This window comes from Hydractinia symbiolongicarpus, chromosome 6 (assembly GCF_029227915.1).
Source record: "Hydractinia symbiolongicarpus strain clone_291-10 chromosome 6, HSymV2.1, whole genome shotgun sequence".
Classification (NCBI taxonomy): domain Eukaryota; kingdom Metazoa; phylum Cnidaria; class Hydrozoa; order Anthoathecata; family Hydractiniidae; genus Hydractinia; species Hydractinia symbiolongicarpus.
Window position 1 is genome coordinate 24239821 of NC_079880.1, and position 61499 is coordinate 24301319.

The 61499-nt window shown below is 33.4% G+C and overlaps 2 protein-coding genes across 2 annotated transcripts; both read right to left on the reverse strand.

Moving 5' to 3' along the window:
• Positions 1 to 26600: 26600 nt before the first annotated feature.
• On the reverse strand, positions 26601 to 36217 carry LOC130648220 (uncharacterized). Its single transcript, XM_057454256.1, has 10 exons — positions 35650 to 36217; positions 31776 to 35599; positions 31575 to 31594; positions 31268 to 31302; positions 30450 to 30670; positions 30128 to 30307; positions 29614 to 29668; positions 29297 to 29436; positions 28995 to 29088; positions 26601 to 26827 (listed from the first exon to the last, which is right to left on the reverse strand). Exons 1-10 carry the CDS (start codon positions 36215 to 36217, stop codon positions 26601 to 26603), a joined length of 5364 nt encoding a protein of 1787 aa, XP_057310239.1.
• A 5548-nt stretch (positions 36218 to 41765) lies between these two features.
• Positions 41766 to 46681, reverse strand: LOC130648221 (glutamate receptor ionotropic, NMDA 2B-like). The gene is made up of 9 exons (XM_057454257.1): positions 46417 to 46681; positions 45503 to 45526; positions 45300 to 45374; positions 45083 to 45153; positions 44531 to 45012; positions 43492 to 44329; positions 42606 to 42641; positions 42343 to 42506; positions 41766 to 42198 (listed from the first exon to the last, which is right to left on the reverse strand). The coding sequence occupies exons 1-9, from the start codon at positions 46679 to 46681 to the stop codon at positions 41766 to 41768; spliced, it is 2388 nt and encodes a 795-aa protein (XP_057310240.1).
• Positions 46682 to 61499: the final 14818 nt, after the last annotated feature.

Consider the following 61499-nt stretch of genomic DNA (forward strand, 5'->3'; position numbering starts at 1 on the left):
CGATTACCTTGCATGAGACGTGGCCTGATATGAGGCATTGATTTAATTGTGTCAATGTTATGCTATTTCCTGTCTCTAGTGGCTAGCTATATTCATTCAATATTTGATAAGTCGAGTACAATAAACAAATTAAGCATGCTAATTAACAGACAATATTTACTTAACACCAATTTTTAAGTCTTTTCGGGGACGATAAGATACTTAATACCATGCCATACTTCCCTATGCTATTCTGATACTAAACTATATTATATTACATTATGCTATATTAAATTATATTGTATTATAGTGCAATATTTTAACTAAGTGTGGATATAGCTTTTAAGAACGATGGATAAAATTTTAAAAATGTTTCTTATTCAATAAAATTTATGGTTTAATATAGATTTACAGTTGTCAAACAACTAATTACACCAGATAGCCTAAAAATTAATATATTTATGAAAATTTAAGCAGTATCAAATGTGTTGTAAAAATGATCCTTTTTCAAATTTTGTATGGGTAATTTCAGGGTATATTTTTACTAAGCACCGTTGTTTGGGTGGAGCAGCTAGGGAAAAGTGCCTGTAAGTCTATTGCCATAATTCTTTTTGGTTAGACTATGAAATGTGATACAGTCTGTTTTAATACAAGCGTCGCACACGGAATGCTGCGCTTATTAGATATATACAGTGTCGAAATTCTGGTTAAGCACTTACAAAGGTGCACCATTTAAGACATCATATCATTTTTAAAAACAGCTTTCCCACAAATGCAATTATAATAACAAATCTTCCTAAAGGTGGCCGAAATTTTAAATAGCTAGAAAGGTTGTTGTAAAGTTTGCAATATTAATGATAAACAGTGCTCGATCAAGCAGTGTATACAGGTTAAGCATGCTGTTCTTCTGGATAAAGTGACAGGTACAGGTATAATTTTTAACATACATACGTAAGTAAAACGACATCAATAGGAAATAACATTACAGTTATGGATTCTTTAATCCCTGTCCCAATAAAAAATAACTTTTTCTGGCAAAACAAATCTTTCATAATAAAACTTCCATAACTGTATCTAAAACTTTTTAAATTGTTTGAGTACGCTGTCTTGGCTATTCGATGGCAACTGCTCTGGATAATAAGTTATATGATGCGAATGTGCTGGAGACTTACTATATGCACCTTGAGGTCCATAACGTTAGGAACACAAGCTAAAGCTTTTGTTAATAAAAATGTGATTTCAAGCAACAACACATCCAATAAAACAACGGCCATAAAAGTATAAAATTTCAAATATAAATAAATTCTCTAGTTAAAATCTAGTTATAAACAGTAAAAGCACTGTTTAATCTCTTCATACCACAACAGAACCAGGACAATTTGAGATTTCGAACTATACTGTTGAATTTATTGCATTAAAGTAAGAATCAGACATATTTGCTAACGTCTTAGTATAGGAAAGCTTCTATAGCATTGTTTAATTTTCATGAGGTGCAGTTATTTCTGCGTCAATTAGACGATTTTCAAGTGTAAAATTTGGTAATATAAAATTAAATTAATTATTAAATCAATTTTAATCAATTATAAGGATCCCAATTGCCCACTTTAAAACCTTTTTTAAAAACTTACTTTTTTCTTAATTCTTCGCAAACATTTTTGAATCTGAAATTAATGATGAGGTGAAAAAACAGCAATCTAAACTGATAATGTCGTACAATCTCAGAAGTATATGCACATTGACCATATATTATTTTGCGTTGGAAATATTTAAACTAAAAATGTTTAAAATTTTACAAACAAGCATTACTTAATATCTTTTAATTAAAGAAAAGATATATTGCATATGCATATAGCGCATTAAAGTAATGAGAAAGAGCAGAAACGGCTGTATAATCAATTGTCAGTGAAGTCGAGCAGGGTTCTGTAACACCCCTTGTATTTATCACCATGGTGGTCATGAACGTGAGGCATAAACATCTTATACTAGACTGTGAATTGATGCTGATAAGAAAAAGGAACATTTGCCTGTTGTCACAACATGGTTGAGAAGAAGGGGTGATGAGATCGGTAGCCTTTTGTTATTGTAGAAGCCGGATCCTATTGAGTGGGGAACACTTTCTTGCTCTATCACCAACAATACCGAAGTCAATGACCACAACACTGCCTCTTTTTTTTTAGGGGGAGGGGGGATTAAACAGTGGTGTGTGCTCGTAAGTCATTAGGTGTGCCCTGGGGCTTTTTCGTGCAGATAGGTAAACATGGTATAACTTTATTTCGGCATATTATGATATTATTTATTTTCACTGTGTAATAACTATAGATTTATATTCACTTTGTTGTAAATTTTGCAAAGAGAGAATAAGAACTTTGAAAAGGTTTTAACAATTTGACCTTTTTTGACACTCAAATGGGAGAAGTGTAGTTAGTATTTCATTTTACACGATCTTTGCTTACACCTTATGGTATTGCGCTCTGGTATTTCTTTACAATAGATGTTTTAAAACACTACAATTATGAAATTGTTGCCATTTAAGGTAACATCAGGTATCTCCTTTCAGTGAAAAGAATTAGCGTGACTACCAGTAAGTCGGCATTTCTCACATACCAACAGAAAACGCGATAAAGAGAAATTGTCGGCGTATTTCTTGCTTAAATAATTAGCCGAATCTGATAAAAAAAAAGGACGTAAATTACTATACAACGATGACAAATTGTTATGCCACTTCACAGATCAGGCTGATCATCGAAAACATAATTTTTAAAACAACTTGAAAACATTTGATGAAAATGGTGTTAGGGCCCTTATTGATATCATAATATGTTTAGATAACTAACTGTTAAAATCGCATGTTGTATTTTAAATGAAACATTTGCCTGACCCTTAAGCTATGTTTCTGCAAAATCAACTACGAAACTTTTTCTGGGTGACGTAAATCTTTTTTTTAAAATGTTTGAACTTGCATACTTCAAAACGAGATTAGGTTTTGCTACAATTGATAGCCATTCTTAAATCTACCTATTTTGCCTTCAGGTCGAGGCGTATAGATTTAATTGTTCAAAACTACGGCTGCCAAAATTTATTATGAGGTTATGGCGATGCAGAAGTTTGACCCTCTAAAAATTCTACATTGTAGGCCCCGAAGGATTTTTAAATTAGACCAAAACTTGACATCTCGATTTTTCAAATGTTTATTTACTAAGTTGTGCTGTGTTACGTTCAAAAGGTAGAAAGTCAATTTTCAAAAGAATTTGAAGAAAGATGAAAGGTGAAAAATGTTTCTTAATTTAATTAAGTGCCGCTCAATGTGGTGCGTAGTTTTTTTGAGTACAGCTTAAGATATCTTATATAAGAGGTAATTGAGTAACAAATAAACATGAAAAATAAAATGAGTTCATATCCGTAAATAAACGATCTCACCGTAGGTAATTATGCAACCATTTTTTCGTTGTGAAAACTTGGGTGTTGGCAATTCTTATATTACGTGGTTTCATTATTTAATAATTTCCTGATCCAGCTTATTATAAGATTTACAGCAGAGCTTATCAGCTTATGGGTGATTTATGCGTTTGCACGTTTCATTTTGATAAGACCCTTTAAGGTCATTTTAAGAATATGTTGTTCTTTTTCAATAGGTGAAAATATTATTTATTTTTTATTCTCTGAAATTTGCGAAGAGCAGTTAATTCGCACGAATTTTTTTTCTTTTTTATATGGTATGCTGTTTCGTCTGAACAGTGCCGAGACAACAACAAAAACAGACTAATTTTATGTTCTAAATAGCAGACCAGGCTAATACCATTGTATTATGAGCGTCAAATACTCCGCACAACGATAAAGCATGAAATTCGGATTTATAGACATGATAAGGAACAGAAAACCGCTTGTCAGTAATTGCGCCGCCATTGTTTTACTACTGTCACCCTAACCTTCAAGACTGCCGTTTTTGTAAATGAGGTAAGCGTTTAGTCTTAATTAGTCTCAAATTTATTTCTATTTTTTATTTAAAATAGTTTTACGTGGAATGATGCTATACGTGGAATACACTAATAATAAGAATGAAATATTATAAGTACTTGATCAAAGGCACCGCTCAACTCTTTTTGTACGCGAACTCTATAAATAAGCCAGAAAAATGCGGTTTCTTAAAACTTAAAGCCAAATAACTCATAACCAGGATTGTTCAGATATTTTTCATCAAAAATGTTGTCAGTAAAGCTAATAATAATGGCATTTGTGTTTTGGGTAAATGTACTTGATATTTTTTTAAAATACCACTTGTGTAAACTTAGTTGAGTAAGTAGTAATAAATATATCAGTCTGTAGACATCTTAGATGCAACTGTCTTTGTTAATAGATATCACCTTGCAATATCTTAAATGAAGAAAAGCAGTTTATTGATTTTTATATTCCTTAGATCATTGATGCAGATACGGAAGTTCTAGTATTATCACAGCTAGATAGCAATAACACTGTGGTTCGTAATTTCAATTCAAGCAAATTGGTGAGAGAGAGGAAAAGATCATCTCCAAAAATTTCCTTGTGCTACTATCTACAGCTATTGCGGAATGTTACCAAAGTGAAAGCTCTCTGTGCCAGCTGGAAGACTTGATCTCCAACAAGTATAAGAATACAGTAACCATTACTGTACAAAATAACGGTGGAATATATTCTGTTGTTGGTTTGGGTTTGTCGCATAAGGCTTTATCTGATGAATTCATTAATTCAAAAGGAACGTTGGCCGTTAAAGTCAAAATAAGAGTCAGAAAACCTGAAAAACGTCCTCCTACAACAAGGACTTCTCCTAAACTACAACGACTTAGAAGACAAGGTAAGTATTATTATTTTTAATTACGTTTGCCTGTAAAAAACTTTGATAAAAAATTATTTTCTTCAACAACCTTTGTAGATTCTAATATTTCTGTTTGATTGGCTACATTTTAGGTGTAAGCGTTTGGTGTAAGTAAGTGTTGGAGATTTAGAGATATTAAAATTTTATATTCATATACTTTATAAAATAGAGATGATATTGTTGCCCACATACTCTGACGCTGCATATTTTTAAAAGGTTTTTCGACGTTAAAACAACTTAAATTTTAAACGGAGAAGTAGCTACTATCACCTTTTTAATACAAAATAGAAAATTGAGATACCGTCTAGCCTAGGTGCATAAAACTAATTTCGCTTGAAAGTTAGATATTCAAATATACTAGTACTTAATATTTTAATATTTTACCTTTTTCATAATATTTACTGTAACATTGATTTGGCTGAGTTATTTTGCACGTAAGTAATAAATATATCAAACTTATATATGTTATATAGACATGTTTGTAATTATGTTTCAGGATATGGCAAAAAGCCATGTCACTTGCCTTTCTCCAATGCAACATGTTGGACCCCGACACCAAGAATAAGGTGCATGAAGGGATTCATATGTTTCCCACCGGTTACGACAGACAAAAAGCTGTTACGGTCAAAAAGGTTTTTATGGAAGACAGAAAGTGGGTTAATGTCACTCCAACGATTTTCTACTCAAAAAGAATGGCTTAAAACGCTAGCACTTGGTGGGAATGGTAAAAAGTTTGAGAAACTTGAAGCAAGAAACACAAGAAGCCGCAGAGATGTCGATATTTATATATCTGAATATCTCTCCTATAAAAATTGCATTAAAACTGTTGCAGACGGTATGGCAATGCTTTCGCGTCGCATTTAGACGTTCGTTTTGGTACAAGTTCAGAAATCAATAATTACACCCTAGATAATAGTTACTTTACCCTAATATTTACTTAATAGTTCATACCCTTAGGACGTTGTAACCGGTTTTACTTCTTGTAATATCTTTCCACTTGTATTTTTTATATTATTCATTATGTTCAAATGGTTGAAAAAATATATTGTTAAATGAAGAAAAAATTGAAAATATAATTATCAAGCTATTTTCAACAAAATCTGCAGAGGGTAAACCTAAAAATGAAATCAGTATTTCTAATAAGGAATAAAAGATTAAAAAAAAGTTTAATAAATCGACCCATATCTTTTGTTTCCAATTTCTCTTTCCTTTAGCATTATGTCACTTCGAATTTTAAACGAAAAAGGCGGAAAAGTTAAAAGAATAAATAAATAAATGTAGTTTTTGAAATCATTGTATTCCACTTTTTATGTCACACGCTATAAGTTTACGTGCCATTAATCTGTCATTTAAAAGAGCACTAATGTATTATTATCATTAATCCGTAAATAACGGTGTTATTTTTAATTCGATTTCGTGCACCAAATTACTGCACCATTTCTTGTTGTGAATTACTTTTCCTTTTGAATAAAACATATTCTGGTTATACTCTGTAAAGATTTACATGCTGTGTAAGGAAATATCCATGTTTACCAGGATAGTCTGCAGAGACAAGTAATTAAATTAAACAACCCTCTTTGAACATTATGACACCTACTAAACGGATAATTACTAATTAAGGAAGGCAACACAACAAAGCACTGACATATTTGATAAAGTTAATGTAAGGAGCGAGGAAAGACAGCAACCATCTATGCGCCATGACCAACCTGGCTGCAGCTTTCTACATGTGTTACGGTATTCCTTTTTACACAGGTGATTGACGCTTAGTACCAACCCAGGCTAGGGCCTACCTGAAGTTACTGGGGTAAAATGCATGGGCGTAAATGCACGAAAACCTGGAAAAGAGATTTCAAATCTTCCTGCAAACCTTTTTATCGCAATAACTGTGGGCAAACCAGGATCGTTAACTCATTAATCTTCCCTACTGAACGGGGGTAAAAATGGGATCATCACACCCAAAGACAAGACAGATTATCCAACCCCGTGCTTAACTTCTTGTATGCACTCTATAAAAGAGTGGGGAGTGAGCAATTTCACTCGTTTGTTTTCCTTTTTTCATTTTTAAATTTATAAATTTATTATTTTAAAGTTAAATTTTTGTCCTGCTTGCCACTTATGATTATCTTTTCTTACAACTCCTAGGCAAAGTTTTGTTCTTTTTGTTTTGCGCGAATAAACATATTACTTTGCTGAAGTGAGCTAATGGATGAACCGATGTCATCCACATCTCGAACTTCAAACGAAAGTAAAGCACGTTCTGAAAACAGTCTCCTTGTTCTTGGTGCTGTCCCGACGATTTTTGTATTTACTTTGGAGACTAAAAAAATTGTCCCTTTTACACCCTGAATTGTTTCTCATTTAATATGCAAACTTTTCAAGGTGAGGTCCATCACACAAAAGAATTTAAAAAAGGATGGGCTACTGTTCTCCTTTGTCGATACAATTTCATTTTTTTAACCTTTTTCAAAAAATTATAACTTGTTATCAACGGGAGAGGGACAACGCATCAAAAGGGTTTAAAAACGTCAAAGTTTTTTTATGAAGACTGTTTGTTCATTTGAGGAAATTGTTGGTTGTCGTTGGTTTTGACGAATAAGAAAATTTTTTTTAGTATACGAGTTGTTAGCCGGTTCGCCCGTCGCAACTAAGCTACCATTTTGCGTGACACACAGACGGACGGACGGACAGACGTATGCGAGCATTATAACATAGACTAGTCGATGGCCCGTGGAAAAATCCACGGGTCCGCTCATCCTTTTTATACCACTTGAACGCGTGTCGCGTTTGGCTTACCCCGGTGTCAAAACGCTGGGGTAGGCCAAAGTCAAGGTGTGACCTGACGTTGAACACTCTGTGGAGCGCTTAATAAGAGCCGTAAACTGTGCCACACGACCAGGTGGAGCACTTTAGTACAGGTATACAGTATGTCGTAAATTAAGTGAAGCGCATACACCATTATAGTCTTGCGACTGTAACATATTTTTCAAAAAACATTCCCCGCAACGATAGCTGAAATAAAAACACAGTTTACAAACAACAGTCGGTACCCCATCATAGCAAAAACAATAAGTCAATATTTTTTTGTTTTGCGGAATAAGTTTTTGTGAAAGTTAAAAAATTTATCGTGACACTGGGCTAAGCGCTTACTACAGTTAGACCGTGTTGCACAGGCGTATAGAAATAATACGCCTTTGGAAAAAACTTTCACAGACTCTGTTTAAAAACACACAACAGGGCTGAGCGGTTAGTCCAAGTAAACATTGCTGCACATCCGTACATACGTGATTACCGAGAAAGTTTAAAAATGAATTGTCACATTGGGTTGACCCCTTAGTACAGGAAAACCACGTTGTACATGCGTATAGGCGTAACAGCCTTTACCAAAAACAACAGTATGTTGTTAACCCTGGGCTAACCGCTTAGTATAGTTAAACAGAGTTGAACAGGCGTATGGGCGTAATACCCCTTTCCAAATAAACTTGAAGACACAGGGAACACCCTGTCATTACCGGTTCAGCTAAAATAATCTGTCAGTCATTTTATTTGCACAAAAAGTTTTCAGGAAAAAATAAAAACAGATGTAGGTACCTAGCTAACTGCATTTAGCATAACACTTTTTGTTTAAGAATATTGTTGTAGCCAAACTGCATTTTTATACTCTCACTTTTTAGCCAAAGATAGGAGCTAGCTAAATGGCTAGTCTCAACACAAAAATAAATGGTGGGTAGGATAAAAGCTGTTATACCATACAGAATAGTAATAAGTAAGGTTCTAGCTAGCTAGCCTCCAAAATCTTCGTTCCTAGCCAAAAATCCAAAACTGGCGCGTTTAAGATCTGTACGTGACTAAAAACGTGACAATGTATTTATCTTAACATTTTAGAACATACAAAAAAACAATATTACGAAAATAAAAAGCTTATAGTAGACAAAAATTGAAACAGACTTACAAACAGCACTGACCCACCATTACTTTAAAAACAAAAATGGCCATCATGTTTCGGTCCTCATGTTTCTTCGTTGGCATGCCCAGGCCGCGAAAGTCTTGGATTGGTTTTTTAAACAATCAAGTGTTTTGATTGGTGTATTATGTGCGAGCGGTCAAAACAAAGTCAGTAAAACTATCAGTAAACTGTCCCATTTGTTTTCTGTAGCTTCTGAGCGAAAACGGCGATTGAGGTCACGGGGGTAACTATTATTAAAAATGGCGTATTAAAGTAATTCATCCATTTTTATCTCTTAATTTATTTTTTCATCAAGGTTTATAACTTAAAGTAATTAAATTAATTAAGGTAATAAATTAATTTCTTGAGTTTAGTTCAATTAATTATAAAGTTTTCCATTAAACAACCCCCTGTTTTCTAAAAATTTGCGGAAAGATCAAAGGAATATCGGTGACCCTTTTGAACAGACAGACAGACGACGGCTATTATTATAGAGACTAGCAAATTTTTTTATCCAATCTACTACAAAATTTCACGTAAGCGTGACCGTCAATAAAACAGAGGTTTTTATTATAGACAGACAGACGTATACGGGTATTATAATATAGACTAGCCGTTAACCCGTGGAAAAATCCACGGGGTCGCCCGTCCTTTATATACCGCATTTCGTGTTTCCGTAACAGGACGCGGCTTTCGCGGACAGACAGACAAAATACGGCTATTATTAAAGAGATAGCCGGGAAACCCGGCGTCGAAACGCCGGGTTAAGCCACAAGTAAAGGTGTGATCCGGCATTGAACACTCTGTGGAGCGCTTAATAAGAGCCGTAAACTGTCCCACACGATCAGGTGGAGCGCTTTAGTACAGGTATACAGTATGACGTTAATCATTTGAAGCGCATACACCATTATAGTGTGCGACTGTAACATAGTTTACAACGTGTTGTTACTCCATCATAGCAAAAACAATCGTCAATTTTATTTCATTTTACGGAATAACTTTTTGCGCAAGTTAAAAAATTAATCGTGACACTGAGCTGAACGCTTAGTACAGTTAAACCGTGTTGCACAGGCGTAAATCAAGTTAAGCGCATACACCATTATAGTGTGCGACTGTAACATATTTTTTTTAAATTACTTTCACGCAACAATAGCTGATATGAAAACAGAGTTTACAAACCGTTGTTACCCTGTCATAGCAAAAACAATCGGTCAATATTATTTTATTTTTTGGAAAAGTCTTTTTAAAAGTTAAAAAATTAATCGTGACACTGGGCTGAGCGCTTAGTACAGTTAAACCGTGTTGTACAGCGTATAGGAATAATACCCTTTTGAAAAAAACTTTCTCGCAGACACAGGGCTGAGCGGTTAGTCCAGGCGTGATTCCCAAGAAAGTTTAAAAATTAATTGTCACAGTGGTGGGCTGACCTTAGTATATACAGGTAAACGGTGTTGCACATGCCCATAGGCGTAACAGCCTTTTACAAAAAACAGTCTGTTTTTAACACTGGGCTAACCGCTTAGTACAGTTAAACACAGTTGAACAGGCGCATAAGGCGTATTACCCTTTTCCAAAAATGTTCATTGCAACTTCGGTTTAAATAAAAACACAGGGAACAGCCTGTCGTTACTCGTCCAGCCAAAACAATCGCTCAGCCATTTCATTTGCAGAAAAAGTTTGCAGAAAAATAATAAAATATGTAGCTATACCTAGCTAGCTAACTGCATTTAGCATAAAAATTATATATTGCTTAAGAATATTGTTGTAGCCAAACTGCATTTTTATACTTTTACTTTTTAAGGAGCTAGCTAAATAGCCACAGCCTCAACATAAAAATAAATTTTGGCTAGGATAAAAAGCTCTTATACCAAACAGAATAGCAATAAGTGAGGCTCTAGCTAGCTAGTAGCTATAGCTAGCTAATCTTCGTTCCTAGCCAAACATCCTAAAACTGGTGCGTTTAAGATCTGTACGTGGCTAAAAAACGTGACAATATATTTATCCTAACATTGAAAACAAACAGAAAACAAATATTACAAATATATAAGGCTTTTAGAAGATAAAAAAGTCAAACAGGCCTACAAACCTCACACACTGACCACAAACACGACCATTATCAAAATGGCCTTCGTTCCGCGAAGATCTTGGATTCTTTCTGGTCGCGAAAATCTTGGGTTTTTTTTAAAGAATCAGGCGTTGTGAATGGTATTCCACGCGCGAGCGGTCAAAACAAAGTCGGTAAAAATATATCGCATTTGGTATCGGCGCGTGTTTTCGTTTTCGTGTTTCCGTTACGGGACGCGGCTTTCGCGGACACACAGACAGACGGAATACGGCTATTATTAAAGAGATACTTAATTATTTTAATTCATGTTCATTAAAAAATAAGTTACAACAAATCGTAATGTCTCCTCTTCTTTTCAAAGTGTTTTCTTGGAGGCCTCTTGCTGCGGTTTGCTACGACTCGCACTTTGCAACAAAGTAAAAACAGACATAATTAAGTTGCATTAAGTTACCCATTTTTGACAATATATCAAAAAATAATTTTTGGGTGTAGTTCCCCTTTAAGATGTTTCTCTTTCATTAAATTTATTGTGCTGCCACGTCTTAACGATAAAAATATTTATAAAGGGTGTTTAATCCGATAATCACCATTGCACGTCATCCTGCAAGTTAACATGATAGAAGTGAATTAAAAAACGAATTCTAAAGAGCTTTAATTATACAATAATTTACGCAATATATTCTATTAATAAAAGCAATTCATGCTGGCACTTTTTAGACTACACTGACCAATTATTTTTTGGTTATATAATAAAAAGTCAGTTGTGATCTAAGTTCCATGGGAACTTTATGCAAAAATGCTTCGTTCATAAGAGCTGGGATAAGAGTATATTAACTAAAATGAGTCAGCAAAGTGGCTTGACTGCACTCAGCCTTTTCTTTGCAGAGTGACGACTCCACTTATTACCCCAGTCAAAAATAAATAAAAAATTAGCAGTTTCATCACATATAATCTTGTCTTTGGAGAGTGACGACTCCGCTTGAGGTGAAGACTGTGGCACGCCACATGGGTTCATGGATACATAAACCCTGAGAGGATTTAATTACATTGGTAAAGGTTACTGTGCATTGCTTGCTTACATTTAAAGATTGTGTCGACTGATTAGTTTAAACTGACAACATACTTTTGATGTATTATATTGTAGCTAGATGTCATTCTTTTGTTGTATCATGACATCTCTAACTAATTAGATAACTTATTTTGGTTGTTAGCTGACTTAAAAAAACCCAAAGAAAAACAATGTTGAACTAAAAACGGTTAAAGTTTACTTTAGGAAGATAGGGATGTCTAGTTTTTACTGTTGACCGTCCGCAGACCTCTTCGAGGTGACCCAGGTAGACATCCAGGGCACATAGCACATACGTGTCGAAGCCTACCTGCTCTAGATTAAGGTTCTGTTTACCTTATTACATGTGTTGTGTCGCGTTTTTTTATTTTTTTTATTTTTTAATTAATTCCTTGAAAAAGAAAGAACTATGATTCTAAAGGCCTTTTCTGTAGAGGAGTATAACCTCTAGTTTGTTTCCAAAGATCTAAAAGGTTGAGCTCATCATAGCTGTAGTTAGCCACCTCTTTGTAAATTATTTTCTTATGTTAAGATATTTTAGGTAAATCCAAACAATATAACGCACAAAGTTATAAATTTTTCCCAATTGTGTTGGTCTTCGTGTCCTCGATATTGTCCATGGTGGCCGATGAGTGCAAAACCAAAAAAAGAAGAAGTTTATGACAAGAAAGAAAGAGGAACGTGAGCAAACAAATATTTTATTATTAAAAAGATATATTTAAAAAAAATTGTATTGGACCTGTGCTATAATAGCAACTGATATATATATTTGCTGTTTTGTCACCTCATCATCACAGAAGTTGTGTATAACCTCGTTTTTCTGCAAGTAAAAAATAAGTTGATCTGTATAGATTGTGCATGTTTAGGTATATTGTTGGTTTCTTCGAAATCTCGGCTGTCGTGAGAGAAATATCGCATTAGCAAATCTGTTTCAAAAATTCGCTACTAAATTGAAATACGCAAGTAAAAAATCTGAAAAAAAAATTACTAAAATTTCTTCCTTTTATGTATTTTACATTCAGCAGGTTTTGTAGAATGAAGAAAAAATGTAGAATGAAGTTATGACATGTTTACCAGACGCAATCAAGTCCAAAAATGATTTTTTTAGTAAGAGCCTAATAGTTTCTACTGTGAAATAAAATTTTGAATGTAGTTGCATCAGTATTAACCTTGCAAACAACAAGAAATGTCTGTTTGCATTTGGCTATAAATAGCATCTATTCAGTGAGAAACAACGTTGTCAATAATCGGTTTAATTACGGTACAAGAGGAAGAAGATACAGTATTATATTAGTTTCTAATTCACATAATGATATGGTGCATGTGAAACGATTGGTGCAATTCAATCTGTATTTACGGATTAGTTATAATAACTAGGTGGTTCAAATAATAGAGTAAATACTAGTTAATCTTATAGACTACAACGTAAAAAGTGAAACGAATGAATGATAGAGGTTAGAATTTCAAAACTGGTATTGTAGGTCTGTTAAGTAAAAAAATAATCTCCTTATTATATCTTTGAAATATTGGTCTTTGTTCTTATGCTAATCGTTTGAAGATTACGCTGAAAATAGCTGTATAATTATTCCTAATTTTTCCTTCCCACTGTACCAAATATTTTTAGAATTACTCTATTTCCTTGGTGTCAATTACTATTAACGCAAATGGAAAGGAAGTTAATTGTGAACGTTAGAAGAAGTTAAACAAGTTGTGAACTATACAAAATCCTAAGAGAATGATCTATCAAAACATCTCTTTAATAATAGCCGTACTCCGTCTGTCTGTCTCTGCGCGGACCCCCCGCTGGGTTAGAAAATAATGTTACGGAAACACGAATGCGATATATTTTTATCCACTTTGTTGCGGCGGGTTAATAAAAAGGATGGGCGATCCCGTTGATTTTTCCACGGGTAACGACTAGTTTATTATAATAACATAGCTAAAAGCTATGGTGTAATTACTACTTTCCTAATTTCACGTATGTTAGTCGATAGTGTTGTACGTCGGTTGATAAACGTTTAAATGCGACGCGAAAGCATTGCCATACCATCTGCAACAGTTTTAATGCAATTTTTATAGGAAAAATATTTAGATATATAAATATCGACAACATCTCTGCGGTTTCTTGTTTCTTTCGTTCCAAGTTTCTCAAACTGAGACTTCTTACCATTCTCACTAGTTTTTAGCCATTCCTTTTTAGTAGAAAACCGTTGGAGTGACATTAACCCACTTTCTGTCCTCCATAAAAACCTTTTTGACCGTAACAGCTTTTTGTCTGTCGTAACCGGTGGAAAACGTATGAATCCCTTTATGCATCTTATCTTTGGTGTCGGGGTCCACCTTCCGAAACATGTTACATTGGAGAAAGGCAAGTGACATGGATTTTTGCCACATCCTGAAACATAATGACAATTTTGCCTAAGTTTGGAACTTTTATTTCCCACCTACAAAATAACTGATATAATTCTTAAATCAAAGAAAGAACCAAAGAATCTATACTTTTTAAAAGCTCAAAAACTATTAAATGTGACAAGAGTTTTCAAATTATGGTTTTTTGTTATAACCTCGAAATATTTTTTGAAAATATTTGATTATTACCTGTATATAATTGCATAAAAGAATTAAAATTCTTCAAAGGCTATTGAAGAAAAGCATTTATCTATTAATTTTTTTTAATCAAACGCTATTTGAAGGACGTTTGTCAGATCTTCTGGCTTTGATTTTAACATCAACTGTCGGAGTTTCTCTTGAGAAAAGTAATACATCACGGTCGTACTTTTGCGACAGAACCAAACTAACAACAGAATATTTCACCTCGTTATTTTGTACAGTATTGGTTACTGTATTCTTATACTTGCTGGATAACAAGTCTTCCAGCTGGCACAGAGAGCTTTCACTTAGGATTCTTAAGCTCTATGCTAATAAAAAATAAAAGCCTTTACCTTAAACAAAAAACACAAGCGCAATTATTAACTTTTCTGAGAACATTTAATGCAAATATATTTGAGCTATCCTGGTAACAGGTTATGTGTCTTCACGAGTTAAGTAACGCTACTTTATTCTGTCTTATTTATACAGTTTGCGTACAAAAACAGTTGATCGACTACAGAAAATACTTTATTCTTATTAGTGTATCCCACGTATGGCATCAAAAACTATTTTAGATAGAAAAGAAAAATAAATTTGAGACTAATTAAGACTTAAACGCGTTCAAGTCATTCACAACAATGGCTATCTTGAAATCTACTGTTACAGGAAAAACAATTACGGCACACACCGAAATGCATCATGTAAAGTTATAATGCTCAGCGGTATACAGTGGTAAACAATTCGAGCATACTTTAGACAATAAATACATTTTTCTGTTATTAAGAAGAACAATAACATATACTTGAAGTGACGTTAAGGTGTTTTTATCAAAATAAAACGTGCAAACGTGTAAATTACGTATAAGCTGATAAGCTCCGCTATAGATTAACAAATAATCGGGAAATTAGTAAATAATGAACCCACGTAATATAAGAAATGCCAACACCCAAGTTTAGAAAACGGAAAAAGTTTTACTTCGATGGGGATTTTTATTTACGGATATAAACTCATTTTAAATTTCGTGTTTATTTGTTACTCAATAACCTCTTATCGTAAGATATCATTAGGCTGTCCTCAAAATAGCAACACACCACATTAATCGGCACTTACTTTAATTAAGCAAAATACTTTCAATGTAAAACGTCAAATCCTGATGAAGGATGAATTTTTGAGATACAACCTTTTGGACACAACATAAGATTTAGCACAATAAGTAAACTTTTGTTAATTCTGTCACGACTTCCAATTCAAAGTTCTCGTTATCTATGGTTTTTGAAAATGCAGACAGGATGTTTATATGTTTATATTTGAAAAAAGCTTCTGGTTTAACCATTTGAAGTCTTTTCTAACTTTCAGCCTCGCGAAGTGTTTCCATGTTTCAAAATCGAAAAAAGACGAATTCACGAAATCATACATATGTTCATCCTACGCCGAACTATTTCTGTCAGTTTTTGACAGGTTTAAGTCTATATTAAGACTTGAGTTTTATTCAGAAAAAACTATTGTTTAACCCATCATCCTAAGTAGCTATTTCCAAGTATAATCATAGTTTGCGGTACAGTGTATTGCTAACCCTATAAAAACTATTTATGGTTTAGGTCAATATTTGAAGGTATTGCCCTCATAAACATTTATTATATGGATTATTATCCGGGTACTGTATTTTACAACAAAAAATATAACATTATAAGCAGAATGTAGAAACCATGTCGTTCGAACTAAACAAATTTTTTTAAAATCGAATAACGTGTAAACATTACAGTTTTTTATTGTAGCTACAAGATAGAATTCCTTAAAAGATAAAAGTAAGTTTCACTTCTGTTCCGGCGTTTTGTTTACTTTATTCCGTGTTTATTTACATTTAATGCTACCGTAAATAAACTTTAAATACGGTTGCTATGGTAGCGGGCTAAATAGCATGCATAATTTTTCTATTTTACTCGCCTTATCAAATATCGAATGAATATAAGAAGCCATTTTAAAGACAGGAAATATATTGATATAATTAAACCAACGCCTTAAGTCAAGCAATATTTCAAGCAAAAAAAATCTTATTTTAGGAACCAATTATTTTCTTATCGTACTTACTTCCGTCACATTCAATTGGATAATCGACTTTTGTGCGTTTAGGTTTAAAAATGCCTTTTGTTAAGGAATTTGTAAGTTGAACTTGTTTTGTGTGACTGTTAAATTTAGTTTGAGTTAGTTATTAATATTGTTGGTCTGTTTTGTTTTGCGTTGTGTTGTGGTATGGCGTTGTTGTTGTTTTTCTCACATTTTTGGTCAATATTTTTATGAAAATCCATGCCAAAAGGGAGATTAAGCTGTGTTGCAAAACCTTTAGAGGGTTCAGCCTCTACTTATTTCTTAACCATCTGTCATTAGACAAGTATCATCAGTGCAGCTCGCTAATTTGTTACGAACCTTTTATGTAGGCCCACCGATTGTCACTTCGCAGTGTATAGCCAAGCGTTAAGAATGAAAAGAATTTGTTTCAGGAAGACATACTTTGTTAAACACCTTTGAAACTAGCGAAAAAAAATTTAAGGGCACATAAATTTCCCCGTACCTCCTTAATAGAGAGTTTGAAAAAGTAAAAGCCTTGGTTAGAGAGAGTTTACTGCAATCCCATAAAACTAAAGATTGGGAAAAGGGTATACCTTTTCTTGTGCACTTTCATTCTTGAATTATCAAAATAAAGATTGGATGAGGTGACTAGAAAAGTGTTTCAAACATATCCGTTTTTAGTCTTCAGAACTCCTAAAAACCACTTCAAGCTAACGTAGTCAGGGAGACCACGTGTGAGGTAGGGTGCAAACACGCAAATCGCTTAGGTGTCTTACATAGGTGTAATAACATTGAGGAGACAGATTGTTTTATTTTTAATGTTAATAAGTTTATGTATAACATTAATCATCATCTGGATTGTGACTCGAAAAATGTAGTATATTTATTGCACTGTAAAGTATGCGGTTAGCCAGACATCTGATAGATTTCGTATAAGATGGAATAAAATTATATAGAAAATGCTTGTCTTTAAAGATTTTTTCAGTATGTCTGTATTTTAAAAAAAACATTGAATAGCAGTTGGCTTGCTATAGGTAAGCACCAATAAATTTAAGAACCTTTATTGCTTTTATTTATTTAGATCTCTTACAACTTTACCTATATTGTTGCTGTCTTTCGAATATCGGCGGCCGTAAAGAGAAACATCGTAGTAGCAAAGCCATTTTAAACTAGGAATTGGCACGTTCGTATTTTAAACAATTCGTTACAAAATTGGAATATACAATTGAAAAATCTAAAAAAAATTACGAAAATTTCTTCTTTTAATGTATTTTACCCAGACTTTCCGGAAAAAGTAATATGAAGTTATGACATGTTTACCAAACGCAGTCAGGTTCAAAATTGACTTTAAAAAACCTAACAGTTTATAGTGTCTATAGTGTTAAATAAAATTTTCAATGTAGTTGTATCAGTATTAACCTTGCAACAAAACAAATGTTTGTCTGCATTCGGCTATAAATAGCATCTATTCAGTGAGGAACAACGTTGTCAATAATCAGTTTAATTACGTTTCAAGAGGAAGAAGATACAGTATTGTAATCTTTTCTAATACACATAATAATATGGTGCATGTAAAACGATGGGTATAATCAAATCGGTGTTTACAGATTAGTGATAATGACTAGCTTGCACAAGTAATAGAATAATCACGAGTTAAATTGATAGAGTGCAAAAAAAGGGGAACGAATGAATAATAGGGGTTAGAAATTCAAAGCTGGTATTATAGTTTTGCTGATTAAAGAAATAATCTCCGTATTATTTTTTTGAAACAATAGTCTTTGTTCTTAAGTTGAAAATAGCTTGACAATTATTCCTAATTTTTTCTTACAAATTATTCTATTTCCTTAGTAATTACATGTTGATTTACACCCTGTGTCATATAATTACTATTAAAAAAAAATGGAAAAAAAAGTGCACTAGTTTTTAGCCATTCCTTTTTAGTAGAAAACCGTTGGAGTGACATTAACCCACTTTCCGTCTCCCATAAAAACCATTTTGACTGTAACAGCTTTTTGTCTGTCGTAACCGGTGGGAAACATATGAATCCCTTTAGGCATCTTATCTTTGGTGTCGGGTCCACCTTCTGAAACATGTTAGCTACATTGGAAAAAGGCAAGTGACATGGATCTTTGCCATATCCTGAAACATAATGACAATTTTGCCTAAGTTTGGAACATATGTTTCCCACCTGAAAAATAACTGATATAATTCTTATATTAAAGAAAGAAACAAAGAATCTATATTTTGTAAAAGCCTGAAAACTATTAAATGTGAAAAGAGTTCTCTGTTTATGGTTTTAACATGTTAAAACCTTGAAATATTTTTCGAAAGTATATGGTGTCAGAGCAAGAAGTTTTAAAGAGAGAAGGAAATAGCTACATCTCAGTAATTAAAACCATCCGTCGCCGATCTGCAGGTTGCTGCATTGTTTCCAGATTCGATTTTGTAAACTTCGCGCGTAAATTATAAAAGCAGCCATTGAGCATTGTTATTTCTGCATAATTATAAATTATTTTTCCAGCGGTAAAAACTCGTTTAAAATCAGTTCGTAACCAAATCTGGTGGTATATGCAGAAAATAAGTAAAATCAGCCGAATATGAGGAAAATGTTTTAAAAATTATTGTAAAATAAAAATAAAAAAACAAGCTCAGAAATTATAAACGCAGAGAAATAAAAGTAAATCATCATCCAACGAAAAATTAGAGATAGTAACAAATGATTAATATTTTCTTTTGTTCTATAAAAGAAACAAAAGTCAACGAACACCGATTCTTTACCGAAAATTCAGTAACTTTGAAGAAAAAAATATGTACTTTAATAAAATGAGGCTAGCCATGTAAAATATGCACATACATCTATCCATCAATGCCTGGACACAATCTGTTAGCACAACATTGCACAACAATTGCAATCTTAAAACTTGCTGTTATAGAAAAAACAAATACGGCGCTATTTTTGAAGACACCAAAATGCACTATGTTAGTAATAAACAATTCGTGCATATTGCATGTTCTAACCAAGCTTCAGACAATGAATACATTTTTCTGTTATTAAGAAGAACAACAATATATTCTTGACATGACGTTAAGGGGTCTTTATCAATATGAAACGTGCAAACGCATAAATTACCTATGAGCTGATAAGCTCTGCTGTGGATCTTCAAATAATCCGGAAATTCTTAAATAATGAACCAACGTGATACAAGAAATGCCAACACCCAAGTTTGGAAAGCGGATAAAGTTGTATTTAGATTCAATGATGATTTTTATTTACGGATGTAAACTCATATTAATTTTCGTGCTTGTTTGATACTTAATAACCTCTTATCGTAAAGATATCATTAAGCTCGAAATAGCTACGCGCCACATCGATCGGCACTTGTTTTAATGAAGCAAAATATTGAAGTCCTGATGATAAAGGATGAATTTTTGAAATACAACCTTTTGGACACAACATACGGTTTAGCACAATATGTAAACTTTTGTTACTTCTGTTACGACTTCCAATTCAAGGTTAGGTGGTTAGTCATTTATGGTTTTTGACAGCGGTAAACTTAGACGACGAAATGCCCACAGAATGTTTAGATTTGAAAAGAGCTTCTGATTGAACCACAATTTGATGTCTTTTCTAATTTTCAGCCTCGCAAAGTGTTTCTATGTTCTACAATCAGAAAAAAAACGAATTCACGTCGTCTGAAAGGAGTTAACGTATCATATGTTGTAATGGATATTGTTGTAATATTCCCAGCGTAATAAATAAACATTCCAGATTATGCATCATTTAACTTGTCCGTTCGAAATACACATGAGAGTAGAATGGATTGCTATGCGAAAATTAAAGAGTAATTCTCTTAACCATCATGGTGTAAATAAAGACTCTAAAGTCATTCTTATCGAGTATGCAAAATCGTAATTTATTTTAGAAATTATGTTTTTTAACGAACAGTCTCGTTATGACCTATAAAGCGGCATAACAATCTTCAATCGGCTCTTCTACATTATCGCGTTTTCTGTCTGCATATAAAAATATCAACTTATTGGTAATCATTTCGGCACAACTAAATCTTTTTACTGACTGGAAAAATACATTTTGTTTCCGTAAATGGCAACAATTTTATAACTGCAATATTTATAATTAATGAACAAAATTTAAAAATATGGGAAAGTGTACATGACTGTCAGTTTCATACTTTAAAATAATATTTAATTTTCTCTTTATCGTTGAAGCGACTTGAAAGTTAGGGTAAGGTAAGATTCTTGCAACAAGGAAGATTTTGTAAAAATGCAGAATCTTTTGAGGTTTCAATCTATACATGGCAACAACAACTCTCTGAAGACAAGTATTATCATTGCAGCTTGTTGTTCAGTCATCATCGTTGCTTGTTTATAAGCATGCATAATTTTTTTATTGTACTCGACTTATTAAATATTGAATGAATATAGGAATCCATTTTAAAGACAGGAAATGTGTTGATATAATTAAACCAACGCCTTAAGTCAAGCATTATTTCAAGCAAAAAAAATCTTATTTTAGGAACCAATTTTTTTTCTTATCGCATTTACTTCCGTCACATTGAATTGGAAAATCGACTTCTGTGCATATAGACTTAAAAATGCTGTTTGTTAATGAATTTAAAATATATATGGAGTCACGACCACTATGCAAAACAAATTAAATGAACCCAATTTGAAAAACGGCAAACAACATAGTAATACTTTTTTATGATTTATTTTCTATCTTACCTTTTTTCTATCCACACTGAAATAGCATAGTGTAAATGAGACCAAAAAAGAAAGTGACTCCTTAAGATATTCCTCCTGCATTCAACTTCATATAAACGTGTGAGCAATATAAATGATTCATAAAAGACTTTTAACGTTAATAGTTTAATTCGATAATTACGAAGTTACGTCATCCTGCAAGCAAGCTATCATGATAAAACGATTTAAAAACTGAATTTTGTTGTAATTATATTCTATTAATAAAAGCCATTCAATCTGGCACTTTTTAGACTATACTGACTACTTATTTTTCCCTTGTTTTTCATAACACATTTTTGAAAATGCTATGGTTTTTGTATTTCGGTAACCATCCAGATATTGGACAATTATGTTAGTTTTATGGTCTAAACATACCGTGGTTGGGATCTAAGTTCTACAGACACTTTATGCAAAAAGACTTACAAGTTACGAACCTTTTCCAATTGTGTTGGTCTGCGTGTCTTTTTTTATTTTCTTCATGGTTCAATAAAAAGAGCTTCATAATAATCGCGCGCGCCATGTTGTGGTAGCTTTTCATAACGAAGACCTAAATTTGAATTGGCAGTTGTGGCAAAATTACCAAAATTTACTTATTGTGCTAAATGGTATGTTGTGTCCAGAAGCATGTATCTCAAAAATTCATCCTTCATCATCAGGACTTTAATATTTTGCTTAATTAAAATAAGCGCCGATCAATGTGGTCCGCAGCTATTTTAAGTACAGCCTAATGATATTGTACGATAAGAGGTAATCGAATAACAAATAAGCAAGAACTTTAAAATGAGTTCATATCCGTAAATAAAAATCCTTGCTGGGCTAAATAAAGCTTTTTCCGTTTTCAAAACTTGGGTGTTGGCATTACTTTTATTACGGGGGTTCATTATTTAATAATTTCATTTTCCGGATTTTTGAGGATCCACAGCAGAACTTATCAGCTTATAGGTAATTTATGCGTTTGCGCGTTTCATTTTGATAAAGACCCCTTAACGTCATTTTAAGAATATGTTGTCGTTTCTCAATAACGAAAAAATGTATTGGTTCTCATTGTCTGGAGTTCGCGTAACACATGCAATATGCACGAGTTGTATATCACTGTACACAACTGAGCATTATATTTAATACATTTCGGTGTCATTCAAAAATTGCGCTGTAATTGTTTTTCCTATCACAGTAGGGTTCAAGATTGCCATTGTTGTGAATGACTTAAGCGGTTAGTTTTAATTAGTCTCAAATTTATCTTTATTTTCTATCTAAAAATAGTTTTTGATGCCATACGTGGGATACGCTAATAATAAGGAAAAAATTTTTTCAGTACTTGATCAAAGACACCGATAACTCTTTTTGTACGTGAACTGTATAAGTAAGGCCAAAAAAAAAGTTGAAGAACACAACTCATTACCAGGATTGTTCAGATATTTTTCATCAAAAATGTTGTCAGTAAAGCTAATAATAATGGCGTTTGTGTTTTGGGTAAATGTTCTTGATATTTTTTTTAAATACCACTTGTGTAAACGTAGTTGAGAAAGTAGTTATAAATATATTACTCTGTAGACATCTTAGATGCAACTGTCTTTGGTAATAGAGAATCACCTTGCAATATCTTAAATGAAGAAAAGCAGTTTATTGATTTTTATATTCTTTAGATCATTGATGCAAATACGGAAGTTATAGTATTATCCCAGCTAGATAGCAATAACACTGTGGTTCGTATTTTCAATGTTTTCATCAAACAAGTCGGTGAGAGAGAGGAAAATATTATTTCCAAATATTTTCTTGCGCCACTATCTACAGCAATTGAAGAATGTTACCAACGTAAAAGCTCACTTTGCCAGCTGGAAAACTTGTTATCCAACACGTATAAGAATACAGTAACCATTACTGTACAAAATAACGGTGAAAATTATTCTGTTGTTGGTTTGGGTTTGTCGCATAAGGCTTTATCTGATGAATTCATTAATTTAAATGAAACTCCGGCCATGGATGTCAAAATCAGAGTCAGGAGATCTGACAAACGTTCTCCTACAACAAGAACTATTCCCAAACTACGACGACTTGGAACGAAAGGTAAATATTTATTTCCAATTACGTTTGAAAATTTTAATGAAGAAATGCTTTTATTCAAGAAACTATGGAGAATTTCGGTTCTTTTAAACAATTAAATACAGCTAAAAATCAAACCTGGTGGATTTATATTTTAAAATTCATGATTTGCTACATTTTGGGTGTAAGTATTGGAGATTTGAAAACATTGAAATTATAATTATATGTTATACAAGATTAAATGATACTGTTGCCAACATATTTTGACACTGTATATCTTCAAAGCATATTCATAGGTTATAACATGTTAAAAACATAAACTGAGAACTGTTGTCCCATTTATTAGTTTTCGAGCTTTTACAAAATATAAATTCTTTGTTTCTTTCTTTCATTTAAGAATTATATCAGTTATTTTGCAGCTGGGAAGTAAATGTTCCAAACTTAGGCAAAATTGTCATTATGTTTCAGGATATGGCAAAAATCCATGTCACTTGCCTTTCCCCAATGTAACATGTTTCGGAAGGTGGACCCCAACACCAAAGATAAGATGCATAAAAGGATTCATATGTTTCCCACCGGTTACGACAGACAAAAAGCTGTTGCGGTCAAAAAGGTTTTTATGGAAAACAGAAAGTGGGTTGATGGCACTCCAACGGTATTCTACTAAAAAAGAATGGCAAAAAACGGGTGCACTTAGTGAGAATGATAAGAAGTCTCAGTTTGAGAAACTTGGAACGAGAGAAACAAGAAACCGCAGAGATGTTGTCGATATTTATATATCTGAATATTTTTCCTATAAAAATTGCATTAAAACTGTTGCAGATGGTATCGCAATGCTTTCGCGTCGCATTTAAACGTTTATCAACCTACATACAACACTATCGACTAACATACGTGAAATTATGAAAGTAGTAATTACACCATAGGTTTTAGCTATATTATTATAATATATTTATTTTCATAGTTCATACTCTTAGGATTTTTTATAGTTAACAGTTTTTTTACCTCTATTTTTATGCTTTCATTTAAGTGCCTTTACATTTCCAATTTATTTTAATAGTAATTATATGACACAGGGTGTAAATCAACATGTAATTACTAAGGGAATAGAATAATTGGAAAGAAAAAAATTAGGAATAATTATCAAGCTGTTTTCAACTTAATCTGCAAACGATAAAGAAGAACAAAAACCAATATTTCTTTAATCAGCAGAGCTATATTACCAGTTTTAAATTTCTGACCTCTATCTTTTATTCGTTCCAATTATTTTTTTTGCACTCTACCAGATTATGATTCTATTATTTGAACAAGCTAGTCATTATTGCTAATCCGTAAATATCAGATTCATTACACACACTGTTTCACATGCACTATACCTTTATGTGAATTAAAAAAGTATACGTTACTCATTGCTTCTTCCTGTTGTAACGTGATTAAACCGATTATTGCAGACGTTGTTTCTGAATGAAAAGATGTTATTCATAGCTAAATGCACAGATGTAATTGTTTTGTTGCTAGGTTAATATTGATACAACAACATTGACATTTTTATTTGACAGTACAACCTATAAGACTTTTACTAAAAAAGTGACCTCTGTTATATTTGGACCTGACTTCGTTTGGTAAACATGTCATAACTTTATAATACACTTTTCCGCAAAGAATTGCTGAATAAAAAATTAATCAAAGGAAGAAATTTTTATACATTTCTTTTTAGATTTTTTAATTGCGTATTTCAGAGGCTTTAAGGCAAAACCGTTTGGTGTTGAGGTTGGGTTTGTGCAACTTTTTTGTGTGTGGGTGTTTTTTTTTTGTTTTTTTGTTTTTCCTTACTTATATTGTGTATCCTGCCAAAAGGAAGTTTAACTGTCTTCTTGGCAGTAACTTTGGAGGAACAAAACCTCTAAGATTTAACCCTAAAACTTAACAGGTTGAGTATTTCATTGTGCTTTGCTGCATTGTTTAAAATTTTCTTCCTTCATAGGAAAAGTTTAAAAGTACAAAAGTGCCAAATCCTACTTTAAAAACGAATTGAATTTCTTATTAATGTTGTTGTTCTGTTCTGTTTTGTTTTCTTTCGTGTTGTGACGTTGTTGCTGTTTTTCCTGCCTTTTTTCGGTCAATGTTTTATAAAAATTCTTGCAAAAATGGGAGATTTTGCTGTGTTGCGAAGCCTTTAAAGGGTTCCCACCTCTGCCTATTGCTTGACCAGGTAACTGTAACGCCTTCTTGTGGTTCGCTTTGTTTAGTAGCGTCATCATTGTCATCATCATCATTGTCATCATCATCATTGTCATCATCATCATCATCTCTATCACCATCATCATCAATATCTTAGAGTTACAAAATAACCCAAGGCACACGAAGTAAAAAAACCTTTATATATAACATCGTGTAAATAAGACAGAAAAAAATGACTCCAGCCATTTAATGCAAAAATACTTACATTAATATTGATGTTAACAAGTTTCAGGTAAATCGGAATTTTTTTTAAACCCTCGATCGATCGTTACGTATCTTTTTCAACTGTCAGAGTATCTTAGACATCCTCTTTTCATTTCTCACTTTAAAAAACTTAGTAAGAAACACAGTAACAGGTTGTTTTTAAAAAACGTTTTAATTAACAGTAAAACAAAGTTTCGATAATGCATGTGCGCTTTTGTAAATGCATGTGCGCTTTACGTTTGAGTGCATGATCCTTACACCATTACTCAAAAGAGAAAATGTATGACAGCATCATCCAAGTTAGATAAATAACTGCTACTCTTGCATTATGTTTTGATTTTTTGTATATTTTCCTTTAAGTACCCTTTAAGTTATTTGTAAATATTAGACATTATATTTAAATAAAAATATTTATAAACTATTTTATCTTGGAATAAAAAAAAATAAAAAAATAAAAAATGCCTAACCGTTGCTCCCGGAACCATTCTTTCCTCCAAAATAAACATAATTATTTTGATTTATTTTCTAGATTCTTGTCAATGTCGTTACTTGTTATTTTGTGTTCTCTATTAGAGATTAAAGTTATGATATCAGTACAGGTGTTCCACTGTTCTTTATAACCTTCCCTCCCCCAGCTCTTGCACAAATTTTATCATTAGTGTACGAAAGTCCGTTAGGACCAAGTGTTTCCTCGACCTCGAATTTTTACGCTTAGTGCCTAGGATGAAAATAGGTACAGAGGGTGATAATAGGTACCGAGGGTGATAATAGGTACCGAGGGTGATAATAGGTGTCAAGGATGATACATCAGGATAATAAACAAGTACGGATGATGATAAGTTAGTACCGAGCATGATAATAGGTACCGAGGATGAAAATAGGTACCGAGGGTGACAATAGGTACCGAGGGTGATAATAGGTACCGAGGGTGATAATAAGTGCCGAGGATGATAATAGGTGCCGAGGATAATACGTTAGTATCTGGGATGATTAATAAGTACCAAGAATCATACGTTAGTACTAAGGATGAAAATAAGTACCAAAGATGATAGAAAAGTATGAAGGATCATATGTTAGTACCTGTGGTTATAAATAAGTACTGAGGATGATACGTTAGTACCAATGATGATAATAAGTATTATTGAGGATATTATTTCGGTTTGTCTGTTCAGTATTCATATTACTGTGGAAAGTTTATCATTTCTTGAACATGATAGTTTAGTAGGCGACGTTTCGGGAGATCCTTCTCCCATCATCGGGCAAAGTAAAATGATGTTGCGCATGTGTTTATATAATTGCAGAGGATCGAAATTCATAAAAATTAACCAATCAGAAACGAGCTGATAATTACAGTTAATTACGGTAATTAACATTTTCGGACCTGGATGTAGGTAACTACTTCTTCTGTAGGGCTGGTAACCAAATCTCAGGAAGTTGATACGAGATGCTGTTTATGTGTTTGTTACGTTCTACACTGTTGATGGTTTCTTTAATCTTCCTGGCCGTTGTTCTGGATTCTCTGTCAATGATTTTCTTCTCATCCCAATTAAACTGATGACTTCTGCTCCAGCTGTGGTCCGCAATTTCGTTTTTCTTCACATCTCCGTTTCTCACTGCGCGCATATGTTCTTGTACTCGTTGCTTAAACTTTCTTTTTGTTTCGCCTATATACACTGCATCACAATCTTTACACGGGATTTCGTAAACAACATTGTTTTGCTCTTCCAGGTTTATTTTGTCTTTTGGTTTAGACAAAGTGCTTCTTAGGGTGTCTTTAGAGGTAAGAATGCATTTGATCTTGTGTTGCCTTAAAACTCGACGAAGGATCTCGCTGGTACCTGGTACGAAGGGTAGGAATGCTGATGCGATAAATTCCTCTGATGTTTCCTTGTTGTCTCCGTGGCATCTTCTCTTCATTTTATTTTCTACTTGCGTGATGACTTTATGACTGTATCCATTTGTGATTAATGCATTTCTTACACGTCGAATTTCTATTTTCCTCTCCTGTTTGTCACTGACTACACTGTTGGCACGATTCAGTAATGAAGATATGACACTTTCTTTGCAAGATTTCTGATGGTTTGATTCGAAGTTAAGGTACTGGTCAGTGTGTGTTGGTTTACGATACACTGAAACTGAAATGGAACCATTCTTGCGTTTGACCAAAGTGTCCAGGAAAGCGATACTTCCATCGTGTTCAAGCTCAACAGTGAATTTGATTTGTCGATGTAGGCCGTTGATGTGTTCATGGAACTCTTCTAGATGAGATCTTTGGATTATGGCGAATACGTCGTCAACAAATCTTTTCCAAACCTTTGGACGTCTGTCTGATGTGACTAATGCTGTTGTCTCGTGTGCTTGCATGTATATTTCTGCGACTACTGATGATGCAGGGCCTCCCATGGCAACTCCGTCTGTTTGAGTGTAGAAGTTCTTATTAAACAGATACCATGTTTTGGTTAGAACAAGTTCGACCAAACGCAGAAAATCCGGTACTGGAATCTTTGTCTTTTCACCGAATGCAGCATCGTTTTCGATAATGTCTTTAAGAAGCACTTTGTCTAAGCCAAAAGACAAAATAAACCTGGAAGAGCAAAACAATGTTGTTTACGAAATCCCGTGTAAAGATTGTGATGCAGTGTATATAGGCGAAACAAAAAGAAAGTTTAAGCAACGAGTACAAGAACATATGCGCGCAGTGAGAAACGGAGATGTGAAGAAAAACGAAATTGCGGACCACAGCTGGAGCAGAAGTCATCAGTTTAATTGGGATGAGAAGAAAATCATTGACAGAGAATCCAGAACAACGGCCAGGAAGATTAAAGAAACCATCAACAGTGTAGAACGTAACAAACACATAAACAGCATCTCGTATCAACTTCCTGAGATTTGGTTACCAGCCCTACAGAAGAAGTAGTTACCTACATCCAGGTCCGAAAATGTTAATTACCGTAATTAACTGTAATTATCAGCTCGTTTCTGATTGGTTAATTTTTATGAATTTCGATCTTCTGCTGTTATATAAACACATGCGCAACATCATTTTACTTTGCCCGATGATGGGAGAAGGATCTCCCGAAACGTCGCCTACTAAACTATCATGTTCAAGAAATGATAAACTTTCCACAGTAATATGATAATAAGTACCAAAGATGATACGTTATTATCTGGGATAATATATAAGTACCTTGGCTGACCTGCGTATCATTCGATGTGATTTCCACAACAAATGATGGCAGTTGTTGTGTAAACAAAGCAGAATAAACCCTGGCAGCTGTTACCTTGAAGAATGGACAAAAGTAAAGACATACATCGTCTTTATATTATTTGCAGACAATTATTATAGGACTAGCCGGGAAACCGATCAGGAAGTATGTAGAATAAAAAAAACTTACCTTACATAAAACAGGCCTTTAATGTCTCAGGTAGTAACTCATTTTTGATGTTATCTACAAAAAAAAAGGAACAGATCAACACTTATGCAAATACAAAATTGATAGGTTCAGGCTTGCTGGTCCCCCGAACATTTATGATGTTCGTATTAGCTGCTTCCCACAGGGGTATCAGTTTAGCCAAAAGGTTATCCAAAGAATAAAGTATTGGATAATCTTTAACCTCATTGTAGCCAGCTTTGAACAAAAATATTAAGAATTTAACATTACAACTGTACAATTTTAGAGAGAACGGTAATCATGAAGCAATTTAATGGTTAAATGAAGCTATGTGCAAACATATACAAAGGTACTCATGTAAAGGGGGCAAAATGAAGAATACAATGGCTGGCTAATAGTAAATAAATAAACAACTCTCTATATTATGAAAAAAGCGAACTAAAATAACTATAACCGTACTATAACTGTACTATAATAACAACTTAACGGTATAAAAAAAAAATACGCTAATAGGCAGCAAACAGAGTTTCTTAATTTTTGACAAAAGTTTTTTTAAGTATCAATTTTTAAATAAATTATAAATATTAAAAATATCGATACTAACTATGCATCAGGACTATATACAAACACTATTACTTTATCTGCAAAATATTGATGATAGTGGCATATTAATGACTAAAACTAAATACTGAGAAAATTGACTTTAATGCAAAACTAAGAAAAAGCAGGCAAAACTGGGAAAATTATGGAACTATAAATGGAACTATAAATGGAACTATAAAATAATCAAAGACAAATAAAATTGAAACGCGAGTAATATCGACCACTGACACACAGGGGAGTGAATTATTTGAAAATCAATTAAAGGATTTAAAGTATATATCAAAGTGGGTACCGATTAACGGTATTCCACCTTGATGGAACACACCCCCTGTTGTATCAGGATCGATTTCGCCCCTTCTTCGTGAGTAGGTTGCCCAGGCCGCTCCTGCCAGCGGAAGCCCTCGCGGTCCCTGCCCCCGAGGCGACGCCACACAAGGTATGACGCCCTTGACCTGGGCCCTGGGTTTCTTCTACGATACCGTAGGTATGCTTTGTAAGAAAGATCCTAAAATACGGAAAAGAATATACTATATAAAACTCAACATAAATATAAAAATATAAGACTCAATTTTTTCATTGCAACAATGTGATGAGAATATGTAAGAGAATTAGAACTTATAGACGATGGTAATAAAAGTGGACCTTACATTACTAAGGTTTTCTTGACTTGATGCAGCTGTTGTTGTCGTTGTTGCTGTTGTTGTTGTTGTTGCAAATGTTGCTGTTGTAACTGCTGTTGCTAGTGATTCTGTTACTGATGTTGTACTTGCTGTTGTTGTTGTTGTTGATTCGCCTGCAGACGATACTCCTGCTGAAGCAGCAGTGTTTTCACTTAAAAACTTTTCAAATCGTGACATTTTTAGTTTGCCTAAAAATAAATTACTATTTAAATAAAGTTGCATAAATATAAGGAAGATGTAATTTGCACAACTGAATATACATGTACAGTTACATAAATATTGATTGCCTTAAGTAAAGGGAGACAATATACAAAAAAAATACCCATAAAGGGGGATTTTCACGAAGCGAATTGAACGACGAATTGTATCTGAGCATGCGCAGTTTTGATTTTGCATCGAAATATTCGCTTCGCTGAAAAGTAGAAACAGTTCCTACTTTTTCGCGGCTAAAGGTTTCGCTGCTAGTTTTTGACCAATCAGAACGCGGTTAACTAATGTAAACAATGAATTTGGCCCCTAATTTATTTTGTTGTGAAAATTAAAAAGCGAATTCGCCATTCAATTCGCTTCGTGAAAATCCCCCTTAAGGCAACCCTGGCTTTCAGTTTGCGAACTTTAACTGGACTTTAAAAAAGTGAATTTAGTAGAATAAAGTTCTTTAAGTTAGAAAGGGCTACAAAGTTTTAATTTTATTCACCCTTAAATTAAATTATGTTTATATAATTGTGAGCTCGAAAAATTTGTTTATTTATAAATCCAGCTAAAATTGACGTAACGGGGTGCACCTCGAGAAGGTAAGCCATTGGATTTCGCACCCCACCTATGAGAGAAGAAAAACATACATTTGCACAATAAAATATGACGCAAACTCTCACAGGCAGTGGACAACAATATTTTACAGTGTAGGAGATAGAGGTTCTTTTAAAAGGATATACAATTTAGTTTAGCAACACCGCGTGCGACAACTGTGTGCCACAAAGATCAAGTAGACGCGGCACTTGTTCAGGCGTAAACACACACTTTAATCATTGAAGTTGAGAAACTATCTCCGATTAAAGCTAGAGACAGAACATGCTAACACTGTCAACACACCTATTAAGGCATGAGAACACCTGAAACCCATCATATAATGGTCACGTAGGCAATACACAACTTTGATAAGCACCAAATCAAAATTGTAAGTTGCTTATTAAAATTATGTGATTGCAGGGTTAATGTTACAGGCATCATAACACTAACCAATACTTGAAATCTTAGTGTTGCATAAAAGCGAAACATGAAAAATTATAATACTTGTGGAAAAACAATATTTTTTGTAAAACACCTATCTCCTACATAACCTTGCTTAAAAGTATTAACAACCTGTACTTTAACTGCTTGAAATGACCGAGCACGTGAAAATGCAACATAAAGTTGGCCATGACTAAAGCAAGGTCTACGTAAAAATATACCAACTTTCTCAAAAGTTTGGTCTTGACTTTTATTTATAGTCAATGCGTAAGACAATCTTAAAGGAAACTGGGTGCGTTTAATTTGAAAGGGTAGATTTGTATCATTTGGACAGAGGGACACTCTCGGAATTAACACACGATCACCTCTACGAATACCGGTAAGAATTTCACAATCGATAACATTTGCACGCAGATTACGAACCATTAACCTTGTACCATTACAAAGACCGTCTTTAAGGGACAGATTTCTCAACAACATTACAACAGATCCAACTTTGACATTTAATTGGTGTGGTGGCATACCACTTGGAGTTAAGGAATTAATAAACTCCATGGGATATAAATCAATTTCTTCTTGATCATCCGAAACAACAGAGTCGATACTGTAATATGTACGGGTATCACCAGGAATTTGATTCAAAATTTGTTCATTTATTTCCAACGCTTCTTCGTTTGTTGGGGTTAAGATGACACAACGTGAAAATTCCACATCATCTAATTCACTAAAGATAGAAGTAACAATATTTTCATTAGGTTGCAGAACACATTCATGGGGAATTTCAATACAACCTTGATTTGGATCATCTGGTTTTTGTGGCACCCGACCACTACCAAGGTTTAAAAGAAATTCAGCAAAGACTTGCTCTCCTTCTCCAGCTCTCATGTTCGTGTGGAGGTGGAAAATTCGAGTCAAGTGCCAGAGTTCTGAGCTTTTCAAACAAACTTCTACAATTTGTGCAGGTCCGGCTCTTCTGACAACAGGGAGTACTTGACGGAAATCTCCTCCCAGAAGAATAACTTTACCTGCAAAGGGAATTTCACTATTACATATATCCCTAAACATTCTGTCAATAGCTTCCAAAGCATATTTAGGTATCATGCTGGCTTCATCAAATATAATGATGACCTGTCTTCTTAAAAATGCTGCATGATCACTATTGGGTTTGATATTACATGTACAGCCGTCTAAAACAGGGACTGGTAACTTGAAAAGAGAGTGGACAGTCTTACCATTCTGCAATAATGTGGCAGCAATACCTGTCCAGGCACAAGTAGCAACACACAGATTTCTCGCAATAACTTCCTTAATAATATAATTATATGTAAAAGTTTTACCCGTGCCACCTGGCCCATCTAGGAAGAAAATATTGGCAACATTAATGTTACTATTGGTGACGGCATTTATAATAGAATCAGCTACATGAACCTGCTCAGCATTTAACAAAGGCCTGATATTTACAGCCTCCTGCCTCATTTCTTCAGCATTTGGCAAATCATCAAGCAAAGCTTCCTGTAAAGCAGGAAGACCAAAATCAGTAAGACGCTTACCAAATTGCTGAATAACCCCTTTAATTTTACCTAGCACCATTTGTTCTGCCTGTACTTCAGGGTGGTGACGTAAGTAATCCTCCATCATAGCAGCACGAAAGGTTTCCCACAATTCATGTGGGTTATTCGGTTCACCGTGAATCAACATAAAAGAAAACGCTTTTCTCATTTTAGATGGAGAAGCATATTCCACTAACTCGTTCATGGTGCGAATCCAAAGATTATCATCAGCTAACAATCCTCGTGCTAAGCATGCATCCCTAAAAGAAGCATAAATATTTTCTTCGAAATGTCTTAAGTCGTCAAAAGACGTAGCACCAGGGACATGCAATAGAAGGACGCGCAAAAAATACCTTTCACCTTCGCGGATACTGGCATTATACATTCTACTTACTATCTTTTCAGCACCGCGTTGCCTAACTACCCACCGTTTTTGTTGTTGTGTATTCCGAAAAACAAAGTGGTAAGGTATTTCAGTGTAAAAAAGTCGTTGCGCATGCTGGTCCTGCTGATTTAATTGAAACCAGGCTGTTAACATCGTCTTAGAATTTTCAGCCCTGTCAGCAGCAACAGCCTCGTTGCCTTCCCTAAAAAACACTTGTTGGTGATTTGGAAGGTGAACAGGAAGTCTTATGATGGAATGACTCTGAGTATGCATAGGAAATTCACAGAGACGCCAAGTTGCTTCAGGTGCAGACACATATCTGGCATCTAAGAATGTTGTTACTTCATCATGATCGATCCGCTCATTGATTTCTATGTGTGCAGTATCATAACCTTTGTAAATATATTTATACAAATACTTAACACTTTTAATTGACACACACGCTTCCAAGTTTATATGTGCCATATATTTTTTACATAGGAAAGGGTTATAAGGCACAACCCACCTATTATCAACATCTAAGTTTCGAATTCTTACCGTTCTTCCATTATCAGGGCGATGGTACATGGGATAACCATCAACATTTATAACAGTTCCGTCATTAAACTGCTTAGGAAAATGCTTAGTACACTCACCCTCTTTCATGCACGGAGATGTATTATTAAGGTGGCCACATGGCCCATGGATCATACATGACTTTATTATATCATGCAATTCAGCATCTTGGTTTTGATCCGGAATCTGTGCACAAATTAATGAGTCAATATCATCAGCATTTCGTAATTTAAACTCATTGTGTAGATGTAAAAGCATATGAACATGCGGTAAACCTCTTTTCTGAAATTCAATAACATCTACATGTGCACACAGAACACCCAATACACCGTCTTTTAAATCTTTTTTCAAAGCTAGTAATTTTAATTTAAAAACCCTTGCAACCACATCCGGTCTATCAGAAGCAGATTGACCAGGTAACAAATAAGTAACAATTTCTGGCCATTTTGGATTGCAAGTAAAAGTCAAGAACAAATCTGGCTTACCCTTCTTTGAAACCAATGCCATTGCATCAAGGTACAACTGATGCATGTTACGGGGTGAGTCAGAAAAGGTGGAAGGCAAGACAACAACATTACCTGCTTGTAAGTTACGTTGATCTGCAGCATTTTGGAGGTAATCCAGAAGTCCTTGGTAGGACTCTGCTCGAAGCTGGTTTTGATTTCGGCGAATAAATGCAAGCCGTTGGCCTTCAACTTTAACATATGCATCTACTAAAAATTGCTGAAACAATTTGCCTGCTAGATGAAGGGCAGAAAATTCTCGCCTAATAGCAATGCGGTAAATATAATATTCCAACTGGGTTAGCCTATTTCTAACTCCAGTTGCATGCTCCCTGACATGGGCCATATTTGGGTCCCAACCCGGCTCACCACGTGGAAATAAAATGGGATACATCATAGGATCAATATTGCATGATATATGAGGGATTTGCCGCAAAGGTTGATTACGTGGATAAACAACAATATCTCTTGCAGCAGGAGGTGCTCCATCATTACCAACAAAGATGGCAGCAACTTCCTGATGCAAGGGTGCATTATACCTTCTGCGATCATTACCCTCGCGCATTACCATACTTACAACAGAAGGCTGTCTGTTTTCCGCAGCTGCTCTGGCTGTTTCTTCACGTTCCACTGCAGCCATATTTCTATAAGCTGCAGCATATGGAGAATCCCTGTTAAGAACATCTTGAATTATCTGCATTGTTTCGCGATTACAATGAGCATGTGTTGGATTCTCAATACGCATGTTTAAGGCAGCTGCAGCTTCTACAATATACAATTGGCTAAAATTAGGTACTTCATTCTGAGCAGGTAATAAAGCACCATACCTGTGAAATAATTGACCACATATTCTAAAACAGGGGGGTCCACGACCTGGTGGTGGTCGAATGTTTGCTGACAAAAAGCAAAACTAAAAGCATTATTGTATACTCTGATATACTTACGAAACTGTTTAGCTTGGGCAGAGTCGTTGCTTAACAATTCACGTATTTCAGCAGGAAATTGTAATATAGCAGGCAGGGCCACTTTGCCATTGTGACAACACTTAAAATGATTTTCATTATTAAATTTAATAGCTCGACAATGCTCACACACAATAGTAAACTCACCTGCAGAATGTGTAGGAGGCAAAACATTGTTAATCCTAGCTAAATTTAGTAAACGTGGAGCCCTAGCTACTCGATGACGCAAAACATCTGCCCTGCGTCTTACTGCAGCTTGCTGAGGTAATTCATTTTCTCTATTCGCACGATGACGTTGTGCATCAGCATGCTGTCGTGCATTTGCATCTGCAACATTTTCTACTGCTCGTCTTGCATTTTGGCGTAGAGCATCTGCTGCTCTACGCTTTTGGGCCTGTTGCAAAGATTCATTGGCCCTCCTTCGTCGTACAATTTCAAGATGATGTTGTCTTTGCCTTTCAGCATGCTCAACATCTTCAACATTTTCCAAGCGGGGTAATGCATAATTATGTTCCAATAAGAAAAGTTCATTTGGCTGAGGAAAATCCATTTTATGTGGTGTATTTTTTTAGCAGCTACACCAGTGTTTATTCTTAAGCTAGCTATATGTAGCCCACAGCTATAGGTACGTAGCTAGCTAAAGAATAAAAATTGACGCAGCTAATAAACAACAAACTAAAATTAAGCAAACACCAAAGATGTAGCTAGCTAGCTAGCTAGCTAGCTAATTGTATTCTCACAAGTAGAAATAGAAATTAATTTCAAAAGTAGAAATTAGGAAGGGTAAAAACGGCAAAAATTAATGAGATACTTTCCAAGAATTAATCAGGAAAATTTCTTGTCTTATCTTGCCATAACTTCGTTGCTACATCGTATTTTCTATTTTCTTATCCGGACAGTAAAAGTGTAACAATTGCCGCGTGAAATGCAATGCTTATTGATTGGCTTATACATATAATCAAGACTGTTGATTGGGTAATTAAATCGAGGCACAAGTGCAGGAAGGAACCAGATTATTTATGTAAATATTTATCCGGTGAGGGTTAAAACATGCGATAAACGGCGAATGAGGTCACGGGGGTAACTATTATTAAAAATGGCGTATTAAATTAATTCATTCATTTTTATCTCTTAATTTATTTTTTTGATCAAGGTTCATAACTTAAAGTAATTAAATTAATTAAGGTAATAAATTAATTTCTTGAGTTTAGCTCAATTAATTATAAAGTTTTCCATTAAACAACCCCCTGTTTTCTAAAAATTCGCGGAAAGATCAAAGGAATATCGGTAACCCTTTTGAACAGACAGACAGACGACGGCTATTATTATAGAGAAAATGAATACATTGCGTTATCTTTATTTTTCAATTCAAATTTTCATTGGCGCATATAAAATTCTGTGTCATTACCACTCTTGTATAGCGAGTCGTGCAATTATTTTCATGTTTTAATTTTAGGACAATGTTATATTTCCCAATACTTCTTCCAAGGCTACACTTACAAGGGAAATAATAGCATCACTTTTAGCTATTCACGACATGAATCGAGTTACATGTTGTATTACAAACAAAGTAAAGAGTTTCTTCATTGAAAGGAATTTAATATCAATATTTTCTCAAAGCTCTTTAAAAAAAAGTTGCTCGCAACAAGTGGAAGATGCAATTAAATTAAACTATATATAATGGTCCGGAACTATAAGCTTCGAATATTTTTGTAACTAGAATTTTTGAAGTAAAAATATACTCCTTCGCAGGTGGAATTAAACTTGAGTTACAAAGCCATGTAAGTTATTAAAAGTTTCAAAATAGCCCTGGGTTAACCCAAGCCATGTGAGGGAAATTTGGAATATGCCGCACTGTGTGGGCTGTTGGATGTAGCCGAGAGTTGTTTAGTAGAGGGCGGGCCCTAATTGTGTTTGCGTAGCTCAAAATGAGAATTAGATACTCAAGGACTCTCCATCTAAACCATGGCCGCTCCTGGAAATAATAGACAGAGTATATCACTTGATATTTGCGAGGCTAGCTATGTAAAATATGCGCATCTATCTATCTATATCTCTCTATGACCTTGTTGAGATCGTATTACTGCTGCTAAACGAACAAGGAAAGGCTATCGAAAGCAGGTGGCGCTGGTACGTCTGAAGTGTGCTAAAGTTATTGGAAATTCTTTAATGACTCCTTTTTTAATGATAACGTCGTACCGCGAAAATCAGTTAGTAGTGTAAGTCAACGAAGTCTTAATGACAGTGATGATTTTGCTATCGCTTCAAGTTCGTCAAAAACAGGAAGAAATGCCATGAAGACTACAAATAACGTTATGAAGACATGTTTACAACGTCTTACAACCCCCAGAACGACAGAACGAGTTCATTCACCTAATAAATCTTTTTGTAAAATGCTGGGAAACATTAAAGGTTGTTCCAGAGGGCGAATTGAAAGATATGCTTAAGCTCAAAAGCTGCTTTGGATGCAAAGTATGGAAGGCCAAAATTTGATTCTTCGTTGTAAGCATGTAGGAGAAGTAAAGTGTTTTTAAAATGCATTATATTTCATTTTGTAACATTTTATCTACAGTTGTCCTGTCGATAAATAAATTATTTGCATATAAAACGCATGTTTCCATCGCCAATCAACCTGTCTCGCTGTCATAAAATAATATGTGAGCTCTTGCCTGATCTCATCTGCTCTTATGCTTGCATGTCTGCATCGCGTAGGTGGTAAATTGATGAACGTATTTTCTGAATCTCTGAGCACCAATTTCGATACTGGTACATAAGACTTTCATATGTTTCACCCGAGTCGGGGAATCACAATGACAGCAAGTCTTTCCTTTGCGAGAATAGTTTTTCGAAATCGTGTTGTAGCTTTCGTTATTTTCGGCTCAACTAAACTTAACAGTTCCTATAAAAATAGTTACAAACATGTAGTTATATATAATTTGTCGATATGTTATCATGATTGCGAATATTAGTGGGTACCTCAAATGCTTCTGTGTTCATACGGAGATATTTTCTGTAGTCGTGTTCATCACTGAAGCGAATTCTAGAAAGAATGTTGTGATATGCACTACGATCGCTTCTTCTACGTAACCAATCTTTAACCCATATCTTCCGTTTCTGATTTCTTTTTATATGGATTACTTGAAGGCAGTAATTAACTGCGTTGAGAAGAAGTAATGTTATCGATTCTTCATCCATCACAACAAGGATAATACTCAATCATTTATATTGCTCGTATTATTATTAGATGAAATATTAGGAATAAAATGATATGAAAGTAAATGAAATTATAACGATATTATAACAAATTATAAGTATATTGTAGAAAAATTATTACTGTGTTATAAAATATTTTTATTGATATTATACAAGTGTATCATAGTCTTAAAAATAATTTTTGTTTTTATTAGAAGAAAATAATGTAACAACTTTACCCACAAGCCCTTGTTTTTTAAGAAAACAATAACTTTACTTAGCGAGTTTTTAACCAATCAGGAAAAACATTTCAACTTTTTACACGCTATTTCAGCCAATCAGAGACAAAAACACAGTTATTTGCACTGTAGAATTGAAAAATAAGTAAAAATTGCACTCGCTTCTCGATAGCAGGGTCGGATCCAGCTGTAGGCGAAGAAGGCTGAAGCCTACATTGAAAATTTATTCAATTCTTTGTTTTTTTCTGTCATAAAAACAATTGTATTGTTTTCATTTTTTGACAACCTTAAAGCGATTTAAGGCATTTAGAGGGCTCTAAAAGCAGCATTGGCTTTCAGTAACGTTGGGAGGCTCACGACGCCCTCCAAACCTCCCAATTTTTTCTGGATTGAGCCTTAACTGGAGCAATACAACGCCCTGTCACTTATTTAGAATTACTTAAGCCTACTTTTAAAAAATCTCTGGATCCGACCATGCATAGAAAACAAAAATATAGCATATACTTCGTGTAATTTAGCCAATCACAGTGCAAGGAAAACTCTAACCATATGATAAGCACGCTTATCCATCCTTTGAAACAAAATAAAGCAGTATTGAAGCGCAGCAGTCAAGTTGCTATGTTTACACACTATGTGTGTAGAAACGTTTATTATATAATTTAATGAACCTATTAGAATGAACCCAACTCAAATCTTCTATATTATTTATTAAAAAGATATTGTAATTGTCAAGTAAATGTCAAATTTGATAAACAAATCTTTTTATTCTGTCTGTTGCTTTTTCAAAACACAATGGTATTGTCACGGGTAATTAAATTTCATGGTTCTCGTGTATAATATATTTGTTTAGCTTAGACTTTTTGCTTATGGGCTATTGGACTGTTGTCTACTTTAATTCTGCTTTAAAATGTAACAAAAACTTCATTTTAAATTTATAATTTTTATCGAAAGTAAAAAGTTTATTTTATCTTTTTTTAATCTTTAACTCATTAAGTTTTACTGAATACTTTTATTGTTAGTGTAAATTTGCATAAATTAAAAGTTTTAAAAGAAAGTCAATGTAAGTAGTTTTTTTTATTCTGCTTTTTTCTCTTGAAAATTTTGTTTTTTAAAAAAGCCATTTACAATAAATTTATCATTCAAAATTCAACGGTGCTAGAAAAGGAAATCATAACCCAAAAATAAAACCATATTTTTTTTCGATTTTTAACAAAAAATGGATTTCCATCTATTTGATAATAAGACCTGCCCGTAGTAGCTTTATCTGGTTTCATATAATTTGGTAAGTTCGGCAAGAAACACCTCTTGCCAACTGTGGAGCAATCTTCGCCTACTTTAGGTAAATTTACGGCAGTTCTCTGAAATCCCAATGCTAGTCAATTGTAACACAACCATTGCCTAATACAACCATTGACCGTAGCACCTGAAAATTTCGGCGAAAAAAAGCTGGCTTTTCTTCAACTTAATTCTCTCTTCGTTATAGCTTTAGCTAAATAAAGACAGGGTGTGCGTGTTTATTAATGGTGTAGTTTGATTACCGGGACATATTCCGTTTTTTAAATTCAAAGATCTTACTTTTGATGTTTACTGGTAAGTACATCCAAAAACTACTTATCTAGACCCCATGAAAATTCTGCAAAAATATTGTTAGGAAGATATATAGATACTTACTAATGATATATAGTTATTTATTTGTTATTATAGTAGTTATCTTAGTAAATTTTAGGATTTAAAAACCTGCAATGTGTTTTCTTTTGCTTAAGATTTATTTTTTCGCTGACACAATATAATTTTGTTTGCTGCCTTTCCTGATTGTTTTTAACACTTCAATGTATACAGATTTTCGTTAGGTCATGTGGCTAGTCTTATATACTAAAACGAGACTTTTGTTTCCGTGTCTACTTTTTGATAATTGTTCCTTTTTTTATGAAAATGAATATCTTTATTCTGTTTTTTAATGTCTTTACAAAACCTTTTGTTTACATTTGTGACCAGGCTCTACAAGTCATGCGAGAAAAATATCCATTTTCATTAGACGAGAGTAATTTTCCTTGGACGACTTTTTCTTTTTATGTCCTAATTGTATTATGCAGGTTGTAATAAGAGTTAGTGTCTTTTTATTGTTGTCTACTTTCGATTTCAATTAATGAATTGAGTTAGCCATTTCTTTTGTTCTTACTTTTCCGTGCCCAAGTAGATTTTTATCTATAACACCAGACATAATGTAGCGACATGCACTTCTAACTTTATTATTGTTAACGACTTATTTTCTCAATTTTTTAACCCCATCAGTTATTTCGCCTTTTTCTAAGGTTGCGCAAATTTTTCCATTTTTTTGATTTTATCGGAAGTGCAATTAACACATTTTGGACGTTGATTAATTCTATATGTACACCTTCCAAGGTATAACATACCGGCTGCAGATTACTGGTCAAAGAATACTTTTTTGAGAAGTAGCTAAAAAACCAACCATTTTTACAAATTTTATGTCCAGGGTTGTTAAATAAAAGGTTATGACAACACTTAAGTTTGTTAGCATGTTATTGCATACCATGACTGTTTCAGACATTTGCATGCAAGTTAGAGTTTGTGATGACTCTAATTTATCTCACTGAAACTTTAAGGCATCGTTTTTCCATGAAATTACTTTGTTTTTGTCAAACTGCGTTAAACGTTAGTCTCTAAAAACTTCACATCTTCGGAAGGTTCACTGTTTGTTTTGGAAACATTTTTACTGTTTATGTTGCAGCTGTAAGCATGCTCAATTGCAAGTATACCAAGACACACGAGAAAAGAGACTGCAAAAACAACTACTAAACCACCAAAATATTCCAATCCAAATGTTTGGTTGTTTTTGTCAAACGATTGACATTCTGGTTGGTAAAACCATTGTTTTGTCAATCGGTTAATTTCACCGTTCTCTTTAAACTTTAACATTGCTAAAGATATTTTTTTTAAAATTGATGAATTCTTCTGTACAGCAAATGCCAGCTCGCTTTCGTATTTATCATCAATAAATGTTTGTGTTGTGAAACAATATTTAGCCCGTGAAGTAACAGCTAAAACAAGTGCACTTTCTGTGATAAATGCATCAAGTTTTCTAAAAAGAGAGATATCGTTGATATTGCATCTTTTCAGTTTGCTGTTTATAGAGCTCTGTTCTATAAAATCGAAATCCTCTTGTTGTTGCACGGGTAAATTTATTGTATTTTCTCGTATGTTTTTTCATAACAATTTTTCTTACCCTGATAGTACAGCTTTCACACCTTCTTCTTCACTGCTGACAGAATACGGTTTCATGAAGTGATAGACCCTCCGAAACCTATTTGAAGAGTGATGTTGAAAGAAGCTTTCTAAACTTGTGCTTTTCACTGTTCCGAACGTGAACGCTGCGGTTGGTTTTAAGATCTATAAGCAAAAAAAGCTTCTGTTTATCAACAAGATTACGCATATAATCATTCGTGAAGGGATAAAAAATAATAGTGTATTAAACTAGATTTAAGGCACTGAAAGTGAAGACTCGCCAACAGGATATGAACCAACCTGTCATACACGGAGAAGCAATAGTACATTAAAATGCAAAATAACAGCTAGCTCACAACCGTGCTAGCTTCAACACAAGTATGAGTATGTTAACAGGTAACATTGGACGATGATAATAATAATAATAAATAATAACAAAAAGCAAAAGTTAACATCACTAAATAATTTTCACATGTGTCAAGCATAACAATAGCTTCGGTCCGGGGGGGGGGGGGCGGATTCCGCCCCCTCTGACGTTTTTTAAATAACTCCTTAGTGCTTTGTTATATGGCTATGATGCTTACTGAGTTTCAATATTTATCTATGAGACACCTGCATGCTAACTTTTTTAGGTCCCATACCTTTCAGAGGCCTCTTGATATTGACCATTACTCGAAACTACCCCTAAAAATCTTTATGAAATCCTTATAATAGGGAAAATATAATAACTCCTGTTAAGATTATCCTTAGAACTTGAAGCTTGCAGCAGAACTTTGATTTATCAAAAAGAATCATTTGGAATAATATAGACAAGTGGCTAATCCGATTTTGTCGGATTTTACCCGAAAATCAAAAAAACGGATTTTCGGGCAATTTTTGGCAATTTTTTATCCGATCCGTGTAAAAAACGGAAGATATGTTAAATAACTTTTATTTGGCTTTCACAAACTTCAACATTCATTGGTTAAGGATGGTAAAGCCTATTAAAAGTTCGGAGATATTTCGTCAATATGTAAGAGAAGGTACATAATTCGAGTTTAGTAAAAAGCCAGAATTTAGGTTTGCAACCTGAAATTGTGTTCGTTAGCTTAGACTTCTTCCCACATGCAGAGAATTACAATAAAATTAACAACAGTGAAGATAATAATACCTTTGGATCGATTATTCCCAAAAAGTCGTCCGTTTCCTGGTTATTGATTCCATTTGCCGTTAATTTTGCGGTGTACGTTGACATTATGACAGTCATGCAGACAGCAAAAGACAACGCTGATAGCCTTCCATGGCTGCTAACGGGATTTCGTCCTCCAATATCGCGTTGGAATATTAAACCTGTTGTATATGAGAACACGTCTCTCCATGCAAAACGTTCTCCTGTCTTTAAAAGACGGACACTAACATTCTCAAATAAAAACAACATAATGTGAAGTAGTATGCTGGAAATAATTATCACCACGAGTAGAATATTATCCAGAGGTTCTAAAAACTCATAGTTGATGAACGATAACTTTTCCAGTGTAGTTCGCCGGATTATGGAAATATAAGTGTATTGAAAGCTTTCTGAAAAATCAACAACCTTACTTCTTTCAGCAGTTGGTGTAATTCCTTGTATGCCAATATCTGCGTTGTCAGAATAAACCTTATTGATAATTCCATCCCATGTGCCATTATTGAAGCCTCCAAATAATCCATCCTCTGCTATATAAAGTTCAAACTTAACCTTCCATTCATTAGAAATTAACTTTAGTAGATCCACTGCCATACCGGAGCAGCAAGCATCATTCCATTTTGTATCATTTTCAGGTGTGTCAGGAACAAGACATGGTACACCAACTACGCAAATGTCATTCACTGGCTGAAATGGCAGCACAATGCAATACGGAGCATACTGAATGCTTGCAACCCTCCACGTCTCTTTCAGAAGTGGTATTCGTGAGTAAGAACTTTTCTTTCCGTCGTAGGTTGTATTGAACATTGGTAAGATTTCAAATCTAAAAACAAAACCAGTTTTTGTTCTACAGTTTAAACTTAAAATTCACTGATTCTTTTATATCTTATTCTGATGATAAAATATTAGAATAAATGTACTCAGACTAATGAGAAACGGTTCGGGGACATCATATTAGCATTTTCTCTACTTTTTATTTGATGCACTTTATGGAATTATGTAAACAAAATAGCCAGTTACTCACATATTATTTAAGTCAGATTCCTGTAGAAACTCTGCACCATTTTCGGTATCTAATACTATATCATTATCCTCGCTGTTTGGAAGATTAATCAAGTTAAATTTGCTGTACATCATTTCCATTCCTCTAAGGACCTGTACTGGTATGCCTGTTGTAAGAATTAAAACTTCTTTTATTTCATAGTGCAACATTCTCTCTAATACTACATTAGCATCCAGTGCAGATAATAGAAGCAACACTATCTCAGTTCCTTCAAGAAGCTGTGGTAAATTACTTAGTACTTGATCCTTATACATTGAATTACAGGTACATTTCAGCTTACTTTTCTTCAAGTTGGAACGTAATGTGCTTATAATTGTGCTATTACAATCTCTGTATGCGATAATCAACAACCGTGTTATGGAAAAATCCTTCATAATGCTTTTCAACTCCTCACTATTCCTTGTATGATAAGATGCAGTATGTTCCTGCTGATTACTTTTGTCCTAAAAGAGAATAAACGAATAGGAAAGTTCTGCTCAACTTACTTGGCATGAAAAATTCCCCTTAAGCTACGTAAGCTCTAAAATAATCACAATAAGTAAATTCGAGTGCTGATGAAGATGTCTTTACACAAACAATGCAATCTTGTTAAAGTTGTAGAAACTAGTATGTATTATGTAATATTTAAGGTATTATTATTTATCCACTATGACCTCCTTAGTCCCTAAATGTACTGTTATTTATAAGGATCTTGTAAAGGGGCATTTAAAGCTTTCGTTTGAGCTAATACAGCCGCTCAGAAGCAGAACGCTAAGCAGAAAGGTTTGATTCACGCAGTCTCTGGCATAACTTAACCGGAAATTCACTAGAAGTAAATACTGTACAAGGCTACCAGTCAGTTAAATCTGAGGAACAAAATTATTTACGGACCTTTCATCACAAATTATTTTTCAGAAACATGTCTTGGTAGAAAAATTAGTCGAATGGCCAAACAACATGCATACGCAACATCTGATCCTACGATGCAAGTAAGTGTTTCTTTACACTGACCATACAGTAATGATTACTGTCAGAATTGTGTTACATTTTTAAGACAATAATTATTGACCTTTTTTCATTATTTATTATTATTATATCACCTACATTGATAAAATCAGCTGAAATTTATGTCGAAAGTTAAAAAAGTTAAAAATAATTGTAAAAATGCATAAGCCAAAATTTTTACCAACAACAACACAATTTTTCGTGGCTTGCAGGTCTGAAGAAATACTTTAGGAATATGGTAGCCAGATAAATATACATGAGAAAAAGTGAAAATCTAATGTAAATATAATAAAAATATTTGTTTATATAACCTTGTCTAGACTTCTACAATAGCACCTAGAAAATAAAGATGTTTTGTATTTTATAAAGCTTTTATTTAAGTTTTGTTTAGTTTAAAACAAATTATGTGATTTAAGACAAACTTTATTGGTTTAGTAATATTTAATTTTTAGATGAAATAAATTTTGCCATGCGTTTTTGCTCAACGGAAATCCGTTATATGCCATAACCATTTCAATCTTTCGTGACTTGTTTTAAACCACATGGAATGCAAATGTTATGTTCTGATTAAGTACATGGACACACTCGCAGTCTTTTGTATATTTTTTGTTGTCTGTTTCATCTTAAAGTTTTAATTATTCCCGCCTTTTTTATAAAATTAACAACAGACCGTTTATAAAAAAAAAAAATGCAAAAGATTTTATAAAGTTTCTGACAATAGATTCTTTCAGGGATCCTACTACGTAGTAAATAAATAATTTACAGTTAGGAAATAAAGAATTCAGATCACGAATTTACTGTCAAAGATAAAATCTTTTTGATAACATTTCTGTTTTAAAACAGCTTTTCATGTACAAAAAGACCTGGCATTAATTTGTAAATTTTGTCTCTTGTCGCCATTACACAACCTTTATAACAGCCATTATACGATTGTTTATATAATTTGTGTACAGTCTCTGATTCTTGATTAAAATTTTTATGATATATCTTACTCGCTTGCGGATCAGAATTTTTAAGAGTAACACATTGAGAACCATTGAAGAAGTGGTACTTTTGTGCCAGAAATCGAACACACATAGCTACTGCAGCTTTTGTATCATTTACAGTAAATAATATTAACCAGCTCATTTATTAATGCTCGTTGTGAGGGAGTCAAATATAATAACGATCTGCGAAATATGTACGGCCGGCCACAATCTGATACCCAAAAATGTAAGAAGTACGGTCCCGCGGATTTCTCGATGCCTAACGGATAGTTTGTGCAATAAAAGGCATTGTCTGTTTGTCGATTAAAATCTGTCCGTGATAAATGAGAAGATTTATAATTTCCCACTCGTCGTTTAGTTACCAATATTTTCCATGATATTTATAATACATTTGGATTCATTTGTAACATTTTAACGACCCTGTAGAACAGTCCAAAATTGACAAGACTTTATAAGGGACTAATCGGTGGCCTGTATATACATGCACGAGTTTGTCCGTCCTTTATATACCTCGTTTCATGTGTCTCGCTACTGCGGTTACCATTTTGCGCAGAGACAGACAGACGACGGATAATAATTATAGTTTCTTAACTGTTTGTCTAACCTCTTATTTTAAGATATTTCTAGTTTTACAAAAATGCAGTATTCAGAAACTACTTTTCTGCCGTTTCACATTCATTCTGTTTGTTTACATTTTCTTTAGCTAGTTAGCTATCCAGTAATTTCTGACAGCAAGTTAAATAGCTAAACACAAATACAAGGAGTATTTGTGTTTAGCTAAAGAATTTAAGTGATATTTCTGGAGCATAACTATGCTGATGCAGTCCTTACAACGTTGATCTTACTACATGTCCTCGTCATACTCAATAATTTGAATGCTGTTGGTGACAAAAACAGGAACTTTATAATTTCAAAGGGAATTTGAAGATATCGACAACATTAAATACATCCCAATGAATATTGAAAAAGTTGCAGTAAGGTGTAGGGCATACAGTTAAAAAAAATGTCCCCTAAATTGTTTCTCATTTAATATGCAAACTTTTCAAGGTGAGGTCCATCACACAAAAGAATTTAAAAAAGGATGGGCTACTGTTCTCCTTTGTCAATACAATTTCATTTTTTTAACCTTTTTCAAAATTATAACTTGTTATCAACGGGAGAGGGACAGCGCATCAAAAGGGTTTGAAAACGTCAAAGTTTTTTTATGACGACTGTTTGTTTATTTGAGGAAATTGTTGGTTGTCGTTGATTTTGACGAATAAGAAAATTATTTTTAGTATACGAGTTGTAAGTCGGTTCGCCCGTCGCAACTAAGCTACCATTTTGCGTGACACACAGATGGACGGACGGACAGACGTATGCAAGCATTATAATATAGATACTTAATTATTTTAATTCATGTTCATTAAAAAATAAGTTACAACAAATCGTAATGTCTCCTCTTCTTTTCAATGTGTTTCCTTGGAGTCCTCTCGCTGCGGTTTGCTACGACTCGCACTTTGCAACGTCATTTTTGTTACTATTTTCAGTCTTCTTGTTTTTACGCGATCCGTTGAAAAAGGCATATTGCTGGCAAAGAAATTGCTCTTATTGAGGTAAAAACAGACATAATTAAGTTGCATTAAGTTACCCATTTTTGACAATATATCAAAAAATAATTTTTGGGTGTAGTTCCCCTTTAAGATGTTTCTCTTTCATTAAATTTATTGTGCTGCCACGTCTTAACGATAAAAATATTTAAAAAGGGTGTTTAATCCGATAATCACCATTGCACGTCATCCTGCAAGTTAAAATGATAGAAGTGAATTAAAAAACGAATTCTAAAGAGCCTTAATTATACAACAATTTACGCAATATATTCTATTAATAAAAGCAATTCATGCTGGCACTTCTTAGACTACACTGACAAATTATTTTTTGGTTATATAATCAATAAGTCAGTTGTGATCTAAGTTCCACGGGAACTTTATGCAAAAATACTTCGTTCATAAGAGCTGAGATAAGAGTATATTAACTAAAATGAGTCAGCAAGGTGGCTTGACTGCACTCAGCCTTTTCTTTGCAGAGTGACGACTCCACTTATTACCCCAGTCAAAAATAAATAAAAAATTAGCAGTTTTATCACATATAATCTTTTCTTTGGAGAGTGACGACTCCGCTTGAAGTGAAGACTGCGGCACGCCACATGGGTTCATGGATACATAAACCCTGAGAGGATTTATGTACATTGGTAAAGGTTACTGTGTATTGCTTGCTTACATTTAAAGATTGTGTCGACTGATTAGTTTAAACTGACAACATACTTTTGATGTATTATATCGTAGCTAGATGTCATTCTTTTGTTGTATCATGATATCTCTAACTAATTAGATAACTTATTTTGGTTGTTAGCTGACTTAAAAAAAAAAAGAAAGAAAAACAATGTTGAACTGAAAACGGTTAAAGTTTACTTTAGGAAGATAGGGATGTCTATTTTTTACTGTTGACCGTCCGCAGACCTCTTCGAGGTGACCCAGGTAGACATCCAGGGCACATAGCAAATACGTGTCAAAGCCTATCTGCTCTTGATTAAGGTTCTGTTTACCTTATTACATGTGTTGTTTCGGGTTTTTTAATTTTTTTATTTTTTAATTAATTCCTTGAAAAAGAGAGAATTATGCTTCCAAAGGTCTTTTCTGTAGAGTATAACCTCTAGTTTGTTTCCAAAGATCTAAAAGGTTGAGCTCATTATAGCGGTGGCTAGCCACCTCTTTGTAAATTATTTTCTTATTAAGAGATTTTAGGTAAATCCAAACTATATAACGCACAAAGTTATGAATCTTTCCCAATTGTGTTGGTCTTCGTGTTCTAGATATTTCCCATGTTGGCCGATGAGTGCAAAACCAAAGAAAGAAGAAGTTTATGGTAGAAAAAGAAAGAAGAACGTGAGCAAACAAATATTTTATTATTAGAAAGATATATTTAAAAAAAATTGTATTGGGCCTGTGCTATAATAGCAACTGATATAGATATTTGCTGTTTTGTCACCTCATCATCACAGAAGTTGTGTATAACCTCGCTTTTCTGCAAGTAAAAAATAAGTTGATCTGTATAGATTGTGCACGTTTAGGTATATTGTTGGTTTCTTCGAAATCTCGGCTGTCGTGAGAGAAATATCCCATTAGCAAATCTGTTTCAAACTGGAAATTAGCACATTTGTGTTTCAAAAAATTCGCTACTAAATTGAAATACGCAAGTAAAAAATCTGAAAAAAAAATTACTAAAATTTCTTCCTTTTGTATTTTACATTCAGCAGGTTTTGTAGAATGAAGAAAAAATGTAGAATGAAGTTATGACATGTTTACCAGACGCAATCAAGTCCAAAAATGACTTTTTTTAGTAAAAGCCTAATAGTTTATAAAAATAACATTTTGAATACAGTTGCATCAGTATTAACCTTGCAACAACAAGAAATGTCTGTTTGCATTTGGCCATAAATAGCATCTATTCAGTGAGAAACAACGTTGTCAATAATCGGTTTGATTACGGTACAAGAGGAAGACATGAGTATTATATTAGTTTCTAATTCACATAATGATATGGTGCATGTAAAACGATTGGTGCAATTCAATCTGTATTTACGGATTAGTTATAATAACTAGGTGGTTCAAATAATAGAGTAAATACTAGTTAATCGTATAGACTGCAACGTAAAAAGTGGAACGAATGAATGATAGAGGTTAGAAACTCAAAACTGGTATTATAGGTCTGTTAAGTAAAAAAATAATCTCCTTATTATATCTTTGAAATATTGTTCTTTGTTCTTATGCTAATCGTTTGAAGATTACGTTGAAAATAGCTTTATAATTATTCCTAATTTTTCCTTCCCACTGTACCAAATATTTTGAGAATTATTCTATTTCCTTGGCGTCATATAATTACTATTAATGCAAATGGAAAGGAAGTTAATTGAGAACGTTAAAAGAAGTTAAAAAAGTTGTGAACTATACAAAATCCTAAGTGTGTTAGTCGATAGTGTTGTATGTAGGTAAATGAGCGTTTAAATTTGACGCGAAAGCATTGACATACCATCTGCAACAGTTTTAATGCAATTTTTATAGGACAAATATTTACATATATAAATATCGACAACATCCTTTCGGTTTCTTGTGTCTCTTGTTCCAAGTTTCTCAAACTAAGATTTTTTAATATTCTCACCGAGTGCACTCATTCTTTTTTGTAGAAAACCGTTGGAGGGACATTAACCCACTTTCTGTCTTCCATAAAAACCTTTTTGACCGTAACAGCTTCTTGTCTGTCGTAACCGGTGGGAAACACATGAATACTTTTATGCATCTTATCTTTGGTGTCGGGGTCCACCTTCCGAAACATGTTACATTGGAGAAAGGGAAGTGACATGGAGTTTTGCCATATCCTGGAACATAATGACAATTTTGCCTCAGTTTGGAACATGTATTTCCCACCTGCAAAATAACTGATATAATTCTTAAATCAAAGAAAGAACCAAAGAATCTATACTTTTTAAAAGCTCTATTAAATGTGATAAGAGTTTTCAAATTATGGTTTTTTGTTATAACCTCGAAATATTTTTTGAAAATATATGATTATTACCTCTATATAATTGCATAAAAGAATTAAAATTCTTCAGAGGCTATTGAAGAAAAGCATTTATTTATTAATTTTTTTTAATCAAACGCTATTTGAAGGACGTTTGTCAGATCTTCTGGCTCTGATTTTTACATCAATCAACTGTCGGAGTTTCACCTCGTTATTTTGTACAGTAATGGTTACTGTATTCTTATACTTGTTGGATAACAAGTTTTCCAGCTGGCAAAGTGAGCTTTTACGTTGGTAACATTCTTCAATTGCTGTAGATAGTGGCGCAAGAAAATATTTGGAGATAATCTTTTCCTCTCTCTCACCAATTTGTTTGATATTAACATTGAAAATACGAACCACAGTGTTATTGCTATCTAGCCGGGATAATACTAGAACTTCCGTATCTTCATTAATGATCTAAAGAATATATACAAATCAACAAACTGTTTACTTTCTCTTTAATGGAACATTTAAGGTATTATGAATAACTAAGAAAATTGCGCCTGAAATTGTGTAAACATTTACATACTGTTGTTCAACTTAGGATTCTTAAGCTCTATGCTAATAAGAAATAAACAGCCTTTACCTTAAACAAAAACACAATTGCAATTATCGACTTTTCTGACAACATTTGATGCAAATATATTTGAGCTATCCTGGTAACAGGTTATGTGTCTTCACGAGTTAAGTAACGCTACTTTATTCTGTCTTATTTATACAGTGTGCGTACAAAAACAGTTGATCGATGCCTTTGATCAAGTACTAAAAATACTTTATTCTTATTAGTGTATCCCACGTATGGCATCAAAAACTATTTTAGATAGAAAAGAAAAATAAATTTGAGACTAATTAAGACTTAAACGCGTTCAAGTCATTCACAACAATGGCTATCTTGAAATCTACTGTTATAGGAAAAACAATTACGGCGCACACCGAAATGCATCATGTAAAGTTACAATGCTCAGCGGTATACAGTGGTAAACAATTCGAGCATACTTTAGACAATAAATACATTTTTCTGTTATTAAGAAGAACAATAACATATACTTGAAATGACGTTACGGTGTTTTTATCAAAATAAAACGTGCAAAAGTGTAAATTACCTATAAGCTGATAAGCTCCGCCATAGATTAACAAATAATCGGGAAATTAGTAAATAATGAACCCACGTAATATAAGAAATGCCAACACCCAAGTTTCGAAAACGGAAAAAGTTATACTTCAATGGGGATTTTTATTTACGGATATAAACTCATTTTAAATTTCGTGTTTATTTGTTACTCAATAACCTCTTATCGTAAGATATCATTAGGCTGTCCTCAAAATAGCAACACACCACATTAATCGGCACTTACTTTAATTAAGCAAAATACTTTCAATGTAAAACGTCAAATCCTGATGAAGGATGAATTTTTAAGATACAACCTTTTGGACACAACATAAGATTTAGCACAATATGTAAACTTTTGTTAATTCTGTCACGACTTCCAATTCAAAGTTAGGTCCTCGTTATCTATAGTATTTGAAAATGCAGACAGGATGTTTATATGTTTATATTTGAAAAAAGCTTCTGGTTTAACCATTTGATGTCTTTTCTAACTTTCAGCCTCGCGAAGTGTTTCCATGTTTCAAAATCGAAAAAAGACGAATTCACGAAATCATGCATATGTTCATCCTACGCCGAACTATTTCTGTCAGTTTTTGACAGGTTTAAGTCTATATTAAGACTTGAGTTTTATTCAAAAAAAACTATTGTTTAACCCATCGTCCAAAAGTAGCTATCTCCAAGTATAATCATAGTTTGCAGTACAGTGTATTACTAACCCTTGAAAACTATTTATGGTTTAGGTCAATATTTGAAGGTATTGCCCTCATAAACATTTATTATATGGATTATTATCCGGGTACTGTATTTTAAGACGAAAAAATATAACATTATAAGCAGAGTGTAGAAACTATGTCTTTCGAACTAAACAAATTTTTTTAAATTCGAATATCGTGTAAACATTACAGGTTTTAATTACAAGATAGAATTCCTTAAAAGTTAAAAGTAAGTTTCACTTCTGTTCCAGCGTTTTGTTTACTTTATTCCGTGTTTATTTACATTTAATGCTACCGTAAATGAACTTTAAATACGGTTGCTATGGTAGCGGGCTAAATAGCATGCCTTATTTTTTTATTGTACTCGCCTTATCAAATATTGAGTGAATATAGGAATCCATTTTAAAGACAGGAAATATATTGATATAATTAAACCAACGCCTTAAGTCAAGCAATATTTAAGCAAAAAAAATCTTATTTTAGGAACCAATTATTTTCTTATCGTACTTACTTCCGTCACATTTAATTGGATAATCGATTTCTGCGCGTTTAGGTTTAAAAATGCCTTTTGTTAAGGAATTTGTCAGTTGAACTTGTTTTGTGTGACTGTTAAATTTAGTTTGAGTTAGTTATTAATATTGTTGGTCTGTTTTGTTTTGTGTTGTGTTGTGTTATGGCGTTGTTGTTGTTTTTCTGACATTTTGCAACACAGCATAATCTCCCAAAAGGGAGATTATGCTGTGTTGCAAAACCTTTAGAGGTTTCAGCCTCTACTTATTTCTTAACCATCGGTCATTAGACAAGTATCATCAGTGCAGCTCGCTAATTTGTTACGAACTTTTTATGTAGGCCCACCGATTGTCACTTCTCAGTGTATACCCAAGCGTTAAGAATGAAAAGGATTTGTTTCAGGAAGGCAGACTTTGTTAAACACCTTTGAAGCTAGCAAACATAATTTAAGGACACATAGTATTCCCTGTACCTCGTTAATAGAGAGTTTGAAAAAGTAAAAGCCTTGGTTAGAGAGAGTTTACTGCAATCCCATAAAACTAAAGATGGGGAAAAGGGTGTGCATTCTTGAATTGTCAAAATAGAGATTGGATGAGGTGACTAGAAAAGTGTTTCAAACATATCCGTTTGTAGTCTTCAGAACTCCTAAAAACCACTTCAAGCTAACGTAGTCAGGGAGACCACGTGTGAGGTAGGGTGCAAACACGCAAATCGCTTAGGTGTCTTACATAGGTGTAATAACATTGAGGAGACAGATTGTTTTATTTTTAATGTTAATAAGTTTATGTATAACATTAATTATCATCTGGATTGTGACTCGAAAAATGTAGTATATTTATTGCACTGTAAAGTATGCGGTTAGCCAGACATCTGATAGATTTCGTATAAGATGGAATAAAATTATATAGAAAATGCTTGTCTTTAAAGATTTTTTCAGTATGTCTGTATTTTAAAAAAAACATTGAATAGCAGTTGGCTTGCTATAGGTAAGCACCAATAAATTTAAGAACCTTTATTGCTTTTATTTATTTAGATCTCTTACAACTTTACCTATATTGTTGCTGTCTTTCGAATATCGGCGGCCGTAAAGAGAAACATCGTAGTAGCAAAGCCATTTTAAACTAGGAATTGGCACGTTCGTATTTTAAACAATTCGTTACAAAATTGGAATATACAATTGAAAAATCTAAAAAAAATTACGAAAATTTCTTCTTTTAATGTATTTTACCCAGTCTTTCCGGAAAAAAGTAGTATGAAGTTATGACATGTTTACCAAACGCAGTCAGGTTCAAAAATGACTTTAAAAAACCTAACAGTTTATAGTGTCCATAGTGCTAAATAAAATTTTCAATGTAGTTGTATCAGTATTAACCTTGCAACAAAACAAATGTGTGTCTGCATTCGGCTATAAATAGCATCTATTCAGTGAGGAACAACGTTGTCAATAATCAGTTTAATTACGTTTCAAGAGAAAGAAGATACAGTATTGTAATCTTTTCTAATTCACATAATAATATGGTGCATGTAAAACGATGGGTATAATCAAATCGGTGTTTACAGATTAGTGATAATGACTAGCTTGCACAAGTAATAGAATAATCACGAGTTAAATTGATAGAGTGCAAAAAAAGCGGAACGAATGAATAATAGGGGTTAGAAATTCAAAGCTGGTATTATAGTTTTGCTGATTAAAGAAATAATCTCCGTATTATTTTTTTTAAACAATAGTCTTTGTTCTTAAGTTGAAAATAGCTTGACAATTATTCCTAATTTTTTCTTACAAATTATTCTATTTCCTTAGTAATTACATGTTGATTTACACCCTGTGTCATATAATTACTATTAAAAAAAAATGGAAAAAAAGTGCACTAGTTTTTAGCCATTCCTTTTTAGTAGAAAACCGTTGGAGTGACATTAACCCACTTTCCGTCTCCCATAAAAACCAATTTGACTGTAACAGCTTTTTGTCTGTCGTAACCGGTGGGAAACATATGAATCCCTTTAGGCATCTTATCTTTGGTGTCGGGTCCACCTTCCGAAACATGTTAGCTACATTGGAAAAAGGCAAGTGACATGGATCTTTGCCATATCCTGAAACATAATGACAATTTTGCCTAAGTTTGGAACATATGTTTCCCACCTGAAAAATAACTGATATAATTCTTAAATTACAGAAAGAAACAAAGAATCTATATTTTGTAAAAGCCTGAAAACTATTAAATGTGAAAAGAGTTCTCTGTTTATGGTTTTAACATGTTAAAACCTTGAAATATTTTTCGAAAGTATATGGTGTCAGAGCAAGAAGTTTTAAAGAGAGAAGGAAATAGCTACATCTCAGTAATTAAAACCATCCGTCGCCGATCTGCAGGTTGCTGCATTGTTTCCAGATTCGATTTTGTAAACTTCGCGCGTAAATTATAAAAGCAGCCATTGAGCATTGTTATTTCTGCATAATTATAAATTATTTTTCCAGCGGTAAAAACTCGTTTAAAATCAGTTCGTAACCAAATCTGGTGGTATATGCAGAAAATAAGTAAAATCAGCCGAATATGAGGAAAATGTTTTAAAAATTATTGTAAAATAAAAATAAAAAAATAATCTCAGAAATTATAAACGCAGAGAAATAAAAGTAAATCATCATCCAACGAAAAATTAGAGATAGTAACAAATGATTAATATTTTCTTTTTTTCTATAAAAGAAACAAAAGTCACCGAACACCACTTCACCGAGAATTCAGTAACTTTGAAGAAAAAAATATGTACTTTAATAAAATGAGGCTAGCCATGTACAATATGCACATACATCTATCCATCAATGCCTGGACACAATCTGTTAGCACAACATTGCACAGCAATGGCAATCTTAAAACTTGCTGCTATAGAAAAAACAAATACGGCGCTATTTTTGAAAAGACACCAAAATGCACTATGTTAGTAATAAACAATTCGTGCATATTGCATGTTCTAACCAAGCTTCAGACAATGAATACATTTTTCTGTTATTAAGAAGAACAACAACATATTCTTGACATGACGTTAAGGGGTCTTTATCAATATGAAACGTGCAAACGCATAAATTACCTATGAGCTGATAAGCTCTGCTGTGGATCTTCAAATAATCCGGAAATTCTTAAATAATGAACCAACGTGATACAAGAAATGCCAACACCCAAGTTTGGAAAGCGGATAAAGTTGTATTTAGATTCAATGATGATTTTTATTTACGGATGTAAACTCATATTAATTTTCGTGCTTGTTTGATACTTAATAACCTCTTATCGTAAAGATATCATTAAGCTCGAAATAGCTACGCGCCACATCGATCGGCACTTGTTTTAATGAAGCAAAATATTGAAGTCCTGATGATAAAGGATGAATTTTTGAAATACAACCTTTTGGACACAACATACGGTTTAGCACAATATGTAAACTTTTGTTACTTCTGTTACGACTTCCAATTCAAGGTTAGGTGGTTAGTCATTCATGGTTTTTGACAGCGGTAAACTTAGACGACGAAATGCCCACAGAATGTTTAGATTTGAAAAGAGCTTCTGATTGAACCACAATTTGATGTCTTTTCTAATTTTCAGCCTCGCAAAGTGTTTCTATGTTCTACAATCGGAAAAAAAACGAATTCACGTCGTCTGAAAGGAGTTAACGTATCATATGTTGTAATGGATATTGTTGTAATATTCCCAGCGTAATAAATAAACATTCCAGATTATGCATCATTTAACTTGTCCGTTCGAAATACACATGAGAGTAGAATGGATTGCTATGCGAAAATTAAAGAGTAATTCTCTTAACCATCATGGTGTAAATAAAGACTCTAAAGTCATTCTTATCGAGTCTGCAAAATCGTAATTTATTTTAGAAATTATGTTTTTTAACGAACAGTCTCGTTATGACCTATAAAGCGGCATAACAATCTTCAATCGGCTCTTCTACATTATCGCGTTTTCTGTCTGCATATAAAAATATCAACTTATTGGTAATCATTTCGGCACAACTAAATCTTTTTACTGACTGGAAAAATACATTTTGTTTCCGTAAATGGCAACAATTTTATAACTGCAATATTTATAATTAATGAACAAAATTTAAAAATATGGAAAAGTGTACATGACTGTCAGTTTCATACTTTAAAATAATATTTAATTTTCTCTTTATCGTTGAAGCGACTTGAAAGTTAGGGTAAGGTAAGATTCTTGCAACAAGGAAGATTTTGTAAAAATGCAGAATCTTTTGAGGTTTCAATCTATACATGGCAACAACAACTCTCTGAAGACAAGTATTATCATTGCAGCTTGTTGTTCAGTCATCATCGTTGCTTGTTTATAAGCATGCATAATTTTTTTATTGTACTCGACTTATTAAATATTGAATGAATATAGGAATCCATTTTAAAGACAGGAAATGTGTTGATATAATTAAACCAACGCCTTAAGTCAAGCATTATTTCAAGCAAAAAAAATCTTATTTTAGGAACCAATTTTTTTTCTTATCGCATTTACTTCCGTCACATTGAATTGAAAAATCGACTTCTGTGCATATAGACTTAAAAATGCTGTTTGTTAATGAATTTAAAATATATATGGAGTCACGACCACTATGCAAAACAAATTAAATGAACCCAATTTGAAAAACGGCAAACAACATAGTAATACTTTTTTATGATTTATTTTCTATCTTACCTTTTTTCTATCCACACTGACATAGCATTGTGTAAATGAGACCAAAAAAGAAAGTGACTCCTTAAGATATTCCTCCTGCATTCAACTTTATATAAACGTGTGAGCAATATAAATGATTCATAAAAGACTTTTAACGTTAATAGTTTAATTCGATAATTACGAAGTTACGTCATCCTGCAAGCAAGCTATCATGATAAAACGATTTAAAAACTGAATTTTGTTGTAATTATATTCTATTAATAAAAGCCATTCAATCTGGCACTTTTTAGACTATACTGACTACTTATTTTTCCCTTGTTTTTCATAACACATTTTTGAAAATGCTATGGTTTTTGTATTTCGGTAACCATCCAGATATTGGACAATTATGTTAGTTTTATGGTCTAAACATACCGTGGTTGGGATCTAAGTTCTACAGACACTTTATGCAAAAAGACTTACAAGTTACGAACCTTTTCCAATTGTGTTGGTCTGCGTGTCTTTTTTTATTTTCTTCATGGTTCAATAAAAAGAGCTTCATAATAATCGCGCGCGCCATGTTGTGGTAGCTTTTCATAACGAAGACCTAATATTGAATTGGCAGTTGTGGCAAAATTACCAAAATTTACTTATTGTGCTAAATGGTATGTTGTGTCCAGAAGCATGTATCTCAAAAATTCATCCTTCATCATCAGGACTTTAATATTTTGCTTAATTAAAATAAGCGCCGATCAATGTGGTCCGCAGCTATTTTAAGTACAGCCTAATGATATTGTACGATAAGAGGTAATCGAATAACAAATAAGCAAGAACTTTAAAATGAGTTCATATCCGTAAATAAAAATCCTTGCTGGGCTAAATAAAGCTTTTTCCGTTTTCAAAACTTGGGTGTTGGCATTACTTTTATTACGGGGGTTCATTATTTAATAATTTCATTTTCCGGATTTTTGAGGATCCACAGCAGAACTTATCAGCTTATAGGTAATTTATGCGTTTGCGCGTTTCATTTTGATAAAGACCCCTTAACGTCATTTTAAGAATATGTTGTCGTTTCTCAATAACGAAAAAATGTATTGGTTCTCATTGTCTGGAGTTCGCGTAACACATGCAATATGCACGAGTTGTATATCACTGTACACAACTGAGCATTATATTTAATACATTTCGGTGTCTTTCGAAAATTGCGCTGTAATTGTTTTTCCTATCACAGTAGGGTTCAAGATTGCCATTGTTGTGAATGACTTAAGCGGTTAGTTTTAATTAGTCTCAAATTTATCTTTATTTTCTATCTAAAAATAGTTTTTGATGCCATACGTGGGATACGCTAATAATAAGGAAAAAAATTTTTCAGTACTTGATCAAAGACACCGATAACTCTTTTTGTACGTGAACTGTATAAGTAAGGCCAAAAAAAAAGTTGAAAAACACAACTCATTACCAGGATTGTTCAGATATTTTTCATCAAAAATGTTGTCAGTAAAGCTAATAATAATGGCGTTTGTGTTTTGGGTAAATGTACTTGATATTTTTTTTAAATACCACTTGTGTAAACTTAGTTGAGTAAGTAGTTATAAATATATTACTCTGTAGACATCTTAGATGCAACTGTCTTTGGTAATAGAGAATCACCTTGCAATATCTTAAATGAAGAAAAGCAGTTTATTGATTTTTATATTCTTTAGATCATTGATGCAAATACGGAAGTTATAGTATTATCCCAGCTAGATAGCAATAACACTGTGGTTCGTATTTTCAATGTTTTCATCAAACAAGTCGGTGAGAGAGAGGAAAATATTATTTCCAAATATTTTCTTGCGCCACTATCTACAGCAATTGAAGAATGTTACCAACGTAAAAGCTCACTTTGCCAGCTGGAAAACTTGTTATCCAACACGTATAAGAATACAGTAACCATTACTGTACAAAATAACGGTGAAAATTATTTTGTTGTTGGTTTGGGTTTGTCGCATAAGGCTTTATCTGATGAATTCATTAATTTAAATGAAACTCCGGCCATGGATGTCAAAATCAGAGTCAGGAGATCTGACAAACGTTCTCCTACAACAAGAACTATTCCCAAACTACGACGACTTGGAACGAAAGGTAAATATTTATTTCCAATTACGTTTGAAAATTTTAATGAAGAAATGCTTTTATTCAAGAAACTATGGAGAATTTCGGTTCTTTTAAACAATTAAATACAGCTAAAAATCAAACCTGGTGGATTTATATTTTAAAATTCATGATTTGCTACATTTTGGGTGTAAGTATTGGAGATTTGAAAACATTGAAATTATAACTATATGTTATACAAGATTAAATGATATTGTTGCCAACATATTTTGACACTGTATATCTTCAAAGCATATTCATAGGTTATAACATGTTAAAAACATAAACTGAGAACTGTTGTCCCATTTATTAGTTTTCGAGCTTTTACAAAATATAAATTCTTTGTTTCTTTCTTTCATTTAAGAATTATATCAGTTATTTTGCAGCTGCGAGGAAAATGTTCCAAACTTAGGCAAAATTGTCATTATGTTTCAGGATATGGCAAAAATCCATGTCACTTGCCTTTCCCCTATGTAACATGTTTCGGAAGGTGGACCCCAACACCAAAGATAAGATGCATAAAAGGATTCATATGTTTCCCACCGGTTACGACAGACAAAAAGCTGTTACGGTCAAAAAGGTTTTTATGGAAAACAGAAAGTGGGTTGATGGCACTCCAACGGTATTCTACTAAAAAAGAATGGCAAAAAACGGGTGCACTTAGTGAGAATGGTAAGAAGTCTCACTTTGAGAAACTTGGAACGAGAGAAACAAGAAACCGCAGAGATGTTGTCGATATTTATATATCTGAATATTTTTCCTATAAAAATTGCATTAAAACTGTTGCAGATGGTATCGCAATGCTTTCGCGTCGCATTTAAACGTTTATCAACCTACATACAACACTATCGACTAACACACGTGAAATTAGGAACGTAGTAATTACACCTTAGGTTTTAGCTATATTATTATAATATATTTATTTTTGTAGTCCATACTCTTAGGATTTTTTATAGTTAACAGTTTTTTTACCTCTATTTTTATGCTTTCATTTAAGTGCCTTTACATTTCCAATTTATTTTAATAGTAAATATATGACACAGGGTGTAAATCAACATGTAATTACTAAGGGAATAGAATAATTGGAAAGAAAAAAATTAGGAATAATTATCAAGCTGTTTTCAACTTAATCTGCAAACGATAAAGAAGAACAAAAACCAATATTTCTTTAATCAGCAGAGCTATATTACCAGTTTTAAATTTCTGACCTCTAGCTTTTATTCGTTCCAATTTTTTTTTTGCACT

Bases quoted from the DNA above. Each gene is read 5' to 3' on its own strand.
- LOC130648220 (XM_057454256.1), bottom strand. From the start codon at position 36,217: ATGGATTTTCCTCAGCCAAATGAACTTTTCTTATTGGAACATAATTAT. The intron at 29,669-30,127 runs GTGTGTTCCATC...TTGTTATTATAG, and splicing joins CGATCCTGATACAACAGGGG to TACAGTTATAGTACGGTTAT. The intron at 29,089-29,296 runs GTATTTGCATAA...CCATTCTTCAAG, and splicing joins AGCCTGAACCTATCAATTTT to GTAACAGCTGCCAGGGTTTA.
- LOC130648221 (XM_057454257.1), bottom strand. From the start codon at position 46,681: ATGAGCTGGTTAATATTATTTACTGTAAATGATACAAAAGCTGCAGTA. The intron at 45,013-45,082 runs GTAGCTTAAGGG...ATTCTCTTTTAG, and splicing joins GTGATTATTTTAGAGCTTAC to GACAAAAGTAATCAGCAGGA. The intron at 42,642-43,491 runs GTATTATTATCT...CGTGTATGACAG, and splicing joins TGGGAATAATCGATCCAAAG to GTTGGTTCATATCCTGTTGG.